Source organism: Cyprinus carpio, unplaced genomic scaffold (genome assembly GCF_018340385.1).
Source record: "Cyprinus carpio isolate SPL01 unplaced genomic scaffold, ASM1834038v1 S000006762, whole genome shotgun sequence".
Classification (NCBI taxonomy): domain Eukaryota; kingdom Metazoa; phylum Chordata; class Actinopteri; order Cypriniformes; family Cyprinidae; genus Cyprinus; species Cyprinus carpio.
The window spans coordinates 788,147-852,472 of record NW_024879359.1 but is presented as its reverse complement, the minus strand read 5'-3'; the positions used below and the strand labels follow the sequence as shown (position 1 = coordinate 852,472).

The following is a 64,326-nucleotide window of genomic DNA, read 5'->3' as shown; positions in this document are numbered from 1 at the left end:
ATAATATTGTTTTTTAATAATATTTTTCAATAATAGTAATTAAAAAAAATATTAAAATTTTACAATTTTAATTCAAAAAGTTTGTTTTTCTGTTGGAGAAAATATAGAAAATATAATAAAAATAGCCTACATATGTTCAACTTTCTTCATGACACGACTCATTTCATTACCAAATTAAAACTTAAAATTGTATAGAAAAGATTAAATTAAGGCAAATTTTTTCCAAGCTTTATTTCCATGTATCTCTCAGTTCAGTGATGCTTTTCATACAAAATGTAAATGGTAGAAATGATAAGTCTGACAAGAGTCAATGAGCTGAAATATATGGCATTATAGATCCATCATCAGAGTGAGGCAGTCGTCTCTTTTGTTTTCAACAACTCTTTCAACAAACTGAGAATGAAGCGTCTTCATAGTTTTTCTCTCCCAGAAGCCAGGGGCTAAGTGTATCAAAGATTATTTAAAAAAAAAAAAAAAAAAAGTCAACACCAATTAAGTCCTCATAGAAAAACATGGATGAAGGTGTACAATTTCCTACAATGCACTATGTCATCATTACATTCAAACTGACATCATACAAAGAGATTAGCCACAGATCAGTTGTTTGACAAAGTAACCAACAACAGAGACAAACTAGTGGCTGTATAATTTGGCACCTGGCATATCAGTAGATATCTATAGATTATATTATATATATATATATAAATATATATAATAGAGTTAGATTATATAGATATATTTTTTCCCCCCTTTTTCTGTGTTTTTTTTCCTTATTTTTTAAAGAGGAAAGGTGATGTCTACATAGGGAAGTTAAGATCGAATTGGCTTCACAACACTCATCTCCATCCCAAAACGGAAACTAGGACATCACATACTTTAAAAAAAAATAAAAAATTAAAGTCTTTACATTAACCCTCCATCCTTTTAGCAACAGTTGCCTAACATAACTCCATTCCCACCTATAGTGCAACCAGTAACAAATACCACGATTTCCTTGTTTATACTTTCGCGGCACCTCATATCAAGCACAATCAGCAATGCATCTGCATTAAAATCTGAAAAGTTTTTAGGTGAAGGCTCCACCTCACACCAGCCTTATATAAGATATCTGTGGCTCTGTAGAAGTGTTGAATTGGTCCATTGGTGCTAGCTAGAGTGTGTACAGGTCAGATAAAAACTACAGGATGGGGTGATCTAAAATGTCATTTTGTTGCATAGCCCTCTACTGTACTTCAAACAGAAATAACATTTCCCTGCACTTAGATATTATAGAACACAACAGTTGGGTTCACAAATATAAGTGTTGAGATTCTTAAGCAAGAATTCCTGTAAAGAACCACTATGCGACCTATAATCCTGTTTCATTTTATTTATTTTTCCTCCCAGTAGCTTTATACTGTAAATCAGAAAAGTGAAAGTGGCGTGATGATACAGCCATAGTATGGTGACCCATACACAGAATTGCGTGCTCTGCATTCCAACCCATCCAAGTGCACACACACACAGCAGTGAACACACACCGCGGGCAGTGGGCAGCCATTTATGCTTTCGGTGCCCGGGGAGCAGTGTGGGAGGTTCGGTGCCTTGCTCAAGGGCACCTCAGTCGTGGTATTGCCGGCCCGAGACTCCCGATCCCACAACCTTAGGGTTAGGGAGTCAAACTCTCTAACCATTAGGCCCAAAAAGTTAGTTTCCCTAAATTTCCATATAATTTTTTTGCTTCTAATCCATTTTTGCTTGAAATTCCCAAGGAAGACAATGAAATAAAATACTTCCATAACCAAGACCCGCTCCCTAAAAAAAATACCACCATGTAATAAACCCCTTCAGACAGAAAAGACACAGTTGACAAAACCGGGGATATGAGCAGGATCAGAGTAAAATCCACGTTCTGAATAAATGAACCTTGATTTGTTAACTATCATCCAAAACATTACGAGTATATCGCTAACTGAGAGAATACAACATATTCTTAATTTCACATAGGTAAGCTCTGAATCTTTTGTGTGGTGAATAATAGATATTGGAGAAAGTGCTTCAATCTGTCTCAACTTCTTCCTCTTTAATCAGTTACTGAAAGAGAAAGGCATGGAAGCTCATAATATGCCCCTCTGGAAACAACACTGACATCAACAGCAACCAACAAAGTTTAACCTTTCAGTCTTCTATAACTCAACTGCATTATCTTTTTTATATATTTCATCTACTTTTCCCTGAATCATTTCTATAACACACTCTAAATAGACCAACATAATCAATAATCCACCTGAACTTTACAACGATACAGTCTTTGTTTTGTGCAATTTCTTTCCTCAAATACATGCTCAAGTACATCTAAGAAACAAAAATCAGTGACATTAAACCTACAGGGTACAGCATCTGTTCATTGCCTCTCTTAGGTCAAATGCTTCATAATACATCACGCACCAATGTGGCAATAAAATCTTAAAGTTTAGGCACTTAGTATCTTACCTCTAGAGCGTAAGAAAATGATTAGACCTTACGTAATGTCCAGCTACACTCGGATCATTTAAAAGGTACAAAATGGAACACTGGGAAAAGATATTCAAGTCTACTGCAGTTTGATAGAAAAGTGAGTTCAGTTTGGCCATTTTTTCAGTAGGTTCAACTATTCCAGTCATGCTAGAGAAAGAAGTAGAATTACAGCAGCGCAAACCCTTAGGTTGTGTGTCCACCAAAGAGTTTTCAGCCACCGAAAATGCCAGCCACTCTTTTGAAAACGCCCAGTTGTGGGCACTTAAGAGCGCTTTTGGAAGCACAGCATTTAGCTGTTTACCTAGCAGACCCATGACGAACTTAAATATTCAAGTGGGGTTTTTTTTCACATTAATGTTGCAGTCTGAAGGTGTCAGACGGTGGTTATTCAATCATTGTACAAGTAGAATGTGATGGTTGGTCAGTGTGGTATTTTTCCTACCCCTCCTCCAATGCAAATGGACAATTAGGTAAAAAGTGGCAGTGACGAGTGAGACATTTTACCCAAAAGATGAACACTCTCAACGACCAGAAAAAAAACCAGCAGTGAAACACTCAGCATGGAACAGACACTTGCTGCCACATTATGCTAATACCTGGTGCTCCCATTGCAAACAATTAAAAATATATGCTGGCTTTAGGAACAAAAAAACGTTTCGGTGGACACACTGCCAAAATCCCTAGAAATAACTTTTCTGTCATTGTGTCCTGTGCAAAGAGTCTAAAGAACCTCTCAAATCTCAACAACTAAATGTCTCACTTTTTCCACACAACTGTTTTCACCATAGCTTGTGTTTTTGGGCGTCTTCCTCTCTGAGGTCTTGATCACAGGCACAGCTGATGTGATCATCTCCCTGCATGTGGCCCTTGTGGAATTAGTCCTAATGAAATTAAAAGATGTGGGGAGCGTCACTTGAGGCTAAACTATTCAGTTTGAAACCTATCAAGACCTCCAAATGTTTTCCATCTTGCCGCAACTTTCGTAACAGTAACAAGGATTGTCTGCTACTTTCTAAACAAGAGAAGAACACCTTTATAAAACCATATAGGCTCAAGCTGATGGTAAACAGTTGTAAATAGTGTAAACTGCGGACGTAACTCTTGTTTCCTTCCAAAACATAGCTTCCTCCTCCCCCGGTTAAGACGATAAAATTCATGCTAGATTGAATCATGCTAACACCAGTCATCTCTCTCAGTTTTCTTTATAGCTTCCAGATGATCTGCCGCTTGAACCAGGTGCTGCGTTCACTCCGAGGGAGTAGTGATACCCGTTGGGGACTCCGCTCTGGCTGCGCGAGAGCAGTGAGGAAGTGGGGGGCCACACCTGATGATATGTGGGCGATGGAGACTGCAGTCCTAGGGGAGCGGCCCGTGCCGTACATGTTCAAGGCATCGTGGAAGTCGTCCGCTTCAGACATGTTTGAGTCTTGCTGGAGGGGACCCAAGTTGGGGTCAGAGACGATACGAGTGACAGGCACGGGAGATTGGCGGTGGGTGTTACCGCTGAGTAGGGCATCATGCTCTGACAGGCCACGACTAAGGCGAGTGGGGCAGGGCCCTGTAGACTGGGCAGTGTTGAGCTGGACTGGAGAGGAGTTGGCAGTCTTGTAGGCAACAGCAGGCCGAGGCGTAAGGGGCGTCTGAGGGAGCTGCCCACGCCCGCGGCAGGGTGTGCTGGTGCCTGAGGTATGAACGACTGAACTTGCCTTTGCTGTGTTCATCCCTTAAAACACATTGGAGAGAAGAAGAAAGCGTAAGCTACACAGCATTGTGAAGCTATAGACTGAGGGAAAACACCTGACTGCTTAGCTGTTTGGGTCATGGGGTTTGCTCCCTTGCGATGTGGGTACTCTGCCTGGGCCCCGGCGGTACACGCCTTGGCCTTGTTCATTGCTGCCGTAGCGAGCAAAGAGTATTATCTGCTGCTAGTCCTTTCCAACCGCTTAGGATGAATGGTGCTTCCTCTCGTGGTAGCGGCCCGCGGTCTCGCTCCCGTTGCCTCGTTCCCTAGGCAGTGACTCATGGTTTGGATCTGCTGTTATACATACAAATTCATCACATATTATTATCGCCATGTCATTCATGATCTGACCCGTGCATTTTTTTATGTTAAAATATGATGTTCTGTGGCTCTTTCAGACCATTTCTTGTTTGAGTGTGGCTACCAGCCCAACATAGCAACAGTGGTGTGAGAAAGTTAAAGTGGTCCTGACAATGAAACAAGATGGCTTGGGATAACTTGTTTGTGTCCGATCCAATGAAAGCCGGATGAGAGGTAATTTAAAAAAACATCAGTCATCTATATTTTTGAGGTCTCCGCTTTTGTGATCGTTACAGCACCATGTTGGGCCTGTCGGCGCAATTTACAACACTACTGCACTTTACATATAAACAAGTTATTAAAAAAAACCAATTTACTAGGTATCTATTAAATGGGACATAGACTACTGTTTCAAAAAGTAAAAAATTGTAAAAACATTATTTTTAAGATTTTATTTAGGCCTTGTATGCTCACCAAGGCTACATATATTATACAATAAAACTGTAATATTGTAAAATATTGTTACAATTTAAAATTTTTGTTTTCTAAAATCTGATTTATGTAAAATATTGTTACAATTTAAAATTTTTGTTTTCTAAAATCGTTTATTTACTACAACTAGAAATGTGTAATTTCAAATTTAAATAAGTTATTACTTCATTTCTCTCATTTTCTCTGGTCTGCTTATTTATTCTCCACCAGTTTGTCAATAAATGATGCTGTATCCATGCACACGGGTGGCCTTTTAACTGGGCTGGTAAATACCAGACAAGAACCTTCTGTAGCTGCCCAATCACCATTTCGAAACCACTGGTGAACAAAACACCAGAGGGCACTTTATATATCAATCACCACAAAAAGGGCTGGTGTGCTTGTGTGTGTGCATGTGTGAGCCCTTGCTTAAAATTGGTGCTGTGTTGTGGTCTTTAACCTACAGGAGAAACAAAAAACATGTAGAGGGAGATGTTATAGTGGTTGCTGTATGTGTTTGAAATCTGAGCACCAAAACACACTCAACTAAAGAAAAAATGAGCTTAATCAAGAGGACTGATGCGTTATTGCCTTGCCCTGTTTCAAGTCCGAGTCAAAGCTGAACCTGCATCTATTTAACAAGAAGTATCAGACAATGTTTATTGTTCCAGTGTGTTTCTAAGAACAGGAATGAGAGGAGCAGAGAACCCTGTTAGTAAAGAATCCTGAGATCTACCTCATTAGAGAAACCACAAGAAGCTCATGACTCTGCTTCTCGCCCGACTTGCTTCCTGGAAACCAAAAACTCAAAACAAATCAAATTGTCCTTTTCCAAAGTGCACTATTCCATATCAAATTGTTTTGGTAAGAATACCCGCCTATCTCCAGTCAAGACCCCAGGATTCAGGCTCCAAAAAGCCAAGGTTGACCAAAGTAATCCCTACACAACCAACACGCGGTCTTTGGAAATGCAAGTAAAGAGTTTTTTAGAATGCCTTTTTTTTTTTTTTTTTTTTTTTTTTTTTTTTTTGTTTTTTTTTTTTTTGTTTTTTTTTTTTTTGTTTCTTTTTTTTTTTTTTATTTTTCCATCGTCATATACCTGATCACCAAGAAATCCTTAAAAAGCAATTGACATCACTAACTGTGCAAAACATAAGAAGCTGGGATTTTCAAACTAGTAACGTACTCACGTTTTCCCTTGCCTTCATAATCCCTTATAGACAAATTTGTCACAAGACCATATTATATATATGTATATATGTATTTATTATATATATTTCATTTTTTTTTTTTTTCCTTTTTTTTTTGGTGTTTTTTTTTTTTTTTTTTCAGTAGTTATTAAAAAAAAAAAAACTTATTAAAAATTTAAAAAACATAGCATTATTTATGTATTTATATATATATAATGTTTGAATACAAAATAATGAAAATAATTATTTTTTTTCTTATTATTATACTAAAGCAATCAAACTTAATTAAAATGCTAAAAAAAACAAGATTTAAAAACTGACATTCAGCTTATTTTGCCGCCCCCTCAATTTGCCTCCGCAATACAACCGTTTTTTTTTTTTTTTTTTTTTGAAGCACATACAGTTCTTGAAACTTTTAAAAAAATCCCCTATTTACAGTTGTAGTTTTTGTTAACTATGTATATATCGAAAAGTACCAGGCTATCGCATATATATCGTATATATATAGATATAAGCTATATATATATAGATATCAATATACACCAATAGATAGTACGATATATTATATACTAAATATATATTGGTACATTTCCTCTTATTATATATATATTTATATATATATAGTTATTGAATATTGAGTTGATACAGGTACAGGGGGGGCCTTCGCTTTAGAGAATCCCATTCTTCTAGGTGTTTGCTTACCCTCCAGCCCACATCCAAACGAGTTGGCCACCTCATTTCTCTATGATATTTTTGTGCTCTATGAAAATTCACTATTTTTTCTTTGTCATTTCAGATGGACATGCTGAAAAAGCGTAAACGAAGGAATGAATAATGCAAAAACATCCAGAGCCCACCTGCAGGTTGGCTGGCTTGCTCCTATGATCGCTGGATGGCTCGAATCCAGCGATTTTGTTGCTTTTCTTGTCTTTGCGCCGCATGGCATGCTGTCGGATGATGATGATGAGATTATGGCTTTATCGCTCCATCTCTCTCTTCATGAGCGAGGGTCTGGTCCAAGACCATCATTAGGGCCTCTCCAGGTCATAATCGCTCAGATTAAAACCTCCTAAAAACGCACAACCACTTCTCTGACCCCTCTCTGGGAGTCAATGAGGATGTAGGAGACCCGCCGCATTGGGACGGCTCACGTCAGCGATAGGCTGTGTGGTGGAAATAAAGCGTGTTAACATGTGAAAGATGAAGGACATGTGAAGGAGAAGGACACATTATCTAGCACAGCAGAACTAGAATGACAAGAGTCCCTCAGAGCACTAGAACCTGTCACAACAACCACGCACAACACCAGCTGAGCATGAAAAACACAGTTCCACTGAAGAGCGTCGTTCACTGCGTTTCGGGGCCCGCTCCTGCGGACACATACGCATCCCGCATTTGATGAACAAGTGGAACACCGTCCACGTCTCGATCCTAAAACACTCTGCTGTTTGAATGCTGTCATCGAATCGTTCTCTTACACACGGACTGGACCGGCCTGGATGACATTTGTTGCACCTGCAAAAATGCACTATCCACAGCCAAGCAGCGCGTCACTGATCTATACAAGAGTCATTTGCTTGCTATTGCTTGCTGCTTTTTTTTTTGCTTAACCTTTTGCTGTTAGGGCTCTAGATAATCTATAGTCTGCATACCTGTGCATGTTTGCAGTCTCAAAAAAGATACTCATTTACAATCTTAACAAAAACAAAAAATCTTGTAAACTGTCCTAAAAAGGTCACTTTTAAACCAACCGATTCTTTAGAGAATCTCGTGGACCACATTTAATCCTTGGTGATGACTGAAATTTGTAAAAGTCTTTTACAAAGACTCATTGAGCTCAATTCGTGTCCCAGACCCAGTGGCAAAAGCGCGCAGAACCTCTAAGAAGCGCTGCGCTCGCCCTTCTTCTCATAGTGGGTAGAACAGCTTGGAAAAGTTTTCAATTTGAAGTGACTAATTGCACGACTTTTAATTTTTATTTATATTTTTTATTTTTTATTTTTTTTACAATTTTGGTTTTTACTGTATTTTTGATCAATAAATGCAAGCATTGAAATGAGTATACGGGGAGAGAATGTCTTCAAAAAAATCATCCTTTACAAATCTTAAACATATATTTACGTGTATGTGATTCCAATCATGTGTATTTATGGCTGAAGAAAGATATTGGTTAAAGAGAGGACTGCACTAATCAAAATGATACACAACCCACTAAATGAAACACCACTACAATACTTACAGTTAACACCACAATAACCCAGACATAATCCCCAATAAGATTTAAATAAAGAAGCAGTATTATACAAATTTTTAATCTTTTTAATCTTTGCTTTTCCCTTGTTTTGTTTTTCCTTTGTGCTATTTTTTCTTTTTTCGTATTGCTATAAACTGTGGGTAATCTGAATAATTCCATTAAAAAAATTTGTAAAATGTCTACAGTGAAAACGACTAAAAATGGCTTTTGTAGTGCCATGTTAGGTTTTGTGTTTACCAACTCACCAGGGGGCTAATATGAATTGTTTCTGTATAAGTTTTATTGGGGCTGCTAAAAGAGTGTAAACCTAAAAGAGCTGGAATGGATAAAGCACACCACAAGCCAACATAGATATGGAGTGGCTGTGGCAGAGAGAGAAGAGATAGATAGAGGGAGAAAAGAAAGGAGAGAGAGAAAGAGAGAGTGATTGCAGGTGGAACACTTGGACATACTGCTAGATAACGTTCCGGTGGTGTGGCGTAAGTGGCTCCGCTGTTTTGGGACGGGAAGAGGAAAGAGGACACATAGGTGAGGAAGAGCAGGGCAAACAGCTGTGACAACTCATGGTAAACAGTAAACAGAGTGAGACAGGAGGAAAGAGACCACGAAGAGAGGAGCAGAGTAAAGAACGAGTGATGTTCATGAAAAGTCTGGATATCTAAGGTCCAGTATGGTCAAGAAAAACAGGTGCCTAAAACATTAGGAATGGTGGATTAGAGATGTTTATGCTGAGAAAAAAAAGGTGGAGAAAAAGAGAGTTCAGTGCAAGTTTGAGGTTACTGATAGATGGAGAGAAAGAGAGACAAACAAAGAACAAGACAGGACAAGACTAAAGACAAGACATTATAACAAGGAGCTGGACACAGTGTGAGTCTATCTAGCGATGTGGCAAAAAATACCCAATCAAAAGAAACAAAGTATGTACACAAATAAATTTACAGTTAAAAAAACAAAATCAAATAAATACATTAGTTAATTAGGAAAATTAAAAATGAAACCACAATAAAATTAAATTGTATTATTACTGTTAACTACGACTATTAAAAATTGCTTTTTGTTATTGAAAAAATCTAAGAAAAAATAAAATAAAAAATATTTGAACAACTTAAAATAAATTAGAAAACTTAAATATAAATTTTGCGCTTGGCACACTAAATAAAAGTAAATTAAATAAAAAGTTTGAACTACGATAAAATAACTACAACTGAAAATATAAAGATTAACAGATCTTTTAAAATAAATATTAAAATGACAGAAGCACATAAAATGAATAAAACATACTAAATGAAAAATAAAAACTAATCAAATATTAATAACATATTATAATACTACAGAAAAATAGTAAACAACACTTTGCATTGTCCCTCATTTTTCTCTCTCTCTGCTCTCTCTTCTCTCTCTCTTCTCTCATGCACACACACACACACACACACACATTATGCTGAACTGAAGAGAATGAATGTGTCTATCAATGGAGGACTGGTGTCCTACAGTAAATTAACCACTCCTGACTTCTTCCAATTCATTTGCTTGAGTTCTTCAACTCCTCTCTATATTCATTAATACGTACTTCCATATTACCCCCATTCATCCATTCTATCATACAGCCTGACCCATCACTCCTCTGCCCTATATCTATGCACAGTCATCCCGCCAGCTGCCTCTTTCTATCAGGAATTAATTTAGTCATGAATACGAAGAAACAAAGGCTATACAGTAGTTATTTCCAACTCTCACCAGAACGAACTCATATTGGCCACCGATGGATAGGAGATGTTTACCTGAAAGCCAGCATTAAGATCTGGGCATGGAGGCAGCTCTCCCCACGGGACCCTCCAGCACAGGATACCCAACCACATCAGAGTCATTCCTCCTGTCAGTCATCTCAAACGGAATTCCTGCAGCATACGTAGTAGACGCCAAAACAAAACAAGCACACAACATGGAACCCTTGTGAAGACGCAGCACACTTTAGCCATACTTATAAAAAGAGTCCTTATTAAGGAAACAATATACTTAAAGTGTGAACTGGAATGTAATGTTTTTGCACACTAAGTTGCATGTTATTTGGAACTAAAAGAAAATTAATTATAAAGTTTCAATTTATATTAAAAGCACGTCGAACTGAACTTAAGAGTGCTTTTTTTGAAGGACACTAAAAGTGAAGTACACTACTCCCAAAAATGTACTATCCCTTTTAAGCACAATTCTTTTGCACAAGGGACTCCATGAACATCCGTGAACAGTATTTGGAATAGTTGCTGATGGATCAGGACAGTTGTAGCTTTAATAAAGACTACAAGAAAACTAGGGCTTTAACTGATCAGTAAATGGCTTTGTAAATATCTGACATTATGTAACTTTATACAGGACTTTATATGAATCACTAGTAGAGGTGCAAATCACATGAGATCTGTATGTGTTGGCACATCTTCCGGATTGGCCCCGCTTGGGACCAGGCCTTCTGTTCACTGTCCTGAGGGTATACCTTCCGATGGAGACTTTTCATGCCACCTGCTCTGGCTTGCGTCTGTGATATGCTATTAAAATTTAAAAAAAGATAAATTGAAAAAGGACAATTTAAAAATACAAACAAAAAACAAACCCATTTTCAAAATGGAAAAGTGTAGTACTTAGAAAGATTAGAATGGCATAACACTCACACTGACATCCCCATTGGTCAGGGTGAAAAGGATGTGGGCGGGGCATCTGGGCTGTGGTTTGTGGTATCTGTTTGAGAAAAAAAAGAGGGCGGGCGGCTTTCAGCACTAGTGGCTCCTGATCGTGCAAACGTGGTGAGAGGGGAGGAAGCATTGGTTCTTGACAGAGAATTCCAACTTTACCTCTGAGGACCAAAACACACACAACACACAACAGTTTCAGAAGGATATATCGTATCAAAACATGGACTTAAACGTTTGATAATAAAATACGACTTTAATTACTATCTACCAAAATATGTCCCACTATTAATTATACATTCTGCAGATATAAGTGCCCTTTACCTGTGTGCCTGGTGCAGCCTGCTGCTGTTGGAGTCTTTTGGCTCGGTTCTGCTTATAGTTAGTCGAAAATCATCAGAGCCGCATAGACCCTCACTACAGTCAGTCATATCTAAGACCGAGAGTGAAATGCACGAGATATTCAAATGGTCAGAAGTATGAGAAAGAAAAATGATGTCACTAGGTGGCACCAAAAACTCAGAAGTCACAAGCAAAACAGGCTGAATCACTCAGGGTGAAAACATATAATTAATATTCTTTCCAATAAAAAAACCCAAACTCCCATTAGAATTTAATTTAAGATTCCATATAAACGTAATTGCTTTCTCAACACGAAAAAATCAACATTACATTAGCAAGAGTCTTTCTGAATGCAGGGCATACGTTTATGAGGTGTCACCAGCAGGGTCTACTGTTTTCGAAGACAAGTTACTCCAAATTTTATTATTTCCTTCCTTAATTCAGCATCCATTAGCCGCGAGCCAGAACTCCTAGAAAAAAAACGACAAGAAAGCAATTCTTTGAGAAGCAATAATGTAACAACAGAGTCTTTCATAATTTACTGTAATTCTTGCCATTGTTAATATCCCATGTGAGATTTTTTTTTGTCAAGTGTTAATGGATGTTATCTTCTTCTTGTAATCATATTTTGCACAAGTAAAAGGTTAAATAAAAGTCAAAAAAGTCATTGGGGAAAACGTCATTCAATTAACGATGTAATGCTTTAACGATGGTGGAGTGTTAAATGTGGCTGATAGAACAGAGCAGTGATTGGTAAAAAGCGCTGCTGGAGCCGATGGACAGTTAAAGGAGCTTTTGACAAATGCCAGTGACTTGTCCTGAGGGCTTCAAGCAGACACTCACCTGATGCCAGTTTAATCTCCAGGGCGGTCCGGGATGAGAGCCATTAAAGTGGAGGTAAAGTGAACCGTTACTGTCTTCAGCTATGGGCATGTTCATCCTCACACAAACGCTGTGGAGTCATGGACACACATATTGTGTGATTATATCACACATGTCTGTAGGATACGGAAATTATCATAACAAAACGAAACAGAAGGAGTTTGCATGAGAGGAAAGAGAGAGTGTGTTTATACTTCATGCAGAGGAATGAATGATGTTTTAGTGCATTTCTCCAGTTAGAAGGACAGTAAAGCTGTTTTCATCACACTGAGAACAGTGTGAGCTTTAGCAATTATTGGAGGTTTACAGGTTTCTCAGTAAATGCAATTACATGCACAATCTTACTGATATGTTAATTAACGACAATGTACAATATCATGTTAGCATCTTAAGCTCAGATAAAAAAAAAAAAAAAAAATCAGGTTTTTTAAGCAAAAACTATGCTGTGGACCATTACTCCAATATGCAATTTTAAACACCTTTAATGGTGGTTTTAATGGTCTTCTATTTTTAATTGTTTGATTTTGGAGTAAAAACATTATGACTTTTTGGAAAATCTAACTTATAAAGTCCTTTATCCTTTGTGTTTGAGGTATCAATATTAATCTTAAACACACTCAATATTACAATGTTCCCAGTTTGCATGTGGGCAGCAAGCTTGACTAATGTCCACGTAGAGAATGCAAATGCAAGGACTAGTTAATGCACCCCACTGAAATGTGAGGTTGTTGATGGGCTGCATTTCTGCGTTTTTATAAAGTCAGCGATGACCTTGCAGAAAGGATGATTGACCAGAGAACGAGAAAAGGTAAACATGCTGACCAACCAAAACCAAGAGCAATGACAGCACCCACTACACAAAACACGTCACTCAAGGTAAAGCCAGAGAAGATGCTTCACACAATTAACACCCCCACTCAATGGTAAAGAAAAAGGAGTTGAGGAGTAAAAGAAAACAGGACGCAAAATAAACAGAGAATGGATCTGTTTCTGTGGTGTAGAGCGTAAACATCATGCACAGGGACAACACTCTGCCTTCATTAGAGTGCGTTAGGCCAGCATAGACATGTTTCCACAACAGCTACCAATAAAAAAAGGTGGGGAAAGGACGCTCCACTGAAACACCAATCTACAGCAAGCTTTCTTTCTTTTCTCACTGTTGATTCAGTGCTCTGAACTCGGGGGGGAAGTGGGGGGGCTTGTTCTATTTAGAGCTTGCTGGAGAAACGTTGCTCCTCAAGCCTTCACGCACACAGACTGTGTGGCTCGGAGAGTAGCTCAGCAGACAGACATGAACACGGTCTCTTGAACGTTACCCATTCAGACAGCTGGAACAGGGTGTGTAAACTCTATGACTCAGAGGCAAGCTCTCAAAGTGGCAGAATGGCCTGGGACCAAAAACAGGCAGCCCCTGTACCAGTGACGCTTGAGATTCAGTTGTGATTATTTAGAGTCATTTTTTTTCCCATTCATTTCTTTAATTCCTTAGTTTCTTATTTATACATTGCAAGACAACTAATTTTAGGTACTCTGCTGCAGATGCATGCTGAGAAAAGGAAATTCAGTGCCTTGATGACTGTGTATTTATTCTACTGTCTAGCTTTTTTGTTGTTCCAAATATATTGAGGCTGCCAATGTAGGACAGTATTTTAAGAGCGTGCTTTAAGACAGAAACCACTCTCTACCAGTTATACTGCCTTCTAAGAAACTGTTTTCCAGACACAAAATCTAATCCATTGCTTGTATCTTTGGCAGAAGAAACGTCAACACCAGAAGAATCAACACCACAGAGGTAAAAAAGTAAATCAGTTTTTGGTGAATTCATAAACTTTATAAATGTGCCTATATACCTAATTAAACACATAATATATTTAATGTTATTTTATGCAACATTGGTGACATAGACTACCAGTTTAAATCTAAAGTTTACTACCATCAGTGAGCTCAAAAAAGCACATAACAAAAGAGCAACAACACAAAGCACACAAAAAAAATGAATTAAAAAAAAAAACACCTTCCACAATTAGAGCACTGACTGACAGCATCATCAGCCAATGAGAGGACAGAGGAAGAGCCCAAGGAACAGTCAGTCGGGGGGATGGGATCTACCTTATAGGCGATTCTGGAGTGAGGACATTTCTTCCCAAACCTAGCGGGGAGGGGACATGTGGGCGAAACATCTCGTAACATATCAAGGTAGGATATGCGTCCACTTCCATAAGGGGTGACACAGAGAGAGTCAAAGTTCACCACAGACAAGAAAAAAGGAGAGGGAAGGAGGCGTAGTGGAGAACATGAAGAAAATGTGATGTGAATGAAAGAAAGAAAGAAAAAGAAACAAAAAACATAGTTTATCAAGGATTCTAAAGGAAAGGGTCAAGGGTATCCGATACCATCCTGTCTCAGAAGAACGGATGGATCATGCGGCTTTTAAAGATACAGGCTGCCGGGTGAATCAGGAATAAAGAACATGGCATGATGGGATTGGGCTGGAGGGGGGCTGTAGTCTGGAGCTTCTGCCCTTGCATGCTAGGACGCACCACGGCTAACCAATCAGATACTCAGGAACAAAGCTAATATTTTGCCTAATTTTATGCACGGTATTAACAGAGCAAATAAAAGCTGCTCTAGTATATCAATATTTACGATGAATGAACATATGGGATTAGTTTGGGATGTGGGATTTAGCATTTGGCTTTGTTTCCTGGTTACCATGGTTACCCATATTCAAAAATTAGCAAGGAACGAGGTGGGAGTATAATCCAATCAAACATTAGCACTTTCAGGCATTTTATGGGGATTGTTTTTACAGCACCGTCCCCTAGAGGAAGGTGTGTAGGTTTTCAAACCTTGTATGCCACCCTATTAGGGACACTTCTTTCCTAAGGCCAAGTGGGGGTGAGATTATGCGCAACAAATTGTACATATCCATATAGAGTGTATCCTTCACTGCAAAAAAAATAAGATCTGGGTTAAAAAGACAGAGTTGCAATTGACATTTTTTCCACATTCCGTCAATATATGTATCTAAAGGACTCATGCTTATTGAGATAAACTATGCTCAGCTGTGTGTTTTCAAGTTAAAATGGATTACACACACACACAGAGTATAGGCTTCAAATGGCGCTCAAGCTAGACTAAAGTGGATGGGCATGCAAAGGATAAGATTTGCATTCCTCAGCATTGACAAATCTTGAGGGATTTTGATGTTAACCATGGTCACACAGTAAAATGGGATTCTTGTGACTTAAAGGCCTTAAGTAGCGGTGGCGTACCCTCTTAAGATGGCATCTTTCAACCACTTAGTCTCGAGCTGTCACATTTTTTAAAAGTGGCACTAAGTGGCAGCGACACTGTGGAGGAGTGATACGCACCAGGGCGGCAATGGCGTCGTACTCAGCCCAGGACACGGATGAATTCATCGCAGGTGATGAGGGCCCTGAGAATGAGAATAGATGCGTCACCGATACGTGTCAGGTACTCAAAGTTATCCATGATGACAGCGACGAACAGATTCAGCATCTGATTGTTGTAGGATAGAGGGAAGAATTATGAAAAAACAGGGGAAGAAATCAGAAATATGTAAAATATGATCACGTTTTTTTTTTTTTTTTTATGTGTGGTTTCTGTTGGCTAGAACTCAAAGGATGTTTGCACTCATTAAAGCCGCTACACTCAGTGTGGAGCTTTATGTTTTGTGCACTGTTACATTTTGTTGCAAATACATTACGTGGTCTCTTTATTTGATCAATAATACAGCAAATTACAAAAAAAAAAAAGAAATAATTAAATAGCTGTTTTCTATTTAATCCACTTTAAAAAGTAATTTATTTCTGTGATGGGCAACGCTACATTTTCAGCAAGCCATTCAGAAATCTTTCTAAAACATGCCGACTTGCTGTGCTTAAGAAATCTTTCTCATTATCACAGTTTTCTGGAAGCTGAGACATTTTTTAGGATTCTTTGATGAATAGAATGTTCAAAAGAACAGCATTTATTTTAAATGAGAACATGTTGTTAACACTTGTTAAATCTTTACGTTGTGCACATTTAATCAATTGACAAGTTCCAAAAAGTACAACAAAAAGCAAAACTTTAAACTTGAGCATTTCATTTCATAAAATCCATAAAGTAGCTTTGTGTAAGAACTGAGCAAATTGTCATTATTTGCTGAAAATCACACTTGACAACTGTAGGTCACCATTCACTTTCTCTATACTCAAAGAAAACAGCTTGGACATTCTTGCATAAAAATAGTTCGTTGTGTTCCACAGAAGAGAGTCATAAAGGTTCTGAAACAACATGAGTTGGGTGAGTAAATGATGACAGGATTTTCATTTTTGAGGTGCTGTCTGTTTGAATTTGAAGATTTGTTCCACTAACCAGGAAGGAACAAAGGAAAGATGAAAGAGACAAAGTAGAAGTAAGCGAAATCACTGCCACACTCTTTCCAGTATAGGCCAGAGTCACGGGTCACATGGCTGTCACCCAGACAAGACAGCATAAATTTCATGCCAAGCCTCGCCTGTAGCACTCCTTTAACATACAAACACCAAAAAGTCACAGAAGAAACTTTGCAATCACTTGCACTTCACAGTTGTGCGTTTTTTGTGAGATACAGCGCTCAAACAATGGCTTTACCTGAACTGAAACAACATGAGGGCCTGAAAAAAAAGTTTTGGAAGTTTTTTATTGTGAATGTTGATAGCCGACTCCTCGGACAGCATGATGTTACCCAAACACCTGACAAAGAAGAGAGGGAAAATCACATCAGCAGTCTAATTTTGGATACATTACAGACAATGCAAGCATTTTTGGTGGAAATAGGCTGAAAAAATTACATTGTGCAATGTATGCACTTTCCTACTGAGGCTGCACGAAAATAACTAAAGAGACTGTCAATAATTCAGACTGCCTCAACGGTTATGTTAGAGTAAGCATCTGCAATATTTAACAAGGCCACATACACATTTTCCATAAACCGTGACTCATGCTTATGAATTTCATAACTTTATGTCAGACAGCAGACACGCAAACAAACATACTGACTCACTCAAATCTACAGAGTTGCAATGCACTGACAGACGGTAAAAGAATCCCAATTATCTGTCAGCCACATACATTACAAAAACACATCCAGTGGCCATGGATGGACACAATCTTTTTAAGATGGCATCTACAAAAGTGTACAATAAAAAAAAGTAATATATCTATGCACATTTCTGCTGTTAATAATACATATTAAACGCAATGCTAAGAGTGCACTTTTCTATTATTCCTGAAATAACTGACCTGTCTGTAAGTTTGTAAAAAACATTCTATGCCAAGTTATGTCCACTATCTTTTCATTATCATGTAAAGGCAGATAAAAACTTTGTAACTTGCACAATATATGCCAAGACGTACCAGAGAGGGAATATTAAACATCCAACAGGAAAAACGATGGTATAAACATAACCAGAAGTTAACTAAACCTAGTAGAAAAAAATTGCCATTTAGATGACTTTACAATCAAATATGTAAAGAAAGTATTAATGTACTTTCTTTAATACTGGGTGTCAAAACAGTAATCCTGTGAAATATTAAATCTAAAATAACTGTTTTCTATTTTGATATATTTAACATTTCATTTATTCTTGTACTGCTTAATATTTTTATGGAAACTGTGATATATTTTTCAAAATTCTTCTATAAATAGAAAGTCCAAAAGAATAGCATTTATTTGAAATAGAAATATTCTGTAACATTATTATTACAGTCACTTCAGATCAGTTATTATGCCCTAGCTGAAAAAAAAAGTGTTCATTAAAAAAAGAAAAAAATATTATTTTAAAAAAAAACTAATAATAAATAGGAAACAAGTTTATTGACTCCCAAACTTTTAGAACACAGTAGTGTAAGTGTACCTAACCTAATAGATTCCCTTTTAATTAGCAAAAAATATAGGCTTCATAATTATGATTTAAAACACTCTGGAATGTCTTGTCCCATGTTTTTATTATAATGTAAATGCATTTCCTACAGAATGAAGGAGGATTCTAATCAACAGCACGTCACATAAATAAATCTTAACTTGAACCATGGACTGTAATATGATTATAATCCAAATCTTACTATAAAAAACTATCTAAAAAATGATGGCAAAAAACTGGTTCAAAAATTATGTGTTTTACGCTGAATGATGAAGCAAAATTGGCGGTATGGAGTTCCAAGTGTAGAGTAGAGATTGCATGGCTCACTGATGATGTTGCTTCCTAAGTCTTACAGGATACAATTAGCATTGATTTACAAATTGCAGTGCTAATCTATACTAGATGGCAGACGCCATCATTTCCAACACAAGATTGCCTGTTCGTCCTTAAAGTGAGCAATCAAAACTTAAAGATGAGATCCGTCCATAAAGACTGGAACAATGACTTCTTTTTCATAAAGACTATGAAGCTTTCAAATGGAGCACACCACCTGCCCGTGTAAAACAGCCAGTGCTTTTTACAGATGACTGTTGTCATTCTCAATGAGTCCAAGATCAATAATCTAAAGTGAGATGATTGTAGCAGCACATGGTGATGAGATCTCAGATGTAAAGGTTGCATGAAGGGTAACATTTATGAGAGAGCAACAGAGGCTTTTAAAAGCTCTTTGGATCTCACCTGCATCCCGATGATGGCGTATATGAAGAAGAGCATAGCAATGAGGAGACACACATACGGCAGAGCCTGAGGACAAAATACAGTTATTTTACAGACAAACAATTGTCTTGAACTGCTGACAATTACTGTTGACAGTCAATGTTGTCTAAGCTGCCCAAGTAAAGTCAAAGGTCAAGTTCTGACCTTAAAGGACTGAACGAAGGTCCAGAGCAGTATGCGAATAGGTAGCCCTGCCGGAGGAGTTTAATGAGACGATCGCGGCCCGGAAGAGTCTCAGGAAACTCAGATTAATCCTTGATTTATCCTAGATACAAGCAGAAAGAGAGATCAGAGATGCATCACTGGAATGTTTTTTAAACCCGAGACAAGGACACATCCTCAGTAAGTCAGTATTCAGCAACAGCCTTTGTTAGATTTGTTTAAGTTTATGATAAGGTATTAAAACTAGTTAGTCTCATGCAGGATAGTCTGGTAATAATGCATGAACAGTCTTGCAGGAACATGCTTTTAAATACAAATAAACTAATCTGTTAGGGATGGGCAGTATGACCACAGTATAAGATATTATATCACAGCAGGGTTATTACTGGTAACTAAAACTAAAACCAGAAAAAAAATTACTTGAAATAAAACAAATATTAACATTAACATTAAAATATTAATAAACATTTTCATAGTTAATATTCCAACACAAAAGTTCTTATTCATTCTAGCTGAAGTACTAAAATAACTAAAAAAAGCTTTTTATTAGTATATTAATTAAATTCAGATATATATATATAATATATATATATATATATAATATAATAATATATATATATATATATATATAATATATATAATATTATAATATATATATAATATATCTATATAATTCTATATAATATAAATATATATATATTATACTAAATTATATAATATACTATTAATTAACTAAAATTAATATATCTATATAAACTTTACAATACCTTTTTTATACTTTATTTTATTTTATTAACTTTTCTTTTTTTCTTTTTATATGGCTACTTGATAAGACACAAACCGATGAAACATTCTTCATAACAGCTGACTTGAGACACAAGTTTAAAAACAAAACTTCACAGTTTATGGCCCATATACTGTACATACCACCCATCCCTAGTCTTCAATACTGGAAAGAGGGGTGGGGGGCGGAATAGGGAAAATCTGTTTGTCACTGTTAACAGATCTTACAAACAAACCAAAAAACAACAACAAAAAGTAACCTTCACATCTTAACATGGTGCTAGAATAAACATTCTGATCTCAGCAGGTATAAAGGTGAGCATTCAAGATTAGCATAAAGATGTTTGACAGGAGGAGAGGTTTGGACAGAGACAGGCAGTGCAGGAGTGATGAAGCCACTTACCATCTGCACAGTCCGTTGGGGGAAAGGAAGGGGACAGGTGCCAACAGAGATTTAGCATGGAAATAAGAGTCACAGTGAAATCATTAGGCAGAGGTTGTAGTCCTTCTCTGACACGCAGATACGCAGCTGTCAACACTCATTGGTGGAGATCTCCGGATTGTCATCTCCAGCAGATGATTTGGTCTTATAAACAGGTTGAATGATTAAGGGCTGAACCAATTTAATTTAAAATCATCTAATACAAAAGTTGCATTGAGCCAATCAGCTAAATGTGGTTTGAAAGTGCCCATTTTTTATCCCAGATGTATTATATTTACATGTGCATGCAGTGCTGTGTAGAGTATTATATATAAAAAAACTTTGTTTATTGACTTGTATATGTACTTATTGTATATGACTTGACAATTAAAAATTTCTTAGGTTTTCCATGGAACTCTGTCAAACTGTCCCCATGATTTTAACCACAGGCAAACTAAAAGCAGACCAAGGCTATGTTTACACTTGGCGTCTTTTTTGAAGGTGCCAGCGTCTGTTTTCATTATAATCCTTGGAGTAAACAGTGTTTTCAAAAAACACTTTTTAAGACGCCACCACCGGCGTCTTTTTCTGCAGCTCAGAGTGTCTTTTCAAGTTGAAAAAAGTTAAGATTTTCTGAAAAAATGCCCTACGTCAAATGACACCCTACGTCAAGCACCTTTTTCACAGCTGACCAATGACAAGCAAGTGGCAAGTCGTTTCCATAACAACAAAAACAATGAGAAAAAAAGGAGAAGACACACAGGTACCTGACCGGTAGACAGATCGTACTAGTTTTCGGAGCACAAGGAGTTGTATGATACGAGTACAAAGCTCTATCTAGTCTAAAAAAAATGATGTATCAAAAAACCGTGCATCATCCAACCAGAGCTCCTGGACTAAATTGTTGGAAGCACTATACAGTTTCCTTCCCCGTATAATGTCGCGCTCCCACAAACGTTGTTGTGAACTGACATTTCCATCCCCATTAACTTCAAAAGCCGACATTTCTGCAGCACACAGCACTAGACTATCGTTGCAGCTGTTGTTATAGCAACAAAAGACGCCCTCGGCTGATATTTGTAACCAAAACACTGACAGCTTTTTATTTTACAAAAAAAAAAAAAAAAAAACCAACGGTCTTGTCAACTTTTTCTTGACAAAAGATGCCAAGTGTGAACACGCCCTTAGTCTGCAACACACATGCGACACAAAAAATAAATGCTGAAAGCTCACAAAGAGAAAGTTACTGTAAGCTTTTAGAGGTTCTTATCTGAAACCACTGCAGTAAGTCAGTTATATTATTTCTAACATCATATGTGTGTTGAGATTTAAAATGACTTTTTTAAAAATACCTTTGAATTTTTATTGTCAAATGCTTCGATGTTTCTCTTTGATGACTCACCTGGATCTCAGTAACCAGGATGTCAGTGATGCTTCCCAGGACAGTAACAAAATCAAACATATTCCATGCCTCCTTTAGGTAGTTCTGCACACATTGAGATAATTGCATGTGTATATACACACAAACACACATATACATAGTGTACATAATATATAAACAAATTTTCTATTATAACTGTAAATAATTATAAAAAAATTGCTAAAATTCTCATATTCTATTTAATATCATTGCTACAATAATTGCTTCAACAGTTTGATCTTTTTTAAAAATGGAGTACTATTATTTATTATTTTTTACAAATATTTCAAAAGCTTAGAAACATGCTTCTTTCAAACTAGTTCAAAATGAGTCAGTTATGAGGTTTAATTCAGTTATGAGGTTTAATTCAGTTATGATGTTGCAATAAAAGGCAGGTGCTGTAGATGGTAAGGCAGCTCACTAGATTTTGGAAAAGAGCTTCTCAGCATAGCTGCATTTTCTGAATGAATTAAATATAATTACCCCAATTTAACTCCACCCTTATTCCTTAGAGGCCTCTTTTGGTATTTTTAGATCTCGATTTAGCTTAAGTATGGACCATTTTTACTTGTGAAGACACAAATCTTTTACTATTCTAGTGTGGACAATGTGGCTCTTACCAAATATAAAGAATCATACACACAAATACAGGCAGCCTGAAATGCAGACATTGGCGAGTGGTGTAATAGATCTTTCATGGCAGGACGGTCTGTCAGGTGTTTTAGCCTTGGGTTCATGTCTCTCCTGAATGGAGCAAAGATTATTCAACTGCTGCTTGACATGGATCTCGGATGGAACAACATGAGCGAGACCCATTCATCAACCCTGAGCTCAGAACAGGTGGAGGTAAAGGCAAGCGTCACGCACCAGAAAAGCTTCTTAATAAATAACCCTCATAAATGGAAATGGAGCTTGAGATGAGACCTTCTGCTGCAGACCAGACCAGCCAGCACCAAAAAGAGATTTATGATGCAGCGCACACACCCCTGCTCATACTGTACACCCAAACACACTCTTCTCATTAAATAAAATATTAGAAAATTCAGTAAAAATAAAAAAAGAAATTGGAATTTTTTTTTTATAGATCTTACCCTCTCCAGTAAACCAAACATCATCCCAACACATTATGTTTTGTTGATTATAACTATGAGTGAATCAAGTTTTATCAAATGAAAAATGTTCTAATAGTTTAAAAATGATGAAATGCATTGATAATAGGATACTGGAAGACAATAAATGTCACCTGGAAAAGTTTGAAATGACTGGAGTGCAGTGTTAAATTTTCTTTTTACTAAACTTTCACTATTTTGCTGTACATAGTAGTGTTATAAATAGACAGAATACCTAGTTTAGTATCAAACACCGACTGTAATGATAAAAGATAAGTAATATCAGAGTCTCTCACTCTCACCAGAGAGGCCGGAAGGCGATGACCTTGAGAATGCACTCCAGCGTGAAGAGAGCTGTGAAGATGATGTTCAGCCACTTCAAACATCTCCTCATACGGTTTAGGAGCACCATGGAACTACAGAGAAAGAAAAAACAGAGCGACAGTGACTCACTCTGCACTCACTCGAATATTCAAAAGATCTGTAAAATAGGCTTTCAGGTGTGCAAATTAGAAATTACTTATTCATAACTGAATATTCACACATCATCGTACAATAATCAGCATTGCTGAACCTCAATCTGTGTGTTGGACTCTCTCAGTTCGTATCTACAACCTTGGTACACTTTTAAAAAATAAAGATTTATGGCTACACCTTAGAAGATTTATTTTTGGTTCCCCAAGGAATGAATCAGCGAAGAGTTCTTAAAAGAACCATTTTAGTGTGAAGAACATCTTTAAAAATATATAATTTTTTTCACTACAAAGAACCTTATGTGGAATGGAAAGATTCTGTGGATGTTTAAGGTTCTTCACGGAACCATAGATCTTGAGAACCTGTATTTTTAAGTGTGTAAAGTCATACAAGATAAAAGGCTAGAGGGCACTTCCTGTTGGCAGCTTACCAAACAGACAACTGACAGATGAACCGCACAAGACGGTTCTCAAAGGAACAAAGCATTATGCTATATAATTGGATGATATAATTGGATGCGCAAACTTAATATAAAATTCCACTTTTTGTTAAATTCCCTTTTAATTCAGAACGTTTGCTGTATGACATGCCACAAGCAGTAATGGAGAAATAAAAGCATCATATTTAAATGTTCTAATAGTAAATTTCCCTTACTGTAAACTTCAACAGTCTGCAAATGACAGCTGTGTTTTATTGTTAATTTGAACAGTTGTGTTGATGGCGATCATGGTCAGGATGGAGTACTCAAATGGAGTGGACACCACAAACTTCCAGATCTTGTACTGGTAAGACTGCTTGTCTTGCGGCATGTAGCGAGTCAGAGGTTTGGCGTTGATGGCAAAGTCGATACAAGCTCGCTGTAGATGACATCAAAGCACATTTATCTCTACATGAAGTCCTCAACAAAATGTTGAAGTGAATGTCTACAAGCATATAACTATTCATCACCCTGATCTTTTCATGTTTGATTATTAGAACAGCATTGTTATTACCAGAGCTCTCTTAATCTAACAAATGAATGACTGAACGAATGAGTGCTAGAAGACAAACAACAAACCAGCTGCACAAATCAGAGTTACAGCAGTTTAATATTTAAACACAGACTAATATCTCCTCTGAGAGAAGATACAGATATATACATACAGAATAGAAAAATAGAATAGATTATTGCGCCGCTCCAAAACCTACTGTATAATAATCAAAAAATTAGAATGGAGCCAAGATAAAATTATATATTAAGGTGACCAGATATCAGAAATGTAAACTAAGGACATTTCCTAGTCCAGTGGTCAAAATATAAATCTCACTTGCACAATTGTTATGGGGTTCAACTTCTATTATAATAATTAATAATCAGTATAATATTTGCCGGCCAAAATTACCTTAAAACTGGGCCCTGAAATCACAATATTAAAAATAGTAAACAGAAACCACTGCAAATAGAAAAATAGTAATATATTATAAAAAAATTATGACTTAAACAAAACAATAAAAAATAATACAAAATAAATAAATATTTTTTAACATTTTCTAATTCTAGTTAATATATTGCTTACAGGAAATAACACTACTAGCACTGCCTGCTAAAACCATCTTAAACCAGCATAAGGTGGTTTGCTGGTCTTAGCTGGTCTCCCAGCCTGGATAGACTGGTCTGTTGGCTGGTTTTAGAGAAGTATGGGGCACTTTTCAGTTAATGGCAAGAAGACCAGCTGCGCTGCCCAGCTTAAAGCCTGCTTTTTGCAACAGGGTAGAATCTATGCCTATGTAGAGCACTTCAAATCAATCATTTAAGAGGTTCAGTAACGATTTAGATAACAATGCAGCTTAAAAGGTTTTAGAAAGAGCCAGAGAGTTGAAGGAGTTCTGCCTGACTGGTCTGGTAGTTCCTTCCGGGGTTTAACTCTGTGCTTGTGTGTGTTATCATGTGTTTGTCAAAAGAGTTTAGAGTCAATAAAGTGAAGATGTAGACCGACAGGTGCGTTGGCCTCACACAGGTAAGAGGAATTCTCTTAAGAGTGCTTCTCTTCCAGGCATCTCACCATGCATGTAGGAAAAAGACTTTGACGTTGAATTAGCATACACTGAAACTGCATTTTAAGCAACAGTGCATGGTGCCTACAGTTTGCCGTCACCCCATCTACTCGCCTGCTTATGGTTGATTTTAACTGACTATGTAAGCCTCCGACTGTCCCGTCCTACCTCGTTCTTTTCCAAGCTGCAATCTGACATGGCTTTATCTCCCTGCTCCTGGAATGTGATGATGATCAAAGCCACGAAGATGTTGACAAAGAAGAAGGGGAAGACAATGAAGTAGACCACGTAGAAGATGGAGGTTTCCATGCGGTAACCCGGACTGGGACCCTGGTCTTCATATGTGGCATCAACAGAGTGTTTCAGAACTCTAGAGAACCATAAGGAGAATGTTAGTAAGATGATTAAACACTGGCAAGTTGTTTCAAGATACATATTTCTCATTTTAACCCTTTGATGCACTGTGTCCCACCACAGAGAACAGACCTTTAAAAGCCATTTTAAGCATAATAAGGTGTGATGTTACATCCAAAACTACAAAGGGTTTCCTCGACAACATATACTAACTAAAATGGTTAATTAAATTTTATTTAAAAAATCAAAAAAAATAAAAACATTTGGAATGACTAAATTCTTCAAAGTAAAAAAATGAAAGTACTAATGATTTAGAAATTAAGATAATTTTTTCTCCTTTTCTGTGATTCATATCGGAGGGAAATGACTTCTCAGATGAGAAAACATACAGGACAGAACTTGTTTTTGTCTTTCAGGTAGTGGTTTTTAAAAAAATAATGAGAAAAGATAAAATCAGGGGAAATCTTTCATAATAAACACTTTAACATCTTATAAAAAGAAGATTTGTCCAGTTTGATTTCACAGTGATTGTTTATTTTTTCCTTTAACTAATCATGTAATAATTGTAATAATAATGCAACAAATGGTAGATTACCACAGATCTGAACTAGTAATAAAAATTAAAACAGCATAAACGTAATACATATTTAGTTTCTGGGAGTTTTCTCTTTAACTGTGGAATTTTTTTCCCTTTTGTTTTCTGTTTCTTTTCTAACTGACACTCTCTATAAAAAAACAAAGTAAAAAAAAAAAGACACATACCTTTTAAAAACTTTTAAGTACAAATTTAAAACATTTTCACAAAGTAGAACAGACCAAAAGCATCATCTTAAAACCACAGAGAGGGAAAAAAAGTGTTTATATGCAATGGTTAAGATTACATCCTTGTCCATGAAAAACTCATGCAGGAATGCGTAGATATCACAGAGTACCATACACAGTTCTTGAGTGTTAAAGAGGATTTTAATTTAAATCTGAAAAACTTTCTGGATTTTCTTGTTGCGGCGCAGGAGTTTTTTCATGTTCTCTAAACCAAATATGTGTTTTTCTATGAAATCTGGAGTTAAAAGTAAGTAAAATATGGAGTTAAAAGTAAGCAGAGTGGAGATGAACATTACACCAGAAAGAATTAAGCAAGAAGAGAAACTTAATCAGAACAGACAGAGCAAAAGGAGAAAGAGATCAAAGTAAGAAAACCAACATGTTTTTAACATGTTTTGACTGTGTAAGATCACAGTGTGTGTGTGTGTGTGTGTGTGTGTGTGTGTGTGTGTGTGTGTGTGTGTGTTATGTTTTGACTGTGTAAGCCCTCTCCTGTAGAGACAGTGAACAGGGTCAGAAAGGCCCACAGGACGTTGTCATAATGGAAATCATACTTTTTCCACTCGCGTGGCTGTGTCATGGCCACTCCATCACTGCCGTACTCCAGGAACTGACCCCTGAGTACAAACACATCATCAAAACTTTATTATTATTTACTTCCTTTTACTTCCTGCATTGATTCCTCCTTTCTTTCTTCCTTCCCACTTCCTCTTTTTTACCTTCTAAGAAGAGTTTCTTTACTTCCTTCTGTCCCTTTTCTCCTCCCTTTGCTTCCTTCTTTGCTCTTCTTTTCAATTTCCTTCCTTTCATCCTTCCTTCCTTCCTTCCTTCCATCCAGTCCATCACTCTTTCTTTCCTTTTACCTTTAATCTTTCCTACCTCCCTGCCTTCCTTTACTCTTCCTTCTTTTACTTCACTCTTCCTTTCCTTTCCATGTTTAGTCTTTTTGTTCTCTCTGCCTACCATACTTCTAGTCAGTCACTCGTCATTTCCTTTCTTTTTCTCTCTGTTCATTCTTTCTCTTCCCTCCCACCCTCCCTCCCTCCCTCAATCCGTTCATCATGCAGAATATATCCCGACAGACAGCTGTACCTGCAGTCCTTCTCCAGGGCTTTGGACTCATCGGTGCAGTGAAAAAACTTCCCCTTGAAGAGCTGCACAGCAATAACCGCAAAGATGAACATGAAGAGGACGTAAACGATGAGGATGTTGAGCACATTCTTCAGAGAGTTCACCACGCAGTCAAACACAGACTGGAGACACACAAACAGCACAAATCAGATCTCCTGCAAACATCTTCTGGAGTGGAGGGCCTCCCTAACACAAGCAGACCATAATGCACTCCTTCATTAAATCCATCTGTGTTGAATGTGTCGTCGCGTGTTAATGTCACAAGGCCCTTGTGAAAGCATTGTGGGTTGTGGCAGAGTCTCAATTGATTACTGCTTCCCTCGCTCTACATGACTGCACTTAGGCTAAAATGGGAATGGGGGGATATGTAAATCTTCAAATTCTTCTGTCATTTCTGCTCATTTAAAGTCCTCAGGGTATCATTATTAGCGCTGAGTAGTATATTTTCGGCATTAATGCTAATAAGATCTCTGTAGGCGGATAACTGTCTCTGTGGCCCTATGAAGCTTTATCTCTGCATTAGTATTGTAACTAAGCTAAACTGCAGTTTTTTTTATTAATATATTATTTGCTCTAATGCCACTGGTGATTAATCTTTAGCCAAATGAATAAATGATGGTGTGAAGTGTAAGTTTAAATGTATAATTTAGCCATGTAATGAGATAACGGTGAGTGTTTCTAAAACGATTTGTTTGTGTGCCTATATATATATATATATATATATATATCTTACTGTAAACTTCAACAGTCTGCAAATGACAGCTGTGTTGTGTTGTCACATTTTTTTTCTTCTTTGTGATTGGCAACCCTGCTAGGGAACCACTGTCACAAAAACAGAAAACTCTTGTTAGTCTGATTTAGATGAACCAATTGAAAATATAATTTATCTTTTACATATTTAAATGAAACAGTATTATCTGTGCAACTGTATTTAATAGGTAATGTTTAAAATAGCATAAAGGCATGCTAAGGATGTACTGTATACTGTGAGCAGTATGCTAATTTTACGTATTCATGGATTACCTAGATTTCTTAATTTACCAAAAAAAGCGATACACAACCAGGCCAAAATGCACAGAATACTGCATCCCACAATTCATTTTGACTCAACTTTCTATTTCCATTGTGACGAATCTCCTTACTTACTAATTATTTGAGTAGACTGCCAAGATTTCAACTTTTCACTTTGTTGTATCAGATCATGTAATTTTACAACTAAAACCCTCTAATTCCACTTGCATGCTCTCAGAGGAGTAAGATAAGAGCTAAGCAGGCTAAGAACCAGACAGCAGGACATTACCTTGAGTTTAGGCAAACGTTTAATGGTCTTCAAAGGCCTGAGGACTCGTAGGACCCTTAGGGACTTGATAGTGTTGATGTCCTTGCCTTTAGTTCCTCTGTAAGGAAAAAGCAATGATTTAGAGACATTTCAAACATGATTGTGTGTGATCATACATTTTAACACACATCTGATGCATTTTGATATCATCTGCCAGCACATGCACAGAGCCTGAACTTAATTCAATTTCATTTTAATGAAGTAATCACTTCCTCCAGCCCATCATGTAATTCAGAATTACATTAGCTAGAGGTTATTTTGTTAGTAGAACGCATGCCTTCAAGGGGAGGTTATTCTACAGAAACAAACCCCACCTCTGAGATTGATGATAAATATAATTTAACATTTAATATTTCTGTAAAATAACAATCATTCAGCAGAAAAAGATACAAAGAAACAATCCATTCAGCAGGGATGGTCTCTTTGTAAAAACCACAGTTGGCCAAGTCATATTCTGATGCTGATAAGCTAAAAAATTTCAGTTTTTACAATTATTGCTCTTGCAAAACTCGTCACCATGTTGCTAGGGTGTTGTTGGTGGTTGCCAGGGTGTTATGATCTGGTTGCAAGGGTGCCCCTGGGTTGTTTGCTTACTGGCCCAAGCTAAAAGCCTCAAATCTTAAGTATAAACATTCATAACAGTTATGCCTGGCTTAGAAGGAAACACTAATAAAGTGAACTGAACAGAAAATAAATCCTTTTAAAGTTTTAATAAGCAATGCCGCTTTGTTGTTCGAGTTCAATAAAGTTTAACTTTTTTTTAGGATTGACTTGAAGTTAAATGAAGTCATTGAAGATAGTCGACATCAATGACACTGAATGATTAGTTTTCTGAATGTTTCGGCTGCTGTAAAACAGGTTTGCAATGAATAGCATTTGAAATTACACAGCTCAACAGAATGGAACTCCTCTGAAAAGATAAGAAAAGGCTATTTTAAAACTCTTTTACTCAAAACTTCAGCAGACATGTCGATGAACAAGAATGACTTCCATTTCAACCTTGTTTAAAAAAGAGAAAAAGAGAAGAAAAAGCCAGGTTTAGGGAGTCATAGCTTAGCTCTGTGATTTGTCAGCTTACTTTTTCTCTATCACACTGGCATGCAATGTCCATGCAATTTCTGTAAGTCTCACACACACCCCAGGGGTGCATGTGGATCTCTGCCCAATGAGACACTCAACTATACTCCCATAGATTTCAGAGGACCATCTGTCTCCAAGAACCATCATACAGGTCCAGTGCTGAAGTGTTATGTGACAGGGGTAAAGCCACCTAATGCACCCTGATACAAAGGTCAATTGCAAATCCAGGTCAAACTGCAGTCCAAAATGAAATGAAAACACAAGAAAATCATATAAAAAATCTAACATTATAATTTACATTGTGACACTATATTTGTGATAATCAACAATATTTTCACCAAATATTTTATTAATTGGTGGGGGAAATGTTTTGTGGGAATATTAATTATTTTTTTAATTATTATTTATTTATGTATTTATTTATATATATATATAAAAATATGCAAAAATATATTTATTATCTCAGCAGTTTACAGAACTCTTGATTTCCAATATGCAGGATATTTGCAGGATCTGATTTTTTATTTTTTTTTAATGACTATAATTTAATAGTAATTAGCAGTAACTGAGCTTTTGTTTGACTGAGCATTAGGGGTGGCTGTCCTCTGGAAACAGTAGGAGTAGTAGTTTCTATAAGCCCCTTCAAAGGTCAGAGGTCAAGTCATGGTTAAAAGTCTATCCTTTTCTACAAAGGCTGACAGATAGGAAGAGTTGAAGGGTTGTGAGTTTGGAGTGGTCCATGGGGAGGTTGGGGGATAAAGTGTATGTTTTCATACATATAGACTGTCCCCACCTGGTCACACTTTGCTGCGATCTGACGAAGGAAACCGATGAAAAACCATGCACATATGCACAAACATAGAAACACACACATAATAAGCTGCATCACAGACATAGAATAAGCAGTAAATGCAGATTAAATGAGATTAAATGAGATCAGAACGGAAGAGAGCTGTCATTGAGCGGAAACACTGTGGAACAGCAAAGAAAGATTAAAAAGCATCAAACCAACTCCAGTGCACAATAAACCATTATAATAATCAAAGACATGATGCAGTGAGGTATAATTAGTTACTGTTTGTTTGTAACATCTCTGCAAGATAAATCTCTTTGAGCAGTAAATATAGAGACTTTGCAAAACGGAACTGTGATAAAAATCACAAAAGTGAAAGGTTTTACAGACTGGCAAATGTCACACACAAAAAAACTCACTATAAGAAAGTACATTGATTGAGGTTTAAAAAAGTTCTTGTTGTTGGTTGTTATTTTGAACAGCAAGTAAAATATATTTGATTTTTTAAAATGAAATAAAAATTAACATTTAAAAATAAAAGATGTTTTCCTTAGTAGACAGTTGGTATGTCTTTTATCTTACATCAGCGAGTGTCATTTTGTCTTTCTTACAATTGCATTTAAAATATGTATTATGCTGGGCTTCTTTATGGATATATATTAAATAATGAACAATTGGCAAGTACCTCAAGTTTATTTAGTTGATGAAGTGTACTGAGTTTAAGAATTCATGCCCAATCGTGGTCTACAGAAGTGCAGTTTCACAAATCTTGAATATGTTGCACTGGTCTGGCGATTCCTTATCCACACAAACACACACTCATACTCAGGCAGATACACAGGAAGCAGGTAATAACAAATGCGTACCCCATGAAGCTCCTGAAAGCAATGCAAGCGAGAGGGAAGGACAGGGACGATAAAGAAAGTGAGAGAGAGACAGAGAAAGAAAGAAAGAAAGAAAGAAAGAAAGAAAGAAAGAAAGAAAGAAAGAAAGAAAGATGGAGAAAGAAAAAACTAAATGAGAAACATTAAAGCCCACAGGACAAAAGCTTGCTATCAACTACAGAATAACAGCACAGGAGAGAGAAGATTACAACACAGTTAAAGTGAGACAAACACAAGAGAATCAGAAAGAGCAGAACACAGTATGAGATTCATTTATAATCAATATACAACAGTGCACTGAAATCAGAGCTGCTGATACCACCCTAAGTACTCCTTTCTTCAACTACAGGCACTTTTATGTTCTAGGCATTGTTTTTTATTAAAACTAAAAAAAAAAATTTTTTTTTTAAATTACATTTGAACTGTCTTGGTTTTACACTTGTTCAATATATATAGAAACAAAGAGTCATAGCTGAACAAATGCCTAGATATGCTGTAGTGCCACCATCAATAGAACAGGTGCCAGCCGGAGCTGATGGACAGTTTCTGCACTACTCACACAGAAAGCCGGTTTCAAAAGCAGAGCAGTTTTCTATCACCTCTTTCTCAGCTATTTTAAAGCACCCCAGGGTCCTTCTGTCAACCGCAGAACTGGAGAAAGACAGCTGAGCATCTGCACATGACAACTAAGAGGATTCAGCCACACTCAAACTGGACTTTGCATTTATTACACAAATCACACACGCGCTGTCAAACCAAGCGTGTGCATTTATGTTTGCCTCGCAGAGGAAATTGTATCCACCGGGCTTCAAAAAATACATTATGTTGGCGGTTGCCCATGCGCAACTAGTCACTGTGATGTCATGGTGGTTGCCATGGTGATGCTCTATGGTTGCTAAGTGTTCTGAGTGGTTGTTAGCATGTTGCTATGCCAATGCTAGAGTGTTGTGGGTGGTTGCAAGGGCATTGCTATGAAGGAATTTACTTAGTGGCTCAAGTACCCACGACTCTACAATATTCTGGTCTCTCGATATGGCTCAGGTCCCTACAGTTCACACAAAAATGAAACTTTGCTGAAAATGTACGCACCCTCAGACCATCCAAGATGTAGAGTTTGTTTCTTCATCAGAAAAGATTTGGATAAATGTAGCATCACATCACTTGTTCGCCAATGGATCTTCTGCAGTGAATGGGTGCCGTCACAATGAAAGTCCAAACAGCTTATAAAAACACAATTATTTGGCTTCTGGTCAAAATACCAGTCCATAATCCATAATAATGTTGTCCTTTCACATCAAAATCCACAGACATATTTGTTTAGATCTGTTTTGAACTGTTGTAAACTGTTTATTTACATTTTGTAAACATTTGTAAACAGTGCTTAGATTCAGACAAAATGACTTTTCAACTGGAGAAAGCAACATTATGGACAGTGGACTTTATTTTTTTAGCTGGAAACAATGGTTTCAAGTTAAACAACTGTACTATATTAAAAACACCCCAAAATGAAAATTTAGTCATTAATCACTTACCCCCATGATTTGTTCCAAACCCATGAAAGCTCTGTTCATCTTCGGAACACAATTTAAGATAGAAACAACTTACATTGCTTAAACTGAAGACGAACAAAGCTTATACGGTTTGGAATGACATGGGGGTAAGTGATTAATGACAAAATTTTCATTCTGGGGTGGAGGATCCTTTTAATGATTGATTTATTACAAACATGCAATTTTTCATTAATTGATGTTGTGTGGATTACTTGTGGATTATTGTGATGTTTTTATCAGTTGTTTTGGACTCATTGACTCATGCCGGCACCCATTCACTACAGAGGATCCATTGGTGAGCAAGTGATACAATGCTAAATTTCCCCAAATCTGTTCTGATGAAGAAACAAACTCATCTACATCATGAGGGCTTGAGGGTGAGTAAAGTTTCAGCGAACAATTTCTTTAATGTGAGTCTATTTTAATTATACGTGAGTGGATTTTATTGCTGTTTCATTGCTGTTTTTAAAATTATAAATTGATTCAACTAGAAGAGTAACAGCACATTTAGGAAATCATTGCTAATTATCATGGGTGGGTCACGAACAATAAAAATTAAAAGCAAACTGCTGAGAAATGCAACTGTCTGGCTCAGCTCCTGTGGGAAATACTAAACCCACCCGAATAATTAGCACAAGTGTGCGCGCTATGCACAATCCTATTATGAGCTAAAAAAAACAGATGCACGTTAAACCGATCAGTTCCAAAGACCAATCTATACACAGATGCCACATTTTCTTCCTCATCACAGAGCTCCATCTCACACCAGATACTAAACAGCAGACAGTCACATCCTGTTTCCGTCATTTTCGACTGAATGCTCTCTTGCTGGATTTGAACTGACAGCCTGCTCTTCTGAACGCTCTGTCTGCTCCACTCTGACAGAATTACAAAAACAGCCACTCACGAGCAGGCGAAGGCCACCAGAGCACCGGTGACTACAATGAAGTCCAGTATGTTCCACGGATCCCTGAAGTAAGACCCAGGATGCAACAGCAACCCAAGATCGATCATCTAGAAAGGAGAAGACAAAAAAGGGGTAAAAAAAAAAAAAATGTATTCACTGATTTTATTCAGCAGGGATGCGTTAAATTGATCAAAAGTGATAGTAAAGACATTTGCAATGTTACAAAAGATTCTATTTAAAAAATGTGCTGTTCTTTTGAACTTTCTATTAAAGATTCAAAGAATCCTGAAAACAATGCATATTGGTTTTGAATATAATTTTAAGCAGCACAACTTAAAAAATGTTTGCTAATACATTTTTTAATAAATGTTTCTTAAGCACCAAATCAGCATATTATTTAATATTGCAAGCTTAAAAAAGAAAAGATCAAAGGCAGTTGTATTTACCTTTATAACCATCTCAAATGTGAACACACCAGTGAAAACGTAATCTAGGTATTTCAGCACCTGAGGAAACCACAAGAAATAAGGAGTTAGAAATAAGCAATTATTTTCTTCATAGTTCTGAAGTCCCACAGACCATTTGAGCAAAGGAAAGTGGATGATGCCATAAATAATATAAAAATCTCAGAATAAAGTGTTATTGGCCCTAATGAAGCTATGATTCAGTAAGTAATTCAATAATCTCCCAAACAGAACAGACATGATGTACATTGTATTTTTTGAGAGACAAAAATAGATGTTTCAAATTAATACTCAAGGTTTTTTTTCTATCTTTCATTCCTCCCACATGAGCAGCTGGGAAATACTGAAAGCAGTGATTCATTGTACAAGCCGATGATGCTCAGTGAATCAATAAGAAAAAGTGGACTACACGGATTTTTGGAGACATGTTTACACACGATTCTCTGTAATTCAGAAAGCAATGCTTAATAAGCTACGCTTATGGGCTAATGCAGTGGCAATAGATGCTTAAGTCTGCTCACGGGCTGTCCCGAAATAAAAATATGGTGCAAAAGCCAGTCAGTGGGGCTAGTGACAACTAGGGTTGCCAACCGTCCCATATATTGGGCCTAATTGATTTGTCCCATACGTGACCTCCTTGCTTGTACAGATATCCTGTTTGTGACCTCCCTTTTTCCCGTTTATTGACTGCTACGCTGATCATCCAGTCCACAGCCCCCTCACACGCATGATCAGTATGTGTTAAGTAAATTTCAAATTGTGAACATAACATGTAAGTCATCTTTCACTATTGTTATGTTAAATATAGAAAAACATTTTACATTTAAGTAACTTCTAGTGTATTCTTAAGCTTGGACCTTATTCTTAAAATACAAAATGACAAATAAAAAAGTGTCAGGGCACCAAAGCAGCCCTCTTTAATTGATTATATATAATATATATATATATATATATATATATATATAGATATATATATACATATATATGTGTGTGTGTGTGTGTGTGTGTGTGTGTGTGTGTCTCTATTTTTTCTATGAAACCCATTTCTATGATTGTCCCGTATTTTCTTTTAGTAAAGTTGGCAACCCTAGTGACAACCCTCAGCCAGACAGTTCAGACAAGGCTGCCATACTGCCCTACAGGACTGTTCTTGAGTTATGTAAACACTACTGATGTCATAACCCCAGCTTACAGTGAAAGACAGTGTCAATGAGATCAGCATTTGCTGGATCTTATAGATAACATTTAATAAATGAACATTATTTTTAAAAAAACTGATACGAAAAGACAAAAATTGTATAACTTACATAAAAATAATATATGTAAAAAACATATATTGACTTTTTCAGATTTGGAAATTACAGATTTTACATTTCCAGGTAGGTCTGTGTGTCTTACATCATTGCGCGGGGCATTGGCCTGCACAGGGTCTTCAGCAGCGAGGGCGATGCTGCTCATGGTGATGACTGTGAGGATACACATCTCAAAGTACCTTAGGTTCACCACATAATGACACAACCGTCTCACTCTGTAGAGACAACATGAACAAACAACACTTATTCACAATATATAGCAGGTACGTTACAACTAAATGCTAATTCTGTGCAAATTGAGGCAAGTTATATATGTGATAAATATTTAAAATTGCTCCTTAAGAGTTTTCTGCAACATAATAATTGGGGTTTAACTTACGGGTTAGTTGGACCAAACACAAACATGGAGCTGTATGGCAGAATGTGTTTGGGTGCATTCTGATTTAGCTCATCAAGATCCTTCTTTTCCTCGTTCAGCAAGTAGACTGTCACCATCAATGTTTTTCACTGTCAAACAGATGATCATTAGAGCAAAGATGAGGAGAGAATGTCATAAGTGTCAAATAAACATTCAATGCTGCCATCTTTTTTAGCAGTGCTACATGATTATGTAGTTAGTAGATAATTTCTTAAAGGTATAATGCAACCAAAAATAAATATTCTGTATATATAACACCATGTATACTGTAAAAAATACCATGTATTTACTCTCATGTCACTCAAAAACTTTTTTCCCCTGTGGAACACGAAAGGAGTAATTTCAGCATAATGCCTAGGCTGCTGTTATATACTGAACTGATTTTTTAGGGTTGCATGGAACATTTTTATGGTAATTTTGCATCCACTGGTGGCAGCTTGGACATTTGTCTAGACATCCCTTTTTGTATTACAAAAAATGTATATATGTAAAATACACTATGTATGACTAATTATTTAAAAAAAGTCACTATTCAAATTATTCAATTGATATGTTATTTTTGGCACCATGTGCTCATATTATTCAAGCAGGACATTAAAAAATACTTACTGGGAATGACTGTAGTCTCTCCTGGTGGGGCAGTTATGGTGACAGGAATGTTGACTCCGGTTGGGCCCACTCTGGTGCTGTTCTTTAGATTATCTTTGTCTTCTGGCTTCTCTTCAGTAGGAGACTGGAGAGGGCTGGTGGCTAGGCTGTCTGTTCCTGTTGGTCTGCCCCTGTAATATATATATATATATATCCAACATACATACTCAATACTGTATATCTCAAAGTGCTGCCTAATGCTTTGCAAAGTATATGCAGATCAAAGCAAAAATGAAATTGTAGGAAAAATGCCATGTCTGATCATGCATACAATGTCAGTCTATTCAGCATGTCCATGGCTTCAAAAAGTCTCACATTAAATGATGAATGACATTGCATTATAAAACAAAACAAAACATCAACAGAAGTAATGTCATGTATTTAAAAGAAAACAGCAGAGATTTTTTTCAAGCAGAGACTTGCAGAAAAAAAAGAAAGAAATGCATACAGGTTGAAAAAACATGAGGGTGAGTACATGATGTCATGAATTTTTTATTTCGTTTTTTTTATTTTTTTTTTTGCAGAAAAAAGTAAATGCATACAGGTTGAAAACACATGAGGGTGAGTACATGATGTCAGATTTTTTTTTTTTTTTTTTTTTTGCAGAAAAAAGTAATGCAATACAATTTGAAAAAACATGAGGGTGAGTACATGATTTCAGAATTTTTATTTTTGGGTGGACTATCCCCTTAAGTGTCCAAATAGTTTCTGAGGCCGCCATACAGTCTGAGAATGTACCTGTGTTTTCCACCGTTCTCCCTGCATTCTTCTCCATCCAGTGTGGACTGGGCTTTAACACGTGACCGTGTTCTCCTCCTTTCTCCATTCCCTCCTTCGCCCTCTCTGTGACCTCGTATCCTAGCTTCGCCTCTGCCACCATTACCAATCGGGCCGTTGCCATTCCCGTTGACCTCTCTGGATCGGCGAGAATGGTGGTGTCTGCGTTCTCTCTCCTCCAACCCTATTCCCTCTTCAGGAGAACCAGCTGTGTGGTGGTTACTGTGTCCTCCATCCTGATTGCTGCTGTGCTCCAGGGTGTCCTGATGTTCTCTGTTTCGGCTGTGGTGTCTATGGTGCCTCCCCTCTCCAGCATCTCCGTTCTCTCCTCGACATCGATGATGCTTCCTTGGATGGCTAGAGGACAGCTGAACGTCTGGAGTGTCTCCATCTGTGTCACTCCTGGAATTGTCCACTGTGCTGTCTCTGTGCTCCACTACAAGCGGACGATCATGGTGGGTCTTCATGTCAGGCCGCAGATGGAGCGCTGAAGACACGCGTTGACGCTCTTCAGGCTCTAGTTCATTGTAAAGGGCCTCACTGCTGTTGCACAGTTTGTGTCTACGCAGCTGGTTGGTGCGCTGCTCCCATATGGACAACTTCTGCAGTGACCTCTGTTGCTCTTTACTGAGGGACGGGAGAATATTCACCTGAATTACGCACATCACTATGTATTACCTCCGATAACACCCACATCCATGAGCCCACCACTGTTGACCACTCGAAATCACACTGATCATGGTTAAAGGGATAATACAACCACAGAAATGAAAATTCTGTCATGATTTACTCACCCTCATGTGGCTCCAAACATGACTTACTTTTTTTCTGTGTAAAAAAGATTATGTTCTGAAGAGCTTTGGGAAACATATGTCCATACAATGAAAGTCAATTGTAACAAAAACAGTTTGGTTACCAACTTTCTTCAAAATATCTTTTATTATTTATATGAATAAATTATGACAGAATTTTCATTTTTGGGTGGATGAAATCATGAGAGTTTTACATTAGACTAAAACGTGTTGCTATGGCGGTATTAAAAAAGTACTAAAATAAAATAAAAATAAAGCTTTTATAGAAATATTTAAATAAAAACCAATATAAATGATAACGCACATAAGCACAAAATTACTAAAACTTAAACTAAATTTAACATGAAAACTAAACATTACAAAAATAAATGTTTATTTAAGCATTAATACATATTATAATAGTAATAGTAATAGTAATAGCAATCCAAATATAGGTTGTACTGTACATCATAAAGGCACAGGTTATTCTTTAATTCTTAAAGCTATAGTATATAAATAATCAGCTACTCTGGACTTCAAAGGGACAAAATAATAAACATAAATGACTAAATAAAACTAAACTTTGTAAGTTATGGCCACTTTAAAATGAAAGTTCACCCACCAAAAATGAAAGTGGTGTCACACGTTTTATTCATCTTCATCATGCTTGTTTTCAACCCGTATGACTTTATTTCTTCTGTGTAACAAATAAGGAGAAATTCTTACTGGTCGTTCTCAAGCATTCGAGTGGAACAGTGGTTGGCATAGAGGTTTTTCTATATACAGTACAGCTTCAGCATTATCTGTATGTCATGCTCTGTCTCTCATGCATTTCACTTACGTCCAACACCAAATGCTTTTCCATTGTTAAGAGGGGACAAAGAGCATCATGGGACTACAGTGACTCAGAAGACCTAATGATGTGCTAATAGTATGTACTTATGATAAAAACCACTAAAGTCGAACAAAAATAACAATAGCATCCTGAGTCATGTCACTATACCTCACAAAGCGACGACATGGAGTGTAGACATAACTCCTTAGACATACATTCAGGGTGGCACAACACAAAAACGACAGACATGTTAAAGACAAACAAACACATTATGTGAAAAGAGGTCAAGAGAGAAGGAAAGAACAACTAGAGAGTAAGGAAAACTTAACACAGACAAACAACATGAACCCTTAGATTTTAATATACTTTTAATGCACCAAATGATTATGCTGTTTCTTGGTGAAAAAAGTGCCATTCTATCCCTTGCATGCACGCACACAACACACACACACACGCACACACACACACACACACACACACACAAACACACACACACACACACACAAAGACCAAACCCACACAGTGCAAAGGCTGTTGATCCTTGTTGATAGCACACCCAGACTGCTCTGTTTAGCTTGGCCTTCATTCATATTGGAAAAGTTATTCGCTATCAAAAGGATAAAATCAAAAAGCCTTCACATATATAATACATCTATCTAAGGATAAAGGGAGACCATGTAAAGGAGAAATAACAAGCTCTAAATACCCACACATAGTGTGAAATAATGAAACCAATCTAATGGTTTAACAATATTTGTGTGCTTTCTAATTAAGTGTAATGTCACTGAATTTCTTTCCTAACTGGTGTTAAAAATTCTTTCTTTCTTTCTTTCTTTTCTTTCTTTTAAAAATTCTGCTTTTTTTCTTTCTTTCTTTTCTTTTTTTTTTTTTTTTTTTTTTTTTCTTTCTTTCTTTCTTTTTCTTTCTTTCTTTCTTTTTCTTTCTTTCGTTCCTTTCTTTCTTTCCTCCCATGTAGACATGTATGGCTGTCATTTTAAATCTTATCCCCCCCCCCTTTCTCCCCTCTTTCTTTTTCTCCCCCATTTCTTTGTGTCCCCCCCCCCCTTTTTCTCTCTATCTTATTCCCCTCCCTTGGTCTTCCCCCCCTCTTTTTTCCCTTTTGTCCCCTCCCTGTGCTCCCCCGCTCCCCCTCCCCCTTTCCCCCCCCCTTCTTCCCTGTCCTTTTTCCCCCCCCTTCCCTTCTTTCCCTCTTTCCCCTCTTTTTTCTTTTTCCCCTTCCTTCCTTTCCACCTTTTTTCTTTTTCCGTGTTCTTTCCTCTTCTTTTGTCCTATTTGCAATTTTTTTTTTTTTTTTTTTTTTTTTTTTTTTCTTGTCCCCTTCCGCCCCTTCCCTCCTCTCTCTTCGTTGGACAATGTTGATTATTTTGTTTTCTCTTTTCCTTTTACTTCTTTCTGTCCCCCGCCCCGTTCCTCTGTTTTCCCCCCCTTTCCTCTTTCCCCCCCCCCTCCTATACTTGGCCCCCCCCCTTGTTTCCTTTTCTTTGCCCTTCTGGTCTTTCTTTACTTCTCTTTTGCTCTTTTTGTTCTTCCTTCCTTTCCCCCCTCTTTCTTTTTTCATATTCTGTATGAAAGCATTTGTTTAACTACTAAAATCCCCCCTGACGCTTTGATCTTTCCTCTTTCCTTTCCCCCCATCCATCCCCAAAATCAATTAGATGCGCTAACAACCAAAAAGAAGAGAGGAAGGAAAAAATGAGATGATTATTAAGCATTTAAGGAGACTGGAATTAGACGGGAATCATCCCCTCAAAATATAGGAATAGGAATAGAAAAAACATGAAGAGGAGAGGAGAGAGGAGAGAGGAGAGAGGAGAGGAGAGGAGGAGAGGAGAGGAGAGGAGAGGAGTATTGTAAGGGAGAGCAAAACTCACGGTGAGTGAATGCTGCTGACTGAAGACCTGCGAGAGATTGCATCTCGATTTTGCTTTACAAAACTGCACATGTGAAACAAAAAACAAAAACAAAAGATTGAGACACAAACACAAATGAAAAAAGTGCAGAGGGAGCAAATGGCAGTCAGAGTGATGTCACTCTGTCAGTCCACCTGTTAGTAATTTGGGTTTTTTACCTTGCAGAAGCTTTCAGGCATAATTAGCATATGTAAAACACATATGGCACCATAATAATCTCTGCAGATGACATAATTAAACTATAATAACATTGATTTGATATAACATATTATCCTAAAGCAACACATTTATGAAGAACAGACTACACAGAGCAGGTTTAAGGGGAGGTCAGGGTTACACTGACATTGACTGGACAAATAATCAAGCAATCACAAAAAACTTAACAGAGAAGTAACAAATAACAGCTACAGTGTACAATAGAGGAAAAGTTCCATAGTGCAAGGCTGGATAAGAAAAAATATAGGGGAAAAAGGCTGACGCTTACGCTGCTATTGAGATGTTGGCAGCAGACATGGGGCTGACTTCCTTCACCTCCATGGCCTTCTGAAGAGCCATGCTCTTCTTCGCTGCCTCCTCTTGTTCCTCTTCATCCTAAAAGCATGGACATTGCAGAAATAAAAGATTAGGATAAAAGAAACCTACATCCTCAGGGTGTTTTGTGAAAATGTAAGCGTTATAACAAAAAAAAAAAAAACTAAAATGATCATAAATCAGGTGACAGGAAGCTTTTATTAAGGCCAGATTACCTTTGTCAGCTCCTGTGCATTGGCAAGGTTATCCACAGCAATGGCCAAGAATACATTGAGAAGTGTGTCTAGTTATCAGGTTAGGGAATTGTTTGTATTTCATATTGCATTTCATTCAATATACTGTACATTCAATTTGCATTAAAATGTATTACATTTTTACATTTTATCAATAATTCCAAGAAATTCTACTGAATTTTTTATCTACTTTCTTCCATTAATATGTCTAAAACATTTTTCTTTCTTGAATAAATGAACTGAAATGAATATACAGTATTTATTTTAACAATTTTCTTTGCATCTGACAATATTCACTATTTTATTTTTTTTATATATGTTGAACTTTTTAATGTACTGTAGATGCATTTCACATCGTCTTGTCCCTGATGCTCCAACAATGTAAAGGGACAGGATACAGTTTCCAAACAGTGTAAGAACAATGAAGTAGACCGAGGAGAACATTCCACCCCGGACGCCACCCTGGGACTCTATTCCATGATACATCACTGCATTCCAGTCCTCTCCTGTCAAAATCTGCAAGAGGCGTAAACAGCTCAAGCACACCAAAGAGTCTTACACTTTAATACATGAAAAAACACATTAAACATTCATAAGGCCAAATTAAAATAAAGTATACCTGGAAGACTGTCATTATGGCTGCAGGGAAGCTGTCAAAGTTTGTAGTGGGAGTTTCATCTTCAAAATTAAACCTGGTTGGGACGAGAGAGAGAGCTTCAGTGCATTTGGTGTAAAACAGGCTTCAGAGGTACACTGAAGATTTTGATGTCAGTTCTGGTTTGCTTTAATCACAGAGCTGTCAAATACTGCTCTGCATCAAAGATACTGTGTTACTAGGATCAAAATTCTGTTTTACCATTACTTGTACCCTTGAGCACGTCCCTTATCATCAGTAATTTGTGGGCTTGAATGTTAAGAACAGTGTAACATTCATACTCAAGTGAGATATGGCTTGTTTTTAGCTTTATTTTAATTTCTTATTCACCTTCTGGATGAAAACGCTAAACACAGAGACCCTAATCTCTATCTAGAAGGGCTTTGGCACCTCTGTCTTTCATCTAAACCCCCTAAAAACTTAATAACATAGATTTCATACAAAAAAATGGAGGCTCTCACACCCACAATTCCATTGAAATCAAATAACATTCAGCCACACGCCTCCATTTCTGATATAACGACAAACTGTCAGTCAAGCCAGGCTCAGATTCACGACCTCTTGCACGTGAGGCAAGAAATATTTGTCCTTGCCTCAGATGAAATGAAAACCTGGAGGATCAGTTTTCTTCTTTTTTGATCCATCCCTATCATTCTCTTCCTCTTTCTAGCATTTTATTTTTAGATTTCAGAGTTCTCTTTCAGCCCTGCCATCTTTAACTCTCTCCAAATTGCCTTTCACAGTCTGGCCTTCGAGGGAAACACAAGAACACATTGGTGACTCATCCATTCATTAAGGAGATTCAGAGCACGCTTGCTTTCACAACAGTGAATTATGGTGGAAAGGATGTATCATTCAGTCCTGGCTTGTCGTGGGATGTGCGCATTAGCCTTACATCTTAAACATAAAGAGGTTTCCAACAGAAGCTGCAGTAGATGCATTATTGCATCGTAGCACAAACAAAATGCTGTTCACTCATAGAGTATAAGAAGCTTAGAATGTGCTTGATTACACAGAACTACAAATGCAAAAACTGACAAAGAATAAAACTGATTTTGTAATTGCCAGGGAAGCGTCTAAGAGTTTTTGCAAATGTATTTCATACCTACACAGGCAAACACTTCAGAGAACAAACCTGAGCTCTTGGGCACTCAAAACTAAAGACAAAAAACAGCATGAAAACGTTGACAGAGGCTCATTTGACAGGATGTTCTGCTGGTGGGAAAGATCTCAAATACTTCATCTAATTTACATACCAAGCTGTTTATATCAACTGTAGACATTTCTCTGAAACACAAGAATTAAAAAAACAACTTCACTCAGAGCATTTTAACAGGCACAGACAGGGTCAGGAAACTCAATGATCAAAGACTAAATTAGAAAGTCTATTCAAACCACTTGAATGTTTATGCTCACACTCTGCAATCCCCTCTAAAACTCCAGCACTTTCACTGGTAATCAGCGTGACAGCAATTTAACAAACTCTAGGGGCATTTGACAAGACCTTAAAAAAACAGCCAACAAACAGACAGGTGAGCTAATACCATCAGACCCTGCAGGCTTTAAACCCAATGGGAGATGTGCATGTACACTGACGTCATAACATGCACAAGATGACCACCTATCAGAACACATCAACACAAATAAAGGTTATAAATGCTGTCAAATTAAAAATAGTTCTACTAGTGCACGTGATCTTTATTTGGAAGGGCAGAGTGACTCATGGGTATGATTTCTGACTCTTGAATATGCATTTCTTCCTTTAGACACAGGGTCTGGCTGTGATGACTAACGGGCATTCATACAGAACGCGCTCTGGCGTTAAAAGCAGCTGGATGGAGCTCAATGGAATTATGCAGAACTCACGTTTATAAGTCGGTGAACACCCATACCGCAATGCTAAAATTAACACTATCACTAAACACCAGATTCATCCGATCACATTTATCCATTGTGCTCAAGGGGTCAAGGTTTGGCTGGTAAAAAAAAAAAAATATATATATATATATATATATATATATATAAAAAAAATATAAATTAAAAGTATTTAACAGATACCGTTTATAACTGACTGCTAGCTACACTGTATTGGTTATGTGTAGCCCAATGCCACTAAAAAGGGAGAGAAAGAGGAAGGATGATGACTAAAGCTTTCATTCATCGTGCTGCTTGTCAGCAGGGTGCCCTTCGTTAAAGCAAGCAGACACACTGCATAATCAGCTCAATAATTCTCTGAGCATAGAGATCTAAATCCCTGTTGGCATGCTGTATCATTCTCTCTGCTCACAAGAGTTGGCACGAGGGCAGAAGGATTTGCAGAAAAGAAGGGAGAAGATGATGGATGGATGTACTGATATTCTGAAAATGCATCTGTTAGAATTATTTGATGTAAGATGGCAATAGAAACAGACTAAATAATAATAACAATAATGCCTTTAGTGGCTATGTGTATATGGGAGAGGATTTGTGAATAGCATTGAAGCAACACAACTGATGTTGGTAGGCCACTTGACAATCAAAAATGATGAATGTAGTACAGTACATTTGGATTACATTCATACTACACACATTCATTCTATATAGAATGTACATTTTTAATGGCCGAGAAGTAATTACTTATTTAAAAGAATTTTCAGATTTTTGATGCAGCCAGTGTCCAGGAAGGCTGAGGAAAATACTAATCTCTCCAGAGCTTCTTCTCAACAACAACTCAAACTAAAGAGTATTAAAACGTGTCACCAAAACTGCACTTGACAGTAGGACATGTTTTACAACCCCATTACATAAATGAGACTGCACAATTAAGCACATGTTGTGACCAGTTTTGTTCATGGATAAGACAGCAGTACCCCAGCAGATGGAGCCTAGGATGATCTCAGTCCAACAGAATAACACATCAAACACGCAGTCAGACTTTAGATCAGCTCCAGAAAACTGATCTGAAGAAGATGCCACAGGGTTGTTATGGAGACTTCTATCAGAGCTTCATGGTAGGCCTGCTGTGGTCATAAGGCATAAGGATGCATGCAGATTTACAATTCCAGCATCTTTACAGAATCTGCTCAAGCACAGTCCCTTTAAAGTTACTGTAGTTATGTGAACCATGAGCATTTAAAAAGGTTATGCCTATTAATTATTTAAAAAGTGAATGGCCCAGGTTTTCTGTACCTTTTAATTTCCACATTGTTTGGTGGAGAATATTGGGTATATAAAGTAACATTTTTTTTCAACAGAAGAAATAAAATTTCTTTCCAGAGGGGGGAATTGCACAGAAACAGCTGGAACAATGGAGGAACAATTCAGAAATCACTCACTGGCCCCCAAAAAGTTGCATGCCTAGCAGGGCAAATACTACGATGAAGAGGAAGAGGAGGAAGAGCAAGCTAATGATGGACTTCATGGAGTTTAACAGTGAAACCACAAGATTCCGCAAAGAGTTCCAATACCTACACACAGAGAGAGAAAATTAACACATAGAATTAACTTTAAAAAAATTATTAATTTATATATATATATATATATATATTTAAAAATATAAGGAATATATTAATAAAAAAATTGAAAATCAATTATATTTAAATAGTACTCATTAGTTTTAAACATTTGTGATGGACAACATGTAAAGATTTATTATAGGTATTATTAAAAACTAGTTTCAGGGAGTTTATGGTAAAAAATTTGGGTCTGAAGTATCAGGAATTCCTGATCTTAATTATCAGTTGCAATATTTAGATATGCGATTGTTTTGTTCAAACTAAAGTTTGAAAGCATTCACAAATCAGCATTCACTATCTACTTACTTGGTTACTTTAAAAATACGGAGCAGGCGCAGGGCTCTCAGAACACTGATCCCAAAAGATGCACCAGGCTGGATCGCTGCCCACACCACCTCAAATATACTCCCCACAATTACCTGAGAAATCAAAAATCACCAAGAATCTCTCAGTTATACAAATTTATTTTGTGTAGCGTCTCTTTTAAATGCAATTTATTAAAATATCAAAAAAAAAAAAAATTGTAAAGGTAACTAGAATACACATAAAATCTATCAAGAAAATGACAGTTGGAGTCAATGTGAGTAAGCTGGCTAAGCTACAACTCATGAACGGCCTTGTGGTGATTCAGTGTAGATACAAGTATCACAGTGGCTGATAATGACTGACTGGACGCAACCGCACAGCCCCGTCTGAATCATTTGTGCTGTGACTCACCCCAAAGTCAAAACAATTGAACGAGGAGTGAAAGTAGTTTCTGGGCCCCAGGCCATACATCTTCAGAGTCATCTCTGTCAGAAACAGACCCAGGAATACAAACTCTGCCAGGTCTAACAGCCCGTAGAAATGAAAGGAGAGATTAGGTTATCTGTCAACACCCAAGCTCTTCCCACACAAACCTTCAAAACTAATGCTCTTACAAGGTAGAGCTGGACAACACAGCTAAAAGAAAAAATATATCAATATTTTTCAGCCTTTTGTCATCTTCGGTTTTTAATTTATTCACTGAAACTGACAGATTCAACTACTTTGAACTACAAACAGAAATTAATTAAATTGATCAAGTAGTTTTATGTTTGAGAAACTGAAATGAGACGCTGTTAAAATGTCTGTCTTAAATCTTTCATGTTTATAAGTCATGCTGCATGAAAAACCAGTCCAATGACATGATAAATAGCCAAACTAAATAGCCCAAAAATTCAAAAGTTTTGACACAGTATATGAATAAATGTTGTATTTGCTTTGCTTACACAGGGCCTTGGTGAGCCACTCTGGCTGGTCGTAATGGACAATGGCCACACACATTGTGTTCAATCCCACCAAACACAGAACGATCCAGTAGAAACTTTGTGCCTTCACCATCCGCCGAATGAAAAAGCGTATCCTCTTTTCTTTTCGCCGGAAATATGAGGAGCTATCGTTCTTACCGCTCTTCAGGCTAGCTCGGGCAAAAGCCGATCCAGGTGGCGCTAGAAAGATGAGAAATACATTCAAAACACAAGTGAAGATATTCAAACTCTGATCACAGAGCTACTACTGTAACTTCATCTTTAATGTAACAATGCATAATACAGACAAGAATATGAACGGTATTTTATTCAGATCAGTGGCGTTGCGTTTGTTATTCATCATAGAGTTAGGCTAAGACACATAAGTGTTCAAGTTTATCAGCCTTTTAAATTTCACATAGAAGAATGTATCTACTCAAGCTTAACTGCTTTTAAGTCACCTGATGACCTGAAGGTCAAAAGTCAAGGCTTACCAACAGAGGAGATGTCCGTGAAATGTTCCTCTCCCTCTTCAGCACTGATGAGGTCATTCCTACCCTTCCTGCTCTTCGTTCTTTTCAGGACTGAAAACAAAATATGTGCACAAACACACACACACACACACACACACACATATTATGACAGAACTTAGAGAAATATTAACCCCAAAGTCGTTTGAGTGGCTCACCAACGATTACATTTTTCTAATACGTAAAATAAGTAAGCTTGACCAGAGTTCTTGTGGGGAGAAGAATTTATTGAAAGTAGTAGTGCAGTAGTTCTTCAGCAGCAATGTTAGCAAGTCATCCTTCAAACAATCTTAACCCAAGGTACCAGACCTTTATACCTAGTAACAAATGTGCCACAAACAATACAATAACACCCCATGGGGGTGGGGGGTATATCTAGATAGTTATCTAGATATTCACTTTTCTAGATAACTAAGCCCAGGTGAAAAGATCCCATTTTAAACAGCACAGATACCCAAAAGCCATTTTGCCCCACAACAGTGCAAAATCGTGGTTACATATGAGGGCCTGGTTTATCATAGCATACTATGGTAAACCAGCCTCAGGCACTCTAGCCCTCTTTTCACCTGAGTTGTTCTGTTTCTTCCTGTACCACGCACCATCCAGAGGGGATTTCTCCTCAGCGTTCTGATCCTCTTCTGCCAACAGCACCTCCTCTGTAATGAATAAATATCAGCAAGAGTGTCAGTAAAACCATTATACAGTATAAAAAAGATGTTTTTGTAAATATGTAAAGCTTGTTCATGTTCAAGTCCAATGCAACAACACCAAAAAAAATAAAAAAGTACACTTTTTTGGCACAAAATCTATACACAATCCATATTGCACCATTCTCTGAAAAATAAAGAAATAAATAAATAAATACTGAGAATTGTCATATGGTTTGAAGAGGCCCATGATTGTGACATTGATTATATTAAGTAAATCCCAGTAAATGTAGGTATAACATTTAAAAAAAAATAGTCAGATTCAGATGTAAATCAAAAGAATTCAAAAGAAGGAATGCAGTAGAGTGTAGACATACCTGCTTTGCATATCCATTCCAGGTAGCCAGTGAGCTCTCTCTCAATCTGCTGCTGTCTGCGAAGCTTCAAGAATTCCTGCCTCTTCTCCACTCGCTCTCTTTCTTTGGCAAACTCCCTGAGACCAAAGACAAAAATGCACTTTTTACATTATGGAACAATTATTTTAAGTAGCATACTGTACATTCAGAATTCTTTACAGAACAAATTTGATTTAGAAATAAACATTCATGACACAGAAACTATGTATAAACCTAACCCTAAACCTAACCTAACAAATAGAAGATATTTTACTTTTTTATTTATAAGGGCCTCTATCGGCCTCTCCTCTGGGTCAGTTTAGATCATGGGTGTCCCCCCGCCCAAATGAACACAGGCTGAACAACAGTCCCGTGAAATGCTTCACTTTAGAAAATGAAAAAAGCAAGCCAATCACAGCAGCACCACAGTTGCTCAGTAGGTCAAAGACACTGACACAAGAGGAAAGGAATAAACGTGAGGATGATCTCAAAGAGGATGTTGAAGGTAGCCAAGATGGCTCTGAATGCAGACTCTATGAAGCCATCTTTCAGACAAGGGCCAACTGACTGTGAGGAACCTCTATGCAAGTAATCTGTCTATATATAAAAATAAATCTTTGTATTTTTATTTTAGTTGAGTTACATTTTCTTTGTGTGGTTTATTTTTATTTGGAGCTAACAATCTGGACCATGCAGGGTTAGTATCTTACTGGCTCTCACATGCTGAAAATGCAACATCATCAAGATATGCTAAAATAATCATTACACCAGTGTGTACATACCAAACTATGTAAGATAACAAAGATGATGAATATGATGAAGATGACTAAGATGATGATGACGTAGATGCCATTCTATTAACATAGATACTGAAATATGTCAATATAAAGTATTTAAAAGTAATAAAGTCAAATGAATTCCACATTATGTACACATAAAATATAAATCTGGTGAATGTAATGTAAATTAATGTAAATTACTGTTTGTTCACAGCCTTCAGATCATAACATTTTTTTAAGGTACAACAATGTGCCTGTCTTTTTCATTGTGATGTTTCATTGAAATGACAACACCAAGGGCAGGATTTCTAAAACAATAATATTTAGAATTTTTAAGTCTGAAAACGATCAAGTATAAGAGATGCTTTTCACCTAGGGTATATAAAAGGAATGGATTATCACATGGTGTTCAATAAACATTACCTAACACAAATAAATAAAGTAATAAAACAGAAGTGTGATTTTTGTGTGATTATATCAAATAAATCACAATAATATTAATGTGAAATGGCTGGCATTTCTAGAATACAAAAGTACAGTAATATTTATTGCAAAACTAGATTTTAACAATAAACAAAAGAGAACAGAGAGAAAAAAAACAAATGCATACATACCCTGATAAGACTCCCAGGACAAGGTTAAGCATAAAGAAGGAGCCAATGATGATGAGAGGGATGAAGTACAGCCAGTTCCAGGTGTTCCCCGAGGCATCATTGGCCTGTGTGTAAACAGATACAGTAAGTACTGTTGAAGAGTATTTTTGAGTTACACATTAAAAATTATCTTTCAAGTTACAGATTATTAATTTTAAAACGTAATATTGTTTATTCATTTAAATTTTATTTTTTTGTCAGTATTTTATTTTTATTTTTTTGAAGGATTGCAATGTTATTGTTCATGAAGTTTTTTTGAGTTACACGTATGCAATGTGTACTTAAAGTATGCTGTATAACTGTAAAAATACTGTATAACTGGTACACACGACTATATTAAAATCTTCTTATTAGTGAATAATGAATTTAATTTCAGTTTGTTCCTCACAAAAGTCTTTACATTCAAAATTTTGGAATATGGTACATGACTGGTATGGACCACTTTGTAATGCTTTTGCAACCTGAAAGCATTAATTCCCAATACACAATTTTCAAAATTATTAAATCTTTTGTATTTAACAGAAGAAAGGATATCATACTGGTATAACAGCATGAGGGTGAATAAATGGCATCATCTCAGTTACTGGGTGAACTACCATATCAGTATAGGACAGTTAAAAAGACATTTGGAATTATGGAGACTTTTACAGCAGATGCTACAACTCCAGCTGAAGACAGACGGATGGGGGCCAGAGTTAAAGTTGCTGTGTGTAAGATTTTGACTCTACTAAAGCATTAAAATACCATAATTTATTTGCAGATATTTAAGAAACATGCTAAGTTAACATACTTGTTTATCTGAAAAACAATGCTACAGTAAGTTATTCTCCTTTGAAAACTGTGCGTTCCAGGCCAGAATGTCGGTATTTGTTTTGGGTTTGTGAAACCCGCCCACTACCAGTTTACCAAGTTGTATTTCGGTACCCCGGGTTGCCAGTTTGGCGGAAAATACAGCGCATTTCATTTCATTCATCGTCAAGTGCGCTCATTCCTGTTTGTGTCATCAATCTGGCAACCTGTGTGCACTTTAAGTCTGAGGAGGAGGGGCCGGGTAAAAAAAAACTCTTTCCAATATTTTGAATTTGGACTGCAATACCTAGTTCAACCACTCGGTGTCAATCCTACATACAGCACCTTTAAAGGTAATGTTTCTCATGGGTTAAACTTCTCACTGGAGCTGACTCTCTCCTACAGCTGTCTTATGCACCAATGAGGTGCTACTTCTAGTCAGTTTTACCTTCATCTCACTCTTAAAAGTGGTATAAAGATTTAAATTCAAGAGCTTAGTTTTTGAATTATTTTTTTGACAATTTGATTAGAATCATTTTATTCTATTCACTGAACAAAAATCTAACCCAGTAAGTTTTTGCTAATTTTTTTGTTTTTGTTTTTGCAAATGTCTAAAATACATTTATAGATATTTTAAAATGCTTTTTCTTTGTATCCGAGGCAGGAAATATAAATGAATAATTATAAAATATCAAAAAAAAAAAATGTAATAAATATTTGAATATGTAAATAATGCAAGCTACTCAACAAACCACATATCATTCAATTAATAATTTGTAATAATTTTTGCTGCTTTGAATCCCACTAGTAATCCTTGTACTCTTGTCCACATAAGACCCTTCACGGACATCATATGTTGATTTTGTGTCCTAATATGTGTGTTTGTACAAAAAAACTTGCATCATCAGCAGCAGGTAAAGAAGCAAGCTATTAGAAGGACAATCAATCCTGCTTTTCATTAAAGAAAAGAATGACCAGATGTAAAATGTATTTTGTGGCTATAGGATACATACTCTTTCTCCACATCATCAGGTTCTTGCAGTATTTCTGCAGGCTGCTGCTTTTGAGACCTACACTCAGTCATTTCACTCCTAATTAAGCAACAGTGAGGTATAAGCTCCCATGAGGGAGGATGGGAACCTTGTGTGAAACAGTCCCTTAGTTAATGCTCAGTACCCAGATGAGCCAGCCTATACTCACTTGTACTGAAGAAGGAACTACTTAGGGAATTACATTTCTCAGGAATGTCAAAACAGTTCATCAATGCAGAGAGTTACAAAGACAGAATACAAGTGGCTTAGTATCTACAAACAGAATAAACAGAAAAGACATTATGTACAAGAACAAACCAGAATAAATAATTTATCACATACTATGCAATCAAATTTTGAGGTACATTATGGTATGTACTTGCACTGCATTGTTTTATTTATTCACTATACTACCAGGAAAGAAAAAGGAAAAAGAATAGTCTAGTTAGGTGCGCTCCACTCTAATGCTTTAGTTTTCTGTTTCAAACAATGGTGACAGATCTTTACCAGCAGCCCATGTGGCAAACAAAAGCATCTGCCCTTGACAGATGTCTCGTCTGGTTAAAGTGAAGTTCTGCAGAGAAATCAGACATAGCAAATCCTCAAGGTCATGAAACAGTTGTGAAAGAGACATCACTGGATTTTAAACTAATATTTAAACTTCAGCCAAGGCAATTTTGCAAATAGAAGTCAATCATTTCTGCTAGATGAAGCATATCTGAGATAGGCCAAAAACAACATATGTTCATAGTCCAAAGCTACTTAACAAACAGCAACAGGGAGGAAAAGCAGCCAAGCAGGTCTAAAAAGCAAACAAATCATATCTCCCTTAATCTGTTTCACTGCTCCATCCTTAAATGCTTTTGTAACACCTCCTTAAAACACAGCACGCAAACATACATCTTCTACTCAATCTATCAACACTGATTATACCCTGAATAGAGTCAATACTGCACGCATCCAAATATGACTGTACTCCATCCTGCTCACAACGGGCTATTTTTAAAGATGTTTAATGAGCTCAGGGATGGGTCTGACAGCCCAGGACGTCCGGCTGACAGGGTCAAGGTGCACAGAGGCCTGGTGACTCAGCCTGCAGTAACAAGACCAAAAACACTGATTACACCGACAGACACACACACACACACACACACAGACACACACACACACACACACACACACACACACAGGCTACTAGAATAGCATGACAGCTGCTGACTGACTATATATTTTAGTGTAACATAACAATTAACTGATAGTCTCACAGGGGTACAGAACACATAATGTCTCATCTTGGGCAGCAATGACATCTCATCATGGCCCAGTGGAAGTTGACTGTTTTATAGATAAGTTAATGTTACAAATGCTTGAACTGAAGGTAGGTTTTACAATAATTAAAGATGCTGTAGGTAGAACAACATTAAGATAAGAATAATTTAAAATCACCACAAAGAGGCACCTCATAATTATTTCAGGAATTAAACGAGACCTTCCACAAGCATTGTTTTGTTGAAAAATCCAATTTTCAGGAGCAGTGATTGCAGAAAAACCAATCTAGTTTCTGCCTGTTTAACACTGAGCTGCATTCAAAGTCGGAAGTGGGTTTTTCCTACTTCTTCTGAATAAAAAGGTGTCCCATTGCTCAATGCTCAAGGGATAACATACATGTAAGGAAATAAAATGTCAACGCTACAGTTAGCTATCTTCTATGATGTTATGCAATGCAAGTATTCGTACTGCAGGTGTACGATTATGAATATAAAGTTCTTGTTTTTCATTTCTTTTTGTGAACGAGGGTTACCATACGTAATTTATTATGTTTTTTTTTAATTTTTATTTAATTTTTTTGTAGATTGAGTTTTTTTTTTTGCTTAAAATGGAATATTTAATTTTAACTGTATATCTTTCTGGGTGCTGCCATGTTCATACAAATCTCCTTTCACTCCTACAGGCCTACTGTAACTCCTTTAATTTTTTAACAAAGTTAAAAGTCCAAATTCAAATGGGACTTCACTTTTCTAAGTAGGTAGTTGAGAATGAGCAAAAATCGTGACTTCCGTGAGACTAGAAAGTCTTAAAACAACTGACACAATTATATAAACAATTATATCAAATCTTAATTAATAATAACCAAACTGTGATTGTAAATGTATTTATCATTCTAAAACACAACTGAAATATGTATTCTGCATTCCAGTACAGCCAAAGTGACAAAAAATAGACATAAACAAAAACCTGAACATTTGTCATTTTAAAATACAATTAAAAAAAAAAATAATAATAATAAAAAATAGGGTTAGGGTTAGGGCTTTAAAATAAAATTTGTAAATTGTATAAAAATACAATTTTAAAAATATTAAAAGTAAATGTGTATAAATTTTACTATAAATTAAAAAAAAAAAAAAATCCTTAACAACAGCAACATCTCTCCAACAGGTAGTTGCTCCACCACACAGCATCTGACCAGAAGCATGACACAGCAGTGGTAATTAAGCAGAAAGCGATTAATCTCTAGCACAGCGAGAGCGTAATAAAATTAACAGGCATGAAATGAGGACTGCCATGTCATTAGCCAAGGAATCCGCCCCCACTGGCTTTTTTGGAGCCGGAGCTCATTATGGGTGGGGATAATGTACCAGTGGAGCTCCTTAGGTTGAGAAACTTACACTAACCTCTGGCCCTCTGCCTGTCTGTCATTTATTGAGCTACAATGTGATACTCAGTAGAGAAAATATTTTTCAATTTAGACACAACCGATTGTGTTTAGGTGGTATTTGAATTATAGAATGTGAATCTATATCACAGTGTCATGGTTTTGCTGCATTGGATGAACATATGGGATATGAAAGAAAGAATGTATGCATATAATCCATTACAGACAATCCCATTATTACATTGTGCCATTCCATCACAGTGCCATAAAGACATCAATCCAGTGAGTCACAATCCAGCTACTCTGACATGCAATCTAGGAAATGGAGTGCTGCTATTATTCTTATTTCATGATATGATCCATCCTGGATTCCAACCATAAATAACATCTCAAAAAGCAGCATATCACACAATGTCTTCCTTAGCACTTGGCCTTAAAAAAAGTGTTCAGAAGACTGGTTTCACTTTTTCCATACATAATATATCATGTGTCATATGTCATTTATATCTGTACAATCAGTTCCGTAATAATATAAGAAACAAAGCACGATAAAAGAAGTTTTCTATCCATCTCAAAGATGGAAGAAAACTTGCTTCTGGCTCGCCGTTAAGAAATGGCACTCATGCAGGTGACTTCTGGGAAAGAGCTAAGACATATGATGAACAACATACAGTGGGTATAGAATCACCCCCTTTAAAATAATCACATTTTGTTGCTTTGTAGCCTGAAATAAAGACGGACAGGCAGTTTTTGTTTTATCCAGCTGTATTTACACAGTGCAACTTATAACATGATATATTGATTATTTTATTTTATTTTTTTTGGGGGGGGGGGGATTCTTTTCCATGCCTACTGTATATATTGATTTACTCTCTATTTGTCACCAATTATAGGTCTTTGCTTGTCAGTGCAGTGGGATTAAGAAGTGCACTGAGCTCCTTTATAAACGAGTCAGTCTCTGTGAAATAGGACTGAAAGCCCCTGGGCTAAAAGGAAGGTTTTAACTGCAAGCTCCAGTAGTTACAAATTGGCAATAAAATGTTGTTGGCTATGGTCTCCCAGAGACGCGTTTTTACAGTATTCTGGGAACAAAAGTTGTTTTGAAAGGCCCTGTAGAATGCCTGAAGGGCCACCAATGCAGTTTGAGAGGTTATGAGGCCCTCAAGTCAATTCTAATAAGATACTCTCACACATAGTGTACACATATGCTCTGCTAAAGCTGCCTTGTGAAAAAGGTTTATTGCACCTTGGTAGAGAAACTGCTCATTAACATTCATTCAGCTTGTCTGCTACATAAAGTAATCAAACTGACTGACACAGATGAGGTTTTGTCCAAATTGCAAGATTTGTGACAGTCTTGGTACAATAACTGCACAATTTACAGATTTATTTCAGTTTTTCTTTGACATTTAAAAAACATTTACAAATTTTTAGATGTGCAATTTTTCTTTTTCAAATAAAATTGGCTGACACAGATAAGGATTTGTCAAAATTGCAATACTTGTGAACATCTTTGAAGTATCAGTAAGAATGTGTTGTGAATTACAAACTAATTAGTGATAATTAGCCATGTAAGCCATCATTTTGTGTATAAACAAATGTGTTTACTATTGCTGTTTTGGAGTTTCTTGTATCATTACAATAACTGTATCATTTACACATGAATTTAAAATTTTCTTTGCAAGGAAAATATAACATTTAATGAAAAAGTATTTTTTATAGGTTCAAATGGATAATATTTAAAATAATATTACTGAAAATAATTCAATGTAATAATTTTACATTTAGAAGTGTAGAAATAATATTTAGAAATATTAAAAAAAGTATAAATGCAAATTAAAGCATAATTATATTTAGTAAATTTAAATTACATAAATTAAATGTATATAAATGTATATAAGCATATATTTATATTTTATTTTATTCATAAATTTTTATTTTTTTTGTGTTGGAAAAATCAAGTTGCTTAATCTTAGCAAGCAGAAAACATCCTTACTGTTGAGCCCTGCAAATAAGCTTATATGTCAATGAAAAAAATGTTGAGTATGATTAAAAAATATTATTTAACCTAATATTAGCATTCCAAATGTTCATTTGAGAGGTTCCATTAAGGTTAGGATGCTAGAATGAAGTAGACAACAATGAGGCTCACTTGGTTTTGGAGTTTTTTGAGTGTACGTTATTACATAATGGATACAAACAATACTGTCCCTGAAGAAATGAGACGTAAACAAAGTGAGAGAAAGAGAGAGGGTCTCAGCATAACCAGCAGTCCTCCACACGACAGAAACAGGTTGGCAGCGTACAGTTTGAGTTCAGCTTAGCATAATTCTCGTCTGAGTCTTTGGCGGGAGGGGGAGCGGTGTGGGAACAGGGTGGCATATGCTCCCCCACACCATGTTCTGGCAGCCCGACGCTCTGCACACATTTGTAAAATGTGAGTAGAAGGGGAGCAGGTGAAACTACAGCAGTCTGTCTTTTCTGTCACTCAGCAGGGTGTATACTACGCTCCCTGGAAGTGTTACTAAAACTGTCCATGCCAGCGTTTATTCTGAACGTGATGTCTCTATAATGACTGACTGACCTGTGGTAAAAACACATGGCTGAGGTAGGGATTTCCATAGCTGTGGAATCCCTGCATATCATAAAAGTTATTTTGCATGTTTAACTGTCTTCAGTTAAACTAAGCATACTTCTTTCCACTTTTCCAGTTTGTATTCACATCAGCACGTGCGTACACACACAGATTCTAGCACTTTTATAGAAAGTCTCCAGAGCTCAACACTCAGACAAGCAGTTCCTAAAACATAACACAAAATTTAAAAACAAAGAAAATCCATTGAGATTACACAAACAATATTCCACGTCCATATTCAAGACTATGAATGTCTGACAATGCTGTATAATTTCTTTCTTCTGGGAAGTATATTCAATACTTTTAGTGTATTGAAAATCTAGCTAAGATTTATCTTTTGTGTCATTGTGATGGTGATTACTGCCAAGTTCCAAAATGACATGCAAATCTGTGAAAGTTTACCTGAAGTGAAAAAACAGCCGTCTGAAAGTTACCGCTGGCTATCAGTTGGATGGCATGGGCTAATAGGTCCTTTACCTGTAATCTGCTAGCAATCACATAATTTATTACACGGCACAAGCTGATTGACCTTTGCTGATTCTGCAGCCAGTGAACGTGTTTGCTCAATATTTAAATAGTCTCGTTCAATGTTTGCTGTAAGCTGGCTGCAGCGTGCAATTAGAGTTCCTCTAAAACCCTCCACCTCCTCCAGCACCACCTGTTTAGATCTGCTATCTGCTAGATTTATGTATGCCTTCTCATGCATCATATCTCACATGCTCACAGCAGCATGTCTGCGTATCTACTGGCAGTAGCAAGTCCATACTTGCTCTGCAGCAGTCTGTGTAGCAGATCTAGTCCTCAAAGACCAAATACATTCACATTGTAACACCCATTAACATGATAAATCTATTTAGGGAGATATCATACTTGAATTAATTGTTCTAAATTAGTATTGTGGTACAGTATATAAATATTTGCTGTGTTATTATTACCAAAGCTCTCTTTTGGTTGCAGATTATTAGATCATTATCCAGCATCAGAAGCCTGTCCAAATAAATATTCAGGACGTAGCTTTGAATACAAATGCTGCCTGAGAAGTCAATGGCTTATAGGGCACCAAAGCAACAGGTTCACTTTAAAAAAAAACTCTGAACGTAGTGCACAAGTTTAATAGAATATTTAGATGCTTTTCTGTCATTTGGCATATAACCTGTTTTATGTAAAAGACCTGATCTGATGTTCAGCATCGCATCTCATTTTATGTTTGGTATAAAGAAGAAAGAGAATGATGAAGATTTGTAATGACGTGGTGGTCCTTATTGTTATTCCTTGCACAAACTTTTCAAATTAATTTAAATAGCAACTCACATGGTATAGTACATCGGTCCATCCTTCCATGGTGATGCACTGGAAGACTGTGAGGATGGCAAAGAGGATGTTATCGAAATTTGTGATGCCGAAGTTGGGTCCTGTCCAGTTTCCACATACTGTTCCATTGGGACATATTCTTGCGGGGAGGTCCTTTCCACATGGGTAATCACTAACTTTTTCTCCTGCACACACACACAAACACAAACAAACAAAAAATAAATATTAATACGCCTTTACATAGTATGTTACAATAATAATCATTGCACATCTGGAGTGTAAATTAATGCCCCCACCCTCTCCAAACTGGTCAAACACACACACACACAGTCTCTTTCTCTCTAAGGCATATCGCCTGCTGATGTTGCTGATTGAGGGGTGAAGCAAGCAGCAGCTGAGCACATGTTAGCAGCTCAGCTTCTTACTGGAAAACTCATTACCAACACGAGCTAATTACACGCACTGTGTTGAACTGAATTAAATCACACACACATATTACATTAACAACCTGTCAAGATCCCTCACACCATGGACACAGAAGTATAGTACATAAATACACAAACATGTGCACGCACACACAAACACAGCCTCCTGCTGAAATAGCAGAGCTTATGTTCTCATCTTCAAGAGACGTACTGTGCAGACACAATAGAAAAACATTTGCTCTCCGAGCTCTTTCAAGAAACAACCTCTCTCTTTTTACCTCTTTCTGTGTCACAAAAGATTTTTAAAAATCACTCAGTGATTCACATTCAAGAGTCAGTGTACTTGTGCATGTGTTACACTAGGATGTACTAAAGTCTGTCAGATGTTCATTGGAATTAGGGGTGGGAATCAACAGGGACATGGTGATATATTATATAGATATCTGGGTCACGATCAGGGTGTTAATACAGCTAAAAAATAGAATAGATTACAGCAGGGATTTTGAAACTGTTTGATGCAACGAACCCTCAAATATGATGATCCCCTTGCAAAAGAACCCCATCTTAAAATATCAAGGGCAGGGTTTGCACTGTTTAACCTGTTTGGGAGTGGGGGGGGACCCTCATCTATGAAATAATGAAAAGCTAATAAACATCTACAATTAATGTTTTCATCAGGAGACAGAAAAAACAGAGATAAAGAGAAAGGAAAAAAAACAACAAAGATCTGTCATGTCTCTCTCACTCATATTCAGTCCCTAGCTGTTTTGTTGGTAAATGTCAGTCAGTGAAAAGAGAAGTGGAAAATTTGCATAAACACAAGAAAGAGCCTGAGAGGAACTCTGATCCCAACAGAGCTCTGCAAAAAACTTCCAGAGTTGTCTCTTTTTAACATGCTAATATATATATATATATATTTAAAGAGCCTGAGAGGATCTTATATATATATATATAAAACAGGTTTTGTCTAGCTAAAGACTTTATGTGTTCACATTTTGTTTATATCTTATGATACCAGTGCAGGTTTCTTTTGGCTAGTGTTGTTATTATCTTCAGTATAAACTGATAAGGACTCTCTGATTTTACTATTGAATGTGTGTTACAAAGGGCTGTTTTGAGATTGTGTGCTTTGAAATATCTCTGACTGCTGTGGCTGTAAGATTTATTTCCTTGGTGCTCTCAAAGAATTTTTTTTTGTTTCCAAAACAGGGACTAACCTGTATCTACTTTGAAGCAGGTGAAGTGGAATTTGCCCATGTAGAACTCGACACCGATGATGGCAAACATAACAATGGCAAAGAATAGCAGCAGTCCAATCTGAAGAAGGGGAACCATGGCCTTCATAATGGACTTTAATACTACTTGAAGACCTAAAGAGAGAAACAGATTTGGTTACATTAATCACATAATCATGACTTTCTACAATTTCTAATCTCTGAACAGGCACTGCTAAATTGAAATGTACTGTACTCTCAGACACTTACTTGGGATTCCAGACACCAGTTTGAGGGGTCTCAGCACTCTGACAGCCCGTAACGTCCTTAAGTCAAACTGGGAACCTAGTGTGGTTAAAATCCTGTCACAAACACACAAACATGCTAAAGTCAATAGAGAGCAGGGACCACCATAGACATGATTAGTCCAGATTAGTGGCCTATCAATACGGGTTGTTTAATTCTTAAATTATTCCATTTGGCCTGCTCCAATTTTGGATATTTAGTTGTATTTTTTATAGAAATAATCTCATAATTAAACATAAAAAATATTCTTATTATTATTATTATTATTATTATTATTAATCATTTACTATTTTATTTGACATTATTATCAAATAAAATAGTATATAAAATAATAATCTAATCATATTTATCTTATATATAACATAATATTTACTCTCTATTATATTATTTTTATGTTCTCTTTTTAATTCAACATTAATGAAATATTATTTCATTTTATAATATTCATATTTTTACAATTTTATAATATTCATGTTTTTATTAATTTATTCATTATGCTATGCATTAAATATTACATTTAAATATTTTTCTTATATATAATATAAATAATATTATTTAATAATATTATTTTATACACAATTTTTTTTTTGATAATTAATGTTAAAAAATAATTACCAAATAAAATAGCATATATAACAATATGAATAATAGTAGGTATCTTATATATAATATAAATCATATTATTATTTTCTGTATATTGTTTTATGTATTTGGTAATAATTGATGACTAATAATAATAAATGGTTAGACAATCAAGATTCATAACATTCATATTTTTGTTTTAATAATTGTATAATATTTATTATATTTTATAAAAAAAAACCTTATAGATTTTTATTTGATAATTAATGATTATTATTATTTAATAATATAAATGTATTTATTATTTTAAGAATTAAGCATTTCACTCCATACATTTATTTCTCTGTTTCACACAAGAAAAAAAATGAATAAGCAAGAAAATATCTTTAAACCTCATCTCACACTGTATCAAATGGCTGGATCGCCCTTTAGGTCAGTGACTCATGTAAGGTATCCATCACAAGAAAGCCCTCTGAAGCGGATTGTCATCTTTCGGTGTTATGTGTGTTTATGTTCTGGGAAATCAGCATAACCTAATGTAATCTAATCCCATCATCACAGTTACACCACCAAGATGACAACCATTAGATGTTGCCAAGGCGATGTGGCTGGCTGGTGTAGCACACATGAGCCCGTGTGTCCTCAGGAGCACTGGAGTGGAACCAGCCACACTGCATGTATGCAAATGTGGCTGTGAATAAGATCTTCCCATTAAATCACAATCATCAACTTGCAGCAGGCAGACTGGGAAGGCTTATATAAAAGTAACAGTTCTTATGTTTGGCAGAAAAGCATCTTTCTTTACTGACATATGATCTGATTTGCCCATAAGACGAGAAAGAATAAGAGGATGAGAGACTGAAAGAAAGATGGATTTCAGCGAATAGGGAAGAGAGGGTAGCAGCAGGGTGGTGGTGGAGGGATCATGCAGAGCACTGTGAGGCTGAGCAGACATGCCCCATTAAATATGATAGAGCTGCCGCAACACCCCCACAATCTATCTAAATCACTACCCAAACAGTGAAGAGGAGGAGGATGAGGAGGAAAGTTAGACAAGGAGGAAGAGTTAGCAAAGTTTTCATCATTCTTTTTTAATAAAGCTGACCTTTACAGAAAAGCTAAATCCTGTGTGGTGACATCATCGCCCTCTGCTGGAGCTGTGCAGTCAGAGTCTGAGCTGTACATCTCACAAAGATATTATTCACAGGCAATGAAGAGCCATACTCCAGAGAAACAGAAAATCTCATTAAAGCAAACTGTGAAATAAACTGTGACTTTGTGAATGTGTTACATCTTTAACGTTAATTATTGCTTCATAATCAGCATGTCACAGTGAATATTTTCACTGCTGCTGTTGAAAAAACTACCCAAACATTAGGAAAAGGTTTGTATTAAAACTTACATTCTACCTAAGAATGTGTAAAATATATACATATATAAAGTTGGAGATGAATTTATTATATTATATATATATATATATATTATATATATATATATATATATATATATATATATATATTATATATATATTGTATGGTGACATTTATTTAACAAAAAAAATAAATAGTAGATATAATAAGCAAATTCACATAAAAATGTGTAATACTTCAAAAACTATTTTTAGAAGTTGTAAATAAATCAAAGATTATTGGACTAAGTTTTACAAAAAAACACACTTTGTCTTTTTACTTAAAAAATCAATTTATTGAGTTTATTTCAATACGTTACTTGTCTTTTTTTTATTATTTGTGAAGTTTACTAGCAATTTCTGATTGAAAATTGCTTAAAAGTAATTCCTACACCATTTTTTTTCAGTGTATCTTTTACAAGTTTCATACTATGAAAAGGGCCACTTTTAAAGTATAAAACCTGCAAGAATGGGCTATATAGCAATATACAGTACAGTACACTAATTCACTGTTGGAAAAAAATGACATATCTATATGATTTATAAGATTTCACTTTATATAAGCTTTCTAAATAATCATTTTATAGGATTTTTGTGGTAAGATAAGATAAAGTTGCCTGTGGTGAAGAGACACTAGCAGAAAAAGACCATTATTATTTTGAATGTAGCAGTGTAGCTGGCAGCAAAAAGGAGAGATTTTTAATATCCCGCTTATCGATGACAGAATAAATCTCTACATGAGGGCACTAAGCTCAGGCAGAGGAAATATGGCGGGGAACAATATCTGCTATTGGTCGAAGAGAAACACCCTCACATAAAGACACAAAGCCACATACACAATAACATATGGATAAACAAAAATGACTGACGGAAAACCTTTTTTCCCCAGTACCTTAGCCTTTCTTACCAAAAAAATATCAAGAAACAAAAGAAAGAAAAAGCAGAAAAACAAAGCAAGAAAGAAATGAAAAAAGAGAAAGAAAGAAAGAAAGAAAAGAAAGAGAAAGAAAGCAAGCAAGAAAGAATGCAAAAGAGAAAGAAAGAAAGAAAGAAAGAAAGAAAGAAAGAAAGAAAGAAATAAATATTTTTAAAAGGCTGAGGGATGTTTGATTAAGGTTTACTTCAATTGTTAATTCACAGGTTTCAATTAACATTTACTTTATTTCAAGTACCAAATTTAACTGACTTTTTTTTTTCTATTTTTTTTTTTTTGTAGTTTTAGTTTTAGTGTGGTTAGTTAACTATAATAACCCTATTTGTTTCCAATCTAAAATCTGGATCCTGAAGCAAAACTGCAACTT

The 64,326-nt window shown here is 36.4% G+C and overlaps 1 protein-coding gene and 1 long non-coding RNA gene across 2 annotated transcripts; both read right to left on the bottom strand.

Annotated features, from left to right (window-relative positions):
- Positions 1 to 19,231: 19,231 nt before the first annotated feature.
- Positions 19,232 to 23,221, bottom strand: LOC122144808. Its single transcript, XR_006159846.1, has 3 exons — positions 21,815 to 23,221; positions 20,395 to 20,397; positions 19,232 to 19,311 (listed from the first exon to the last, which is right to left on the bottom strand). It is a non-coding gene; the product is annotated as an uncharacterized LOC122144808 (long non-coding RNA).
- Positions 23,222 to 23,239: 18 nt separating this feature from the next.
- LOC122144815 (voltage-dependent N-type calcium channel subunit alpha-1B-like) lies at positions 23,240 to 61,142 on the bottom strand. The gene is made up of 30 exons (XM_042755983.1): positions 61,000 to 61,142; positions 60,733 to 60,885; positions 59,091 to 59,275; positions 50,633 to 50,736; positions 49,222 to 49,337; positions 48,797 to 48,853; positions 48,162 to 48,251; positions 47,650 to 47,868; positions 47,117 to 47,229; positions 46,706 to 46,818; positions 46,220 to 46,351; positions 42,870 to 42,942; positions 42,649 to 42,766; positions 42,233 to 42,300; positions 41,971 to 42,077; positions 41,448 to 41,510; positions 37,891 to 38,556; positions 37,114 to 37,283; positions 36,466 to 36,571; positions 36,172 to 36,301; positions 34,756 to 34,815; positions 34,310 to 34,416; positions 31,835 to 31,846; positions 29,057 to 29,153; positions 27,718 to 27,878; positions 27,106 to 27,242; positions 25,618 to 25,823; positions 24,123 to 24,272; positions 23,846 to 23,856; positions 23,240 to 23,357 (listed from the first exon to the last, which is right to left on the bottom strand). Exons 2-30 carry the CDS (start codon positions 60,857 to 60,859, stop codon positions 23,240 to 23,242), a joined length of 3,816 nt encoding a protein of 1,271 aa, XP_042611917.1. The 5' UTR covers positions 60,860 to 60,885; positions 61,000 to 61,142.
- Between the last annotated feature and the right edge of the window lie 3,184 nt (positions 61,143 to 64,326).

Coding starts and splice junctions, on each gene's coding strand:
- LOC122144815 (XM_042755983.1), bottom strand. CDS start 60,859: ATGAAGGCCATGGTTCCCCTTCTTCAGATTGGACTGCTGCTATTCTTT. Junction 36,572..37,113: donor AGAGACTACAGTCATTCCCA/GTAAGTATTTTT, acceptor TGATGGTGACAG/TCTACTTGCTGAACGAGGAA. Junction 25,824..27,105: donor CTCTACAGGAGAGGGCTTAC/ACAGTCAAAACA, acceptor CCTTATGGTTCT/CTAGAGTTCTGAAACACTCT.